Raw genomic sequence first — 70,318 nt, forward strand, 5'->3', positions numbered from 1 at the left:
TGGGAAAGGTCTTTCCGCCTACAAGATTACAAAATTAAATGATCATGAAGCTCTTGAATTATTTAGTTTGCATGCATTCCAAAGAAACAAACCCGAGGATGATTATTTAGAACTTACAGACCAAGTTATACGTTATGCTAAAGGCATTCCATTAGCTCTAGCAATAATAGGTGCTGATTTGTATGGAAGAAGTGAAATGGAATGGAAAAGTGCATTAGATAAGTATGAAAGAATTCCTAACAAAGAAATTCAACAAATATTGGAAATAAGTTATGAAGGATTGGACGAAACAGAACGAGATATTTTCCTAGATATTGCATGTTTCTTCAAGGGATTTTGCAAAAATTATGTTGTAGATATACTAAATTCTTGCAATTTATACCCAGTTATTGGTATTCAAAGACTTATTGAGAAGTGTCTTGTAACAATTGATCGATATGATAAATTATGGATGCATGACTTGGTACAACAAATGGGTAGAGAAATTGTTCGACAAGAATCACCAAAGATACCTGGAATACGTAGCAGGTTATGGTGTTATGAGGATGCTTTTGAAGTTCTAACAAAAAATACGGTATAACTTGCTTTCATTCACCTTTTTTATTTTCTTGATAGGGAGAATTTAACGAATTTTTTATTTTTGCTTGATATATATTTTTCCTTTTGTTATGGAAGGAAATTCAAGTCCATTTATATATTTAAAATTTAATAGTGATTATATTTTTGGTGAATTATTTTGCATGATGTGATTTACTAAATGTTTTACCTAAATAGGGATCAAGAAAAATTCGAGGCATGATGATATGCTCACCTGAAGGAGCAAAGTTGCAATTAGAAGCTAAATGTCTTGAAAAGATGAAAAATCTCAAGTTCCTTCTAGTTAATAATGTAGATATTTGTGGGAGTATTGAATATCTTCCGAACGAATTAAGATTACTTGATTGGCCCAAATTTCCTTTTCATTCCTTACCATCCAATTTTTGTCCTCAAAAACTTATTGCACTCAACATGCCAGAGAGTCAAGTTATATTGGACAAAAATTGATTTAAAATATTGGTTATACCTCGTGACTCTCTGGCATTGGTTTAAAATATCTAACTTTCATTGGGACTTGTATTAGAGAGTTGCCTCCATCATTTGAGAATCTCACTGGGCTCGAGGAATTACACGTAGGTTCAGGTCTTCTTCCAAGTAGCATATATAATTTACATCTTCAAAGTCTCCATATTTGGGGTGATGTCAAATTTCTTGAGGACATGGAGATTGATAGACAAGCTTTGTGCAATTACTATGATGGCTTTTCCGAATATAGGTTTCAGAGCTTGACACTTCTAGCTCTTTATTTTTATAAAAATAGTCCAGAAATAGATTTTATTTTGACTTATTGTTGCCCACTATCATTGAAACGTTTATGCATACAGAGTGAAAATTTTACCCTCCCAAAAAGTATTATCAGATTCAACAGATTACGTTGGCTTGAAATTGAAAATTCCCCTTCCCTTCAGGAAATTCCAAAGCTTCCAAAAACTATAAGAGGAGTAAATGCATCAAATTGCTTCTCTTTGAATTCAGAATCATTAAGCAAAATATTGCTTCAGGTATATTTTTCTTAAATTAATGAATAACAATTTTGGTTACCTTCTCAAATTTTTTACTACATTTGTCGAACTTTAATTTTAGAAATCTTAATTGCATGCAGTTTGGAAGAATTTTAGGGCTCCCACAAAATATGGCATGTTTAGGTGTGAGAGACGATATATTATTGGATTCACAGTCATCTAGCAGACTATGGCAACGAGCCGATCTTTCTTCCTGGGTCCCCCGCCACAAGTTCTTTGAGTTTAAATCTGAGTTTCGTGAAAGTCAATATTGGTTACGAGATTATTATGATGATGATACTCCATGTGATTGTCACGTTATAATACCAGGAAATAAGATACCAAAGTGGGTCAACCATGAAAGTGTTGGAAGTTCCATATCATTGTGGGTTGGTTCAGAATTGCCAACATTTGCTCTTTGTGTTGCTTTTTGTGTAGCTGATGAAGATGAATATGATTTTGTTTGTGTTGTTGACATTTTCACCAACGGTCATAAACGAACCCTCGTAAAGAAATTCTTTTTTGAAATGCATTGTGATCATCAGTGGTTTTATGGCGCATCTCATAGGCTGTTGCAGGAGGAAGTTGGAAACTTGATTCAAGGAGATCGGAATCATGTTGAAATTTCATGTAAAATATCTTGTTGGACTAGTGAAACTGGCGGAGAAATAGCTCCTACCATTGCAAGGATGGGAGTCCATGTGAATTGTATTTGTGGTCTTCATAATTCCGTTATTAGCCATGAAAACCATGATGAACTAGTCCAACCACGAGGCAATCGAATTTCAAAGAGAATTCTGCACCAACGGCTCAAACCATTTCTTCCTCGATGTTGCTGTTTTATCCTGCGCAAACTGTACCATACCCTGTACCCAATCAGGAGTACTTCCGGTCGACCATTACTAAAAGCACGAAAAATCAGTAGCAAGAGAAAGAGGCCCTTAGTAGCAAGGAGTAGCAATTGTTTGTAGGGAGCTCAAGAGTCAAGACCACTGCCGGTGCTCCGATAGTCTGGTTAGAGAGATGTGGTGCCATGGTGAACCAAAAATAAAAAACCAAAGTGACTTCGCCCAAAAAAAGAACAAGGCCTCTTGATAAAAAATTTGATTGAAAGAAATATGCCAAGGTACTATTATGACATTTTTGGCCCATCCCTTACTAAGCATATTCAAAATTTCATTTAAAATTTTTGCAAGCTGCAAAAAATATCGGCAATTCAAAATACTGGATCTCCAACGATGAGCCTATCACTGGAGCTGGATGAGTGTAATTTCAATTGGGACAAAGATTAGCTCCAAACCGATTTGGAGTTGTCTTTCTCCAACCCTTATAGGTTGATTTAAAAGATTATTTATGTGCATTATTTAAACAAATCACATGATTTATTAAAAAAGTTATGCATGAATGTTCTTATAAACTGCCACATAGTGAGTTGAAGGAAAAATAGCTATCTAATTAATTTGGAGAAAAACTTCCTTTCAATTACCTTAAAATGTAGAGGAATTGGATGGGTGTAAGTTCAAGTCCTTAATGTTATGCCTATTGTTTGTGTAAAGCGGACTAGTAGTTGTTTTATGTTATTGTTTTTTCAGAAGTACAATTTGTCAAAAACATAATACTGATTATATTTCACAATCTGTTTGAAGAATTATGCTTTTGCATTTACTTGATAAATATAATGCCGTAGATTGTGGCTTTGACAGTTAAGGACATTGGGGCTGGCGACCGGTCACTCCTAGATGTTGGCCTCCAATCTGATTTTAAAATAAACTTGTATGATGTTTCTGCCTAGGGAGGAATCATTTGCAAGGGTCAGTTGTTTGCTGGTCAAACATGTTTTTAATAGACTTTCTGCTTTAGTTTGCATTTCAGAGCCCATTCATAGGCCATTTCTTCCTATTGTAACTTTTCAGACAATGAACTAACAATTCTTACCCCCTTTGTTTTGATGTCTATTCTTTCTTCTTGTGCAAACTTGCAGCCCCATATTTTCTTTATCGGTTGTTCATGGCCATGTCTACGAAAATTTCTACAGGTCCAGTGCGTGCAAGGCCAATTATTTTTGGGCCCATTACTTATATTTTGTAATATTTTAATTCTTTTATGCAGTACCCAAACTCATGCAGCCTTATTGGGAATTCAAGGGAATGTGGTTTAGAGGGTAGGATTAGGCTTATTTTGGTTTTTTCATGGACCAAACACATGGATTTTGCTAAATGGGCTGGGGCCACTTGCAAAATCTGAGGGTCTATGAAGGAAGTCACATGCTGGCCACTTTCATACAAACAGAACTTTATCCTCTCTGCTCTATGGGTTGAAGTCACAACTGAACCCATTTTTAGCCCACAAAAGCAAGCTATTGCATTTATTGACTTTTGGCAAGATTTGTCACATTTAGCAGCTTTCCTAGGTGTCGATTTAGCTCATAAAGCTCAGTCAATCAGGTTTAGTCAACAAATTTCCTTAACCGTGACTAAACCAGCTTCTTCTTTACCTAAGCTAAAATAAATATGAAGCTTACCTCTTCTATAACAACAAAGCAGTCAATAACTTCAATTCTTATTCAAATTCAGACTTAGGGATGTCCCAAAGCAAATATAAAGCCTCTTCATCAAGTCTTACATTAAAACTTCCTTTACTCCAACTATCATACTTAGGCTCAAACTTCCTAAGTCACTTAAGAGCAACAAAATATGAAGGGTTTGGTGTGAACATGGCAGTACAATAGAGATCTCTCTCTCTTCCTTACTACCTCTCTCAAATTTCTCTTCATGCTGTGTATGCAAAATGATTTAGATATAAAGTATCTTTCATGTTTTTTCTTTTCTTTTTCTTTTTCTTTTTTTTTTTCTTTTTTTTTTTTGTTTTTGTTTTTGTTGTTGTCTAGCACCTTTGGGCTTTCTTTCTGGTGCACCATTAGCCTTTACTTCAAGAGTACTGTGAATTTTGGGCTCGACTGTCTTTAATTTTTACATCTATTGAACCTGATGGGTATTTGGGATCACTTTCCTTTTGTTTGGCCCTTCACAAAATCAATCCCAACATAAACATTTATGTGATCTTCTACCTGTTGAGTTTTAATTAAAAGTTTCTATCTTTGCAGGCTTTGGACTTGGAAGTAGGAATCTTTTTTTAAAGGGCTCACTGGAAGACAAACATTTGTGCAGTTTGTGATTCTTCTTCTATCCACTCAATATTTATGTTTGTACTTCTTATTAATGTTGAGAAATTAAAGTTGCTATTAACCATGAGTATTGTGACTCTAAATTACATAGCACAAGATAGTTATTATTGTTTATTTAGGTTCTGTACGTACGATTGTTTATGATGAAATTCATTTGAGGGGCTTCAAATTATGTTTGTTTCTTTCATGTTCATTTTATCTCTAAAGAACCCCTCTTCACACCAGACCACCACTTCATGACTATTAGACTCCCACAAGATCCACAGCATCAAACAAGTCGTTTACTCCATAATTCTCATTCAAAGAGAATTTCAAAGTGAGCATTCATCTCTCTTGATTTCATATATTCTTGCCTAGCACTTGTTTAAAACTTTATTCCATGACTGACAGAAAATTAGAACCTCATGATCGAAAATTGAAGAAGGTCCGATTATGATATCGAAACAGTTTTCTTTTGAGTCATTGGAGAAGGATCGGCAAGTCTTCTAGGCTGTAAGATAGAATCTCTTTCTGCCATATTAAATTTGTAGATGCTATTAGGATATTTATCTTGGCAATTTGGAATTTAGTGATTGAACAGATGTGGACATTGAGGTATGAAAAATTTGTACATTTCGAAAGGGGGGCAGGATTTCTCTTTTAAAGAGTTCTCTTTGGTGTTTGCCAACCTACTTTACTCCTCTCTATGATATGCTGTTCCATGTGGCCTATGTAAGATATATTGAAGTGCAATTTCTTTGTGTTTGATTTGATTTGATAATTATGTTTTGTTTCTTTCTATATATGTATCATGTCAGACAGTTAAAAGTTTGTACAAAAAAACCTAAGACTCTCCAATAGATTTTCTGTCCTGCCCTGACATAAGCTTGGAGGAGGAAGTGCATTATCTCGGATGCACTTTTTCAGTTTTTTGTCATCCCTAACAATGCCCTATTAAATTTTTTTTAAAGGTACTTAAAATGTTCTTGTTAGGAAGCTTTAGTTTTTTCCTTTTTGTGCACATGATTTTGTAATCATGTTAGCTACCCAGTGATGAGAGTTTTTTTTTTTTTTTTTTTTGGGTTTAGTTCGTAATTATCAAGAAAGATGCTTGTCAGAAATTTTGAGTTGGTTACTTGATGACAAAGGCAGTGGAAGGCTTGTATATGAAAAAATATGTGCTTAAGTTCCATGCATTAAATCAAGATGTAGTTGTTTTGCTTCTGCTAGAAGTTGAATATAAATTTAGATCTTTTACACTCTCAACGTGAGTTGCTCTTCTTTCTTAGTCTTTTTAGTTTGATATTAGGCAATATAATATAAAAATTAAATGTGGGGATTTTTGGATGCTAATGACCTTTGATTGTCTCATCCAGATTGGTTGGAATCTACATTTTGATTAAGTCAGTAGTGGGTTTTATGCAGTTCTCATTATAATGGTGTATGTGAAACATCAAGAATGTGTCAGATTTTGCTTCAGGGCAGGCAAGGCTTATTAGCAGACCACCTATCATAAAGCAAAAAGAAAAAATGGCTTGTTAGCGCATGATGAGATCATTAGAGGTACCTATGAAACAATTTTGGTGCTCCTTGCATCAAGGCAACAAAAAAAAGGTCTAGAAAAGTAATTACACCAATTTGTGGACTTAAAAATCTTCTTGGTCAAAATGGATTTTTTTGGGATGATACCAAACAAATGATTGTGGCAAGTGAAAAATACACTAGTTTTTTGTTCACTTTTTGATTTGATCTCTACCTTTGGGGTGATAGTGAACTGACATAATATACATGCAGGATCACCTAGAGGTGCAGTTGTACATAAATAAAGCCTCAATGAACTTCGACAAATTGTACTTGATACATGCACATACAACATCAGATGGAAGATACTGCTGAACAAGTCATGATATAGACTTTGATGATGACATTCAAGGAGTGAAAATGGGTGAGTTTTTATATCCCATCATAGATCTGCAGAAATGTTGCATTTGTCATTTGCATTTTAAAGTATGCTACTGGTATTGTGCATATATTGAGCCTGTTTTCACTGATTTTTTTTTTTTTTTTTTATTCAAAGATCTAAATACATATTTATTATTCTAGGGAGTGCATAAAACAAGAGAGTCATCATAGACAACCAAACTCCCCTCCCCTTTCCTTCTTATTAGTCTATACAAAGATATCTGGAACTCTATCCCCACTAGAATTTCAAAAATTTTGAAGAAAAATTGCCTTTTACCTTCTCCAACATTTATATATCCCAATCTTGCTTTTGGCCACTCTTTGGGTTGTCAACCATGGCCTTCTTTCTACATGAATCAGTAATATGCTTTCACCTAATTGTATGCAAAGCCAATTATGACCTAAGTAGCACCTGATGACAAGATTTGTCTGCAAACCTGTTTATATTAGAGGAGAAATAAGAACCTTTAACCCCCACACAATAGACACAAACATTGCAAACAATAAAATAATGTTGCAGAGAAATGAGCACAAGCTACATGGCCTTGTGAATACTTGATTGGACTGGTCCTGATGGCTTATTTTTCTTTGTTTAATTGATATGGCCCTAATGTTCTCTTTAAATTTCATTTGCAGATCTCAAGTATAGGTCATAGGTGCTTCCTCTCCAAAAAGAGGGCTCCAAAAACTGAGCAGATGCCTGCACTGCTCAAGTGCTCATGGCATTTTTTATGATTGTGTTCTGGATATCCACTACTGCTGAGGAAATTCTTATGGCACTTCTGGAATTTCTACTAGCACTTTTTGGGCCCAACCCAAAGTACTTGTATGAGGAAATTCAGTGGGGAATCTGGTTTCTGATTTGGTCAACTACCATGTTGGGCCAATGTTTAACATGCTTGTCGTGCTTGGTTGGAACAGTTTTTGTCATACAATTTTTATCCAAATGCTTATGAACTCCATTGCCATGTGGGAATTGTGACTGCATTTATCTTCCTTTTATTGAATTTGATAGGGTCTCTACCAGTGATTAGTTGATACAGATTCCAGGTGCCCAAGGTTCTGGTGCTTGTCTTGTTGGTCTGTATGTTATTTTATGACCATAAGCTTAGTAATTGCCAAGTTTTCAGGGTTATTCCAAGTATTCAATGTATATGTTGATTGAGGCTCTACAACATGACACTTTGCTCTCCCAGGACCACTAAAATTGATCACGTCAAATATTAAGCTAGTTTTGGATTCTCTCTCTTGATGGGATTTTGGGTTTGTTCGTAAAGAAACAAATTTTTTGCTCACAATTTGATCAGTTGGATGGCAGTTTGTAATTCTGATGGGTCAAAATGGATTTTTCCCTAATTTTCTTGAGGTTAGAGATGGCCGGGCCCTCTGTCTCCCTTACTCTCAATACGGTATATTTATTTACTCAATAAAAAAATTTAAAAAAAAATATCAAAGATACATGGTCTTCCACTATTGTTTCATGTTGCATGTTGCAAGCTGTGCCTTGCTTGTGTGCTTGGTACTTAGTGATAGACTTTATAGAATATACTCAATTTATTAATCACGTAATCTTCACTTAGTAATAGACTTTGCAAATTGTATTTAGGCTGTAATTATCTTTCAATTGTAACTTATAGTTGTAACTTATCTATATTTTCTGTATATTTGAATATAAATACAAAATGTGGACAACAGTAGAATGTAAGCTGCCACTTCCAATTTTACAATATTTTCTTTCAAAAACTAGCCAATTAATTTGGAGGAAATCTTAAGCATTTAATGTGACTAGCATTTACATTAAACTAAAAAATTATACATAAAGATTTTAAAAAAGAAAATTATACATAACAAAAGACTTTTCTATATACATAAAGAATAATACTAGAGAAACAAATTATTTTACAAAAACTTTTACAAACTGCTAATGTAATGAGTGATTATTGGTAAATGAAAAGTGATATTAATAGTAGGTCAAAATGAAAACTAATAAGAGGTTGGCTACATCAACATTTTGTAAAAATGTTAAAAAATAATTTGTGTTTATAGTATTACTCATATATAAATCAATCATAAACACAACAAAATAAACATTGTAGGGTTAAGGGCCCAAATTATATATTGGTCCTTGGACCTTGGGCCTTGGCATTCTAATTAGTTTAATAAATATGTTTTGTTTATTAAGATTTATTGTTCAATTTTTTATATTGCTATATTATAATATATCTTATCTATCTATGTCATCATTTTTTTATTAAGTCGATTTTTTTTTTTTTGAAACTAGGTGCCAAATAATTCATTTAAGAATTAAAATATAGGAAATTTTCAACATTACATATAATGATGGGTTGATAGTTTTTAAAATAATAGTGAAATTTTTTGTATATATCTATAGCGAACTAAATAATTTTTGAGAATTTGATGATATATCAAAGTTGATAATCTTTTATTCAATATACCTTTGAATTATGATTATTGTATTAATACTAACATTTTTGTTGCGGATATTCTTAAAAAATATTACAACAAATCATCCCTTCAAATAAAATTTCTGCCTACGCCCTGTCCTCAACAACACACACCTATATAGCCCATGAGTTTAGATTGCCCAGTAGGAGGCACAAAATGATAGAATTTGATGGGACTCCCAAGGTCGAAATCGAACGCAGGGATGGAATCTCATATCGCCCAAGATGGAAGGGTTTACAAATGAAAGAGTTAAATCTGGAATACCTGAGAGATGGGAGTTCACTTGAACTTCACCATAAATCTCGCATTTCACTAGTACTCTGTCCTTGAGTAGAATTCACAAGCAGAATAGTACTTTTTTTTTTTTTTTTTTTGAACAAATAGAATATTTCTTAACACACCTCAAGTGCAAAACAATGCAATGTAGACAATGGCGGAACCAGGATTTTGGTTCAGAGGGGGAAAAATTGAAAGACAATAGTTAAAGTGAAATTAATCTACAAAATATTAATATATAATAACAACAAAATAAATAAACAATTATAAGAAAATAAATATATTTCATATCATTAAAATAAATAAACAAAAATAACCAATTCATAGTTACTACAAAATTTACAACAAAAAGTTTATAAATTGATGTGGTAAAAAAGTTGTGGGGACACGATTTTTGTTAACCTGGTCCTGAACGATCAGGCCCCGGCCCAAGAGGTCCCACACAATGAAGTTTGTAGAGTATGGGTTGAAGAACTAGGCTCCAGTTGGCTCAAACGGTGCGTCGCATATTCTAGATAGATGTAGAAACGTAACTTAAGAAAACGTAACTGAAAGTCGCAGTTCTATTCGTCAATATGATCTCATACAATGACTTCTTCCTTTTCTTTTCTCTCTCCTCCCCCTTTTTTCCGTTCCCCCCCTCCCCCCTTTTTTTTGGGGGACTCTTACATATGATATAGGTCTTCCCTTATCATCTGGGCCCTACACTTGTTGATCATCCAAACTCCCACTTGAGCACCTGTCTCATCAGACGCCCAGACCAGTTCTTTGTGAGTTGTAGTGACCAAGGTAACACTGCTCAGGGGTCTTCTCCTCATTAATGCGGCCAGGAGAGTAGTTGTGGTGCATTTAATGTGGTGGTGATAGCCTTTCCTGGGATATTTTGAGCCTTCTTTCTTTTTATGCGTTTGGAGTGAGGGCTACAGTAGCTGGGAGGCATCATTGATTCTGGGCTTCGGATTTCTGAGGAGGAATTACTCCTCGGACGTGTTCTCTTTGCCCAGTTGGTTTGGGCAAGGATTACGGGCTGCGACGTCTCCTCGGAAGGGATTGTCCTCGGACAGGCCCAAGGCCCAGCCAGCTTGTTATTCTGGGCCGATCCCCACAATAGCCCCTCAAAACTCCGGTTTTAATCTCCTTCCGAGAGGAAAAGCGGGGTTTTGACGTTAATGAGGGATGGAACGGATGAAACCTTGATCCGCGCGCGTGGGCGGTTACTTTTGACGCGCCACAATTTACGAGGTGCGGCCATTTACTCCAGACAGCTTTATGTCTCCTTCATGCAACGGCGAAATGTGGATCTGACGGCCAACATTGCTCCTTGAATTCGTGAGCGGGAGGGGTTTTTTCTCTCTCCCCCCTGCTATATAAAGCGCCTGAAAGGATCCTTTTTTCTTTTTTATTCGCACATCAGAACAGAGAGCTCCAGAGAACTCTAGCGCCCAGAAATCCACGAGCACCTCCATCCTTCAAATCTTCATAACCGTTTCTGCGAAGCGCCCTTCCTAGAAGAGATCTTCAACCACCTCACCGGCCATTTGTAAAGATATCCATAAGTTCCGTTCGCTTCGTTGCTTCAATTTTCTCCTCGGATTTTATTTTTCTCCTCGGTCTTTATTTCCATTCCTCCAGTTCAGATTAGATGGGTAGATTCAAAAAACTAGTAGACACTCCGGCTGCTATGGAGGCTTTTAGGGCAAAATACCATATCCTGCCGGGGGTGGTTCTGCGGTACTATCCCCCAGAGGGAGTATTGTTAGATAGAGACGTGGGTGAAGTGGTCATTCCCATGATCGCCTTTATTCAAGGGGGAATGACGCTCCCCATGCGTAGGATCACCCGGGACTATTTGTTCCACCATAGATTGACGCCCTATCAGTGCGCTCCAAACATGTTCAAGGTATTAGGCAACATAGATGTCTTGAACGAGCGAATGGGTCTAGGTCTGACCTGGCATGACGTGGTACGCATGTACGAGTGCCACTACGTCGAGAATGGAGGGTATTACCTTAAACCTCGATCCGAGGTGGTTAGGGTAATCTCCTGTCTCCCCATATCCAATAAGACTATGAAGGATGACTTTCTCATTGCCTCAGGAGAATGGAGCGATGGTCTTCACTGTCTAACTCGGGCAGGAACCCCAGGTGCAGCGCCTTTAGGCCCAATCCTTTTAGGGAAGGGGCTTATCTCCTTGGACTTACTCTCTATTCCATTTGTCAGAAGTATGTTAGTGTAATTCTGATTTTCTTCTCGGCTGTATTGCAGATAAAGCTTTGGTTGCTCCCAGGCTGAGCCACGTGAACTTCCCGGCCCTAAATTATCTTTTAAGGTCAGAAATCTACGTCCACACGGACGGGCAGCTGCGTGCGTGTCATTTGGTTTTGGGCTATCAACCACTAACCTGTGCTTTCCAACCCGTTGGCCACGCCATTAGAGCTGGTAGCCCCCGATTAGCTAGGATTGACGTGTCCCAGCCTGGGTGTTTGGCCCGAGTAGATCTCAAGCCAGTCGTGCTACCTGGAGTTCGGGATCCTCCACCGGTCGTGCAACTGCCTCCAGAAGACCTTGAGGCCGCCGTGCCAGCTGAGGAAGAGGCCGAATCATCCCGTCTTTCCCTCGAGGAGGAAATAGACGAGTTCTATTTTGAGGAGGAGGTTGACAAAGCCCCCGTAGTTGAGCTCTCGGACCCTGAAGGAGAGCAAGATCGCAACTCCGTGGCTGGTGATCCAATCATTATAACTTGCTTGGACGATTCTTCAGACGAGGAAGTAGGCGGTATGGCTGGTAAGGGAAAAACTTTGAGAGAACTGATGTCCAGCTGAGGAAAGGGTCAGTCCTCAAAGGCGCCTGCTAAGGCACAAACTCAGGACCCTCCTCCCATCGCCCCTCAGTTTCCTTCCGACCCTGGCCTCAAGGTTAACCCTGACCTAAAAAAGAAAAGGTCGGTTGACATTCCTGAGGAGGGTGAAGTAGCCCCCCGCCCGGCCAAGCAACAGAAAGCCACTCGGGGACAGAGGAGCAAGAGGGCTAACTCCACGGAGAGCCGGGATGAGGAGAATTGGGCTGAGGTGCACGTTACTCCCCGCGCATGGAGCCCGAAGATGGAGTTGGACGGGGTCACTATCCCCTACACTGTCTCAGTTCGAGAATACAACAGGGGCAGAACAGGTTATATAGCTGAGGCCTGGAGCAACCAGTGCTTCTTCCTCGGGATATGGAGGCCTACAGAAGGTTCTCCCAGCCCGAGCTTTTTCTGTCCCTTAAGAGGGACCTTGCGATGGTAAGCCCTTCTTGCATCCTTTTATTAAGCCATCAACACTGTTGCCTTCTATCCTAATTCTGGTTTTGTTTTGTTGGCAGATCACCCAGAAGGTGTTTGTGGCCAAGGAGTTTTGCCGTAGCAACAGCAGCTTGGCTAAAGCTGAGGTTTAATCTCGGGCTGAGGTGGAGAGGACAGTGGGGTCCCTTAAGCAAGAAATCTTTGAATTGACGGAGAAGTTCGAAGAGTCAGAGAACCAGCGCAAGAGCGCGGAGGGCGGCCTGAAGAGTGCTGAAACCCAAGCAGAGGATCAGCGTCAAAAACTGTACGTAACTGAAACCAGTCTTGCTACTGAGAAGCAGCATGTACTGGAACTTAAGGCCGCTCTGCAGAAAGCCGAGGACGAGACGAGGTGGGTTAAAGAAGAGGCACAGCTGATCCGAGAGGCTACGGAGGCTGAAAAGAAAGCTTCTCACTAGCTCGGGGTCCAAGAGACGGAGGCCAGGCTATCCGAGGAGATCCCCGAGGTGTGCAGGGATTATTGCAGCATCTCATGGGCTCACGCTCTTGATGCTGCAGGAGTTCCTGCAGATTCGGTGCTAAGACTGCTCGAGAACGTCTTCTATCCTCAGGAGATCCGAGAGAATCCTGATGGCATCCAGGCGGCTTCTGAGCAGGACTTGGCAGTGCCTGATACCGTCCCTGTGCTTGATAAAGCGAAGGATCCTGCCATGGACTCTATCTCCGAGGCTCCTCCTCCCCAGCCAGAGCAGAAGAAAGATCCCCCTGTTAAGGCTTAGTTTTTAGGCTTTTAATTTTTGTACTTCCCCTTTTCTTTCGAATGAGAGTCGTCCTGTTTTTGCGTTCTCTTGTAAGGACCTCTCTTTGTATTGACCTCGGAATGTTAATATAGAATGTTCTCTTTGTTTTCTATAGGTGTATGCTAGTACCATCCCTTTATTTAACGTTTGCAATGACATAAAAAAATATAAATGGTCGAGACAAAGAGGATGCCGTGCAGCGAATTTGAATGAGGGTTGCGATGATGCTAGACTGCGCGCACACTTTGAAATAATTTCCCAAATTATCATAAGTAATAATTTCCCCTAAGTCTGTGGTCCGAGGGGCCATGCAGGACTTAGGTTCCATTTAAAACTTGGATTTTTTTCTTTCAAATAGTTGGTTTCCCCATAGGCTTGAGTCCAAGGACCATACAAGGCCTTGGTTCTTGTCCAAAACTTGTAGTTTTTCTTTCAAGTAGTTGGTTTCCCCATAGGCTTGAGACCGAGGACCATACAAGGCCTTAATTCTGTCCAAAACTCGTATTTTTTCTTTCAAGTAGTTGGTTTCCCCATAGGCTTGAGTCCGAGGACCATACAAGGTCTTGGTTCTGTCCAAAACTCGTATTTTTTCTTTCAAGTAGTTGGTTTCCCCATAGGCTTGAGTCCGAGGACCATACAAGGCCTTGGTTCTGTCCAAAACTTGTAGTTTTTCTTTCAAGTAGTTGGTTTCCCCATAGGCTTGAGTCCGAGGACCATACAAGGCCTTGGTTCTTGTCCAAAACTTGTAGTTTTTCTTTTAAGTAGTTGGTTTCCCCATAGGCTTGAGTCCGAGGACCATATAAGGCCTTGGTTCTTATCCAAAACTTGTATTTTTTCTTTCAAGTAGTTGGTTTCCCCATAGGCTTGAGTCTGAGGACCATACAAGGCCTTGGTTCTTGTCCAAAACTTGTATTTTTTCTTTCAAGTAGTTGGTTTCCCCATAGGCTTGAGTCCGAGGACCATACAAGGCCTTGGTTCTGTCCAAAACTTGTATTTTTTCTTTCAAGTAATTGGTTTCCCCATATGCTTGAGTTCGAGGACCATACAAGGCCTTGGTTCTGTCCAAAACTTGTATTTTTTCTTTCAAGTAGTTGGTTTCCCTATAGGCTTGAGTTCGAGGACCACACAAGACCTTGGTTCTGTCCAAAACTTGTATTTTTTCTTTCAAGTAGTTGGTTGGTTTCCCCATAGGCTTGAGTCCGAGGACCATACAAGGCCTTGGTTCTGTCCAAAACTTGTATTTTTTCTTTCAAGTAGTTGGTTTCCCCATAGGCTTGAGTCCGAGGACCATACAAGGCCTTGGTTCTGTCCAAAACTTGTATTTTTTCTTTCAAGTAGTTGGTTTCCCCATAGGCTTGAATCCGAGGACCATACAAGGCCTTGATTCTGTCTAAAACTTGTAGTTTTTCTTTCAAGTAGTTTTTCTCTGTATTTATTTTTCGAAGGTTAGCCCCCAGACCAAGATGGGGAAAGTTAGCTTGAGGCTGGAAGCCGTTAGAGCTGCCCGTGCCATCGGCACTGCAAGGCGTAGCCCCTAGCAGAAGTTTATGTTAAAGCAACAACTGCATGTCGCTGGAGATGGAGGAAACTTCGCGAACCTCTGTTTGATAGAGACTTGACTCCACTGCCATCTGCGCCAATGCGCAAGCCTTCCCACAGACGGCGCCAATTGTAGGGACACGATTTTTGTTAACCCGGTCCTGAACGATTAGGCCCCGGCCCAAGAGGTCCCACACAATGAAGTTTGTAGAGTATGGGTTGAAGAACTAGGCTCCAGTTGGCTCAAACGGTGCGTCGCATATTCTAGATAGATGTAGAAACGTAACTTAAGAAAACGTAACTGAAAGTCGCAGTTCTATTCGTCAATATGATCTCATACAATGACTTCTTCCTTTTCTTTTCTCTCTCCTCCCCCTTTTTTCCGTTCCCCCCCTCCCCCCTTTTTTTTGGGGGACTCTTACATATGATATAGGTCTTCCCTTATCATCTGGGTCCTACACTTGTTGATCATCCAAACCCCCACTAGAACACCTGTCCCATCAGACGCCCATACCAGTTCTTTGTGAGTTGCAATGACCAAGGTAACACTGCTCAGAGGTCTTCTCCTCATTAATGCGGTCAGGAGAGTAGTTGTGGTGCATTTAATGTGGTGGTGACAGCCTTTCCTGGGATATTTTGAGCCTTCTTTCTTTTTATGCGTTTGGAGTGAGGGCTACAGTAGCTGGGAGGCATCATTGATTCTGGGCTTCGGGATTTCCGAGGAGGAATTACTCCTCGAACGTGTTCTCTTTGCTCAGTTGGCTTGGGCAAGGATTACGGGCTGCGACGTCTCCTCGGAAGGGATTGTCCTCGGACGGGCCTAAGGCCCAGCCAACTTGTTATTCTGGGCCGGTCCCCACAAAAGTGATTAGTGTTACTTAAACAATATAATAAAAAAATGTTTAGAATTATTTTTTGTGATTGGTGACGTGCCAATTTGTAAGATATAAGTAGTAAAATTTGTAACATTTTTAGCACCACTCAACAATAAAATACTGTGAAAAACAATATAATGAATAGATGTTTAGAATTATTTTTTGTGATTGGTGACGTGCCAATTTGTAAGATATAAGTAATAAAATTTGTAACATCTCTAACATCACTCAACAATAAAATACTATGAAAAGTATCATTTATAGTGAAAATGGTAAAAATGATAATAGAAAAGAAAAAAGAAAACAGTTGTGAAATATGTGTCAAACATGGGGCAAGACAAAAGTTACATACAAGAACAGTGAAATAGGTGAAAATGTGACATGGTTTGATATTTGAGAAAACTATTTTTTTACTTTCTTTTTCCTGTCAGAGTCACTTTCAAGTTTCAACCAAGTGAGAGTCCTTTTTTTGTTTTTTCTCTATGCCAGTGAGTAACTATTTAAGATTACATGGACAAGAAAATTTTAGGAGTCAATGTAACCACCAAATACTGATATTTAGACTTGAAAAAGTCAGTTATTATCACAGCCGACGCATGGGAGAGAGGGAGAAAAAAAAATTTTGATGGAGTAGGTGAAGTTACTCACTGGACATTATTTAATTGCTTCTTCTTACAGTCGGCGTAGTGTATACAGGGAGTTGTAAAATAAGGATAATTTAAATATGTAAGATACCTTTCAGCCAAAAAAGACAGAAGTATAAGATACCAAATTCCCAGAGCCGATTGGTGCCTTATCACAATCACACTACCAATTCCCATTTGGATTTCCTCAAAATAAAAAACTCTCATTTGGAAAACAAGTTTTTTTTTTTTTTTAATAATATAATCATAATAGTATTTTGATCTATGTCTATTTTATGATGATTGTTTTTTATCATTATGTCATAACACCAAATGATTTTTTTGTAGAGAATGGATTCAAACCTCATCTCTCATCTTATATCTCTCATTTAACACAAATAACTTTACTAATTGAGTAAACTAAATAACTTTACTAATTGAGTAAACTAGAGCCCAGAGGTTTATTCAAAATTGCATTTGGCAAACTTACTGTAAAGTTGAATTTATTCAACTATGTGTTGACTTTATTTCGTGCTAAATTTGCATATAATTTAGCATTTAGAAACCATGTATTTAAGTATGAATAATGTAAGGGTTGTGTATAAGAGAATGTGAAAATTTGATTGAGAGTGTGCAACAAGAAGGTGACTCATGACTGACTCGCGAGTGGTGACTTATCAAAATGAACCACACGTGTAAATCATGCAGGAAGATGAAGAGTCAGGACAGTTGTATCAATATAGGACAAAAAGTATAGTCTGACTTAGTCTGGTAACTGGCGACTGGAACTCGCGACTCATCCCAATCGCGAGTGACTCACTAGTGCACCCTGTTTTGTTGAAAAGTGACGTTTCACATTCCATCTCATACCCTACTATAAATACCCTTATACCCACAAAATGTAGAGAGCTTTCAGAGATAATTTTGAGAGATAAACCCTAAAGAAAAACAAGATTGATTCATCTACAATCTTAAACACTTGATTCTCCAAATTCTTCTACTCTTAATCTCTTTATTGTCATACCCATAAGAGGATCATAAGCCAAATCCTTACCTCACCAAATTTAGAGTAGTGAGAAGGTTCTTGGTGTTTGGGAAGCAGGTCAAGAGAGAATTAATTCATATTTGTTGATCAATGGGTTAACTGCAGGATTTGGTAAGTTAGAAAAGACACGGTTTGGCTTAACTTTGTTGGAAAAAGAAGTTTGGAAGGCTTAAGTGCATTGGGTAGATTAGACTTGGAGGGTATTTGCTATTTGTGTATCCCAACTGATTTTCTAGTGGATCATTTACTGCTTTGGAGGGCGGCGGAGATTTTTTGTCAAGTTCTTCGATTTTCTCTTTGATAACACGTGTCAGTGTTATCTTGTGTTTATATCTCTCTTTCCCTTACTCTTAGCTTTTAATTTCTGCTGGTAGTGATTAATTAATGGCTTAGAGTAATTTGTTAGTTTAGGTATTGCTTATATTTCATATTCCACATATATATTATTTGAATATAAACTTGTTTTGAAAAATTATGTATTTAGAGTCTTAACATTTATAAGTGTTTTATACATTAAATGAGTTTTCACTTACCACCCGCATCAGATATGCATTGATGTTGTTATTATTATTATTTGCTGAATAAGATACGCGTTATTTAAAGTTTGAACGCCATAAAAAAAAGCACTTAAATAAGGCTGAGTCAAACCAGGCGCCAGTTACACAACTGTGATTTTTGGTATTAAAAAATAAAAATGAAAAAGGAGCACTTGAGTGAGACTACACTAGAAAGAGCCCAAGTGAAAAGGACCAGAACCAATAAAGAAAGTGAAGACAAATATTACGGCACCTCATGCAACCAAGGTTATAAGGATCAAAATCCAACTCGGAATAGGTGAGAGGATTTAGGGATCAGCTAGTAATTAAGATTGGTATAAAAATCATAAAATCCTACTTTTCAATTAAAAAATATATTAAAAATACCTATAATTTTAAATACATAAAAAAAAGTAATTTTTGACAAAATTTTCTAAAAAAAGGAAAAGTACCAAATTACAAATATATTAGTTGATAACTCGTGCTATGCACGGAAACTTACCTATTTGTGAGGTACACTAAAATAATTTTATAAAATCTTAAATTGATTAAGAAACTACACAATTGCATGATTTGCTCTTATGTAATTTCAATTTGTGTTACAAATTGATGAAAAAGCCATTGCTTAAACGTGCCATGGCTTGCAAAAAATTTGTCAGACAATTTTAGATACTACAAAAAAATAACTCAAAAATTCAAATATTAAAACTTATGAAAGACCAAAAAACATTAAAGAAAAATTATCAACATTTGAGTTTGAGTTTGAGTTTGAGTTTAAGTTGGATTTGTTAGAGAGATAGAGTTTTACTCGTCGTTAAGTTTGGGTTAAAAAAATAATTTTGTTTAAAAAAATGATGAGTTTGAGTTTAAGTTGGACTTATCAGAAAGATAGAGTTTCACTTCTTGTTAAGTTTGGACTAAACAAAAATAATTTTATTTAAATCTTGGTTTGATGTGAAAAATTGTCGGAGATTAAGAGGTTTTGGTTATATATATATATATATATATATATATATATATATATATATATAAACGAAGTTCAAAAGTTATAAGTCACAAATATCAAGTTCCAAATTCTAACACCGCAAACATACATAATGTCTAGCATAAGCAATTCAAAACAAAAAACAATACCTAATGTCTTAAATAAACAACACAACAAATAATAACGTTTCAAATAACATCACAAACAAACGCAGTCATCAAGACCAAAGTTTTGGTTATCTTGTTTGTGTCAAACATCTCAGTAACTAATCAACACCAAAATCAAAATAATAAATTAAAAAAATCACTGTCGGCTTCAATGGTCTATCTCACAGGGTCATCATCGTGCTCGCACTCGCACTCACTCTCTACTCTCTAGTCTCTTCTCAAAGTTGATTGTTGAATACCATATTCTCAAAGTTGATTGTTGAATATTTCATCCTATGACATCCGTATTTTGGTGTAGAGTGTAGACGGGATAAGAGAGAAACAAAAAAACTTACCACCTGCACCAGATAAGCGGGGTTGGAACCCATCTTTCTTATTCCATGACAATAAGAGAGAAATAAAAAAAACTTACCAACCTGCATTAGATAAGCGGGGGCGGGGTTGGTGTAGAGTGTAGACGGGATAAGAGAGAAACAAAAAAACTTACCACCTGCACCAGATAAGCGGGGTTGGAACCCATCTTTCTTATTCCATGACAATAAGAGAGAAATAAAGAAAACTTACCAACCTGCATTAGATAAGCGGGGTTGGCTGGAACCATGTCTCTCTTATTTCATGACCAAAAAAATTAAATAAATAAAGAAAGAAAGAAAAAAACAAACAAACATGCCACCTGCAACAGCGTTACCTAAATAAGACTAACTAAACAAAATGCAACCTCGGTTTTTGGTTTTAAAAAAAGCACTTAAATAAGACTACACCAGCAAGAGCCCAACAGAGAAAATAAGCAACCAGACACACCTAGTGAAGAGGACCAGAACAAGCAAAGAAAGGGAATACAGCAGCACTAAACAGGCAACCACAAAAATCACCAACAAAGGAGACCAGCAACACGAGTCTCAAAACAAAAGTCATAGAGCAACAAAGGTAGCAGATTCCGTTTTCTTGCACATCACGTGACACTCACAAAATCACACACTAATATAACTCAAACACAGAAAATTCGCATTACCCATGTTGGCAAAGCAACGTAATTTTGGTTTTAATTCATAGAAAAACCGGAAAAAATTGGCATTTTCTCTTTTTAAAAAAACAATCCAATATTTTGTTTATTTTCCCAAACTAATTAGGGAAATGTCCCTCTTTTGAAACTAGATTTTCTTAAAATCGAGTTAAACTCTATAGTGATGTTTTTAAGGAGCTTATAATAACGTTTTAAAGACATATAGTAACGTTTTAAAACTCGATTTTAAAACGCCATTATAAGTCCTTAAAATGTCACTATAGACTCCTTAAAACACCATTATAGGGCTCTAGAATTTTTTTTTTTTTTTTTTTTTATAACTCAATTTTGAAAAAATTGAGTTTCAAAAAAGAGGCGTTTTCTCTAATTAGTTTGGAAAAGGGAGCAAAATGCTGAATTTTTTTTTTTAAAAAAAAGAGGTATTTGCCCATTTTCTCCTAGAAAAAACAGACTAATGCATGTTATAATTTTTCTCACTGAGTCACTGGTATTATTTTGCAAAGCGTTCAGACATTAAGCAACAAAAGAAACAACAACAAATCAACTTAAGCAAAAGATAGGGATAAGCACTACGCTTATCAACTCAATAAAATATAAAATAAACAACAGCAACCTCACTGTCCTTAACCCAAACCAACCAGAAACGAAAACCAACCTCCTTCTCAAGTCAAGGTTAGCGGAGTAGTAACGAGCAAACCCAGGAAGTCAGTCCAACCATCGACGAACGACAGTGATTAACGGAGCAGAGAAGAGAAAGGGCTTGAATCTGACCGTGTGTGTGAGAGGGAAAGTAATTTTTTTTTTTTCTAGTTAGGGTTTGGATTTGGCTAGGTTTATTTAGGTTTCTTATTTCAGCTGCTCAAAAAAATATATTAAAAAAAAAAAAAAAAAAACCCAATAAATCACCACCAAAGTTTGAGTGCGTCATCAACGCTGTTCATCCACCACCACTAGCAACCTTCGTTTTGATTCCTATTCTCTTGTTTGATCTCTAAAGCCTCTTAAGTTCTCAGTTCCTATTTTCTGATCTGGATCTACAAATTCAAGCGCCAAAAAGAAATGAGTCTCTCTGGCAATTGGGCTCTTATGGTTGGGTGGATGGGCTGAAATGTTGGTTTGGTCATTTTTCTGGTAGAGATATAATGTAAACATTAGTGGGTGTTTGGCCTTTTGAAGATTTGGACTTTGTATGAGATTTGAAGAAGATAATGTCTTTGAAGAAGACAAGGAGGCACTAGATATCAGTCAGAGATGAAGAAGACAAGAGGCGGTGGTGTGGACCTGCTGGCAGAGGATGAAGGCATTAGTGTCACCGGCGAGGATTGGAGGTGGTGAACCAGTGGTGGTGGAAACGTGGAGTTTTTTTTTTTAATATTTATTTTGGGCAAATAAAATAAACAAATGCAAAAAAAATTATAATTTAATTAAGTAAGCTAAAATGTGGCACATTTTTATTTATACAGCATAGGAATGTATATGAAAAGTGGAACAGAAAATTTGGACTTAATTTTTACACCAGAAATCTCTAAGAAATCTAACGGTTTAAAAAAAAAAACCATTAAATATTAATAGCATTTTTTTCCTCTCCCTCCTTATTTATTACTTTCCATCTTAAAAAATATAAAAAAATAAAAATAAAATAAAAAGAGAGAAAGTATTGTTTTCCACCTCATTAAGTGTGCATTTGGCATTGGCATAAAAAACCAACTTTTTTTTGCAATTTAACTTATTTTTACTACTATTCATAGATCTCATTGCACTTTTTGGTACTATTTATAGGTTTCATTGAACTATTTTAGCTATCTTTTAAGTTTATTTACAGTACTTTTAATAAAAAATTTTCAATTTTGGCTAAATAAAAAATTCCCAAACAAACACTAAATGTCATTTTGCCATTTTTTCAAGAAACTTTTGAAGCCTTAAGGTCACCCTGCCATATCCTGAATTTTAAAGTACTGACACTGACTGAAAGGTTTTCCTATATATTGACACTATTTCCTAACAACAAAACCACATTGCAGAGCTTCTCAAAAAATAAATAAATAAATAAATAAATTGCAAAGATGTCATCTTCAATAATCCGTGGCTTGATAGGGCATTTAACTATATCGCAACTTTTGTTTTAATAGGGTACCAATGCCATTTTCCTAGCAAGGAGATATGGTACCGATGGTTGTTCACTCAGTCACAATTGCATTATGAACCAATTTTTTTTATTTTTTTTATTTAGCCCTTTTGGCAACAATATTTGCTGATATTAATTTATTCATGAACTTTTTTTTGAGAAAATTTATTCATGAACTTGATTATTTTTACTAGCGTCAACTATATATAAACTGATCTTTCTTGTTCAAAATATTACTGGGCTGTGTCTCTGTTTTTTACAATCTAAAGTGTGAACTTGCTTCTAATTCAGTATAGTAGTTCAAGTTTTATTAAAAGAAGAAGAATAAATGGAAGCTGGGAGGGAAGGAATAATTTAAAAAAAAAAAGTGCTATTAGTTAGGTAAATGACTTGGAAAGAAACAAATAATCAGCTATGTTTTATAACTGTTAGATCTCAATGGTGTGACCACCTCATACCCTTAGTGCGGTGGTTATTCTACAAGTATAAATGCTTGTGAAGTGTGGGGGGTAAGGGCCGAGATTCAAGTCTCCAAAAAGAAGCTTCACACACATATACTCTTAGATTAGGTTAAAGTAGAAATTTTATCTCGTATAAAAAATTAAAAAAAAAAAAAAAAAAAAAAAAAAGAAGAAGAAGAAGATCTTAATGGTGTGAGAATAGTGTAACTTAAATCCAACTTTATATATATATATATATATATATATATATGAGTTGAGTTCAAGTTACACTTAATATAACTCTAGCTAAGTAAGATTACATCACCAAATAACTTGTTATAAAATTTATATTTTGAAAATCGTACCGCTGAATTACATGTTCTATATGTTCTTAACATATATATCAATTTACACGTTAATTAGATGTTATTTACCATTTGATCTATAAACTTATCTTTTATGCGTTATTTTAAACTACAAAAACTTTAATTTAAATAATTAATTAATGACATGATTATTAATCTTTGATCACTTTGAAATTTTGCAAAATTGTGCATGCATTGAGAATATACGAAGATAATGTAATCTAACAATGAATTTGTCAAAATTCACGCCCAATTAAAGAATATTGAGTGTTGTGACATTGCTTAAAGTTGCACCAAGTGTAACTTGAACGTAACAATATAAATATATATATATATATATATATTATGAGTTGAGTTCAAGTTACACCTAGTGTAACTCTAAACAATGTATACTACCTAATAACTTTTTTTTGAATTCATATTTTGGAAATCTTATCGTTGGATTATATGTTTTATATATTCTTAACATGTATGCTAATTTTCATGCTAATTAAATGTTATTTACCATTTCATCCATAAACTCATTTTTTATGCATTATTTTAAATTACAAAAACTTGAATTTAAATAATTAATTGATGACATGGCTATTGATATTTAATTACCTTGAAATTTTGCAAGCATGGACAATACATGAAGATAATGTAATCCAATGGTGGATTTGTGAAAATTGGTATCCTATCAAAAAATATTGAGTGGTGTAACATTACTTAGAGTTACATCGAGTATAACTTGAACTCAACCTATATATTATAACTAATAATATTCAATTTAAACAATATATCAAAATTTCAAATTAAGAAAAAAATCGTGTGAATTTGGTTTTTATATTTCTAGATAAACAACACATAATAATCTTCTCAAGAAAAAAAAAAAACAAAACAAAAAAAAAACAAAAAACAAAACAAATGACAACACACAATAACAAAGTTGTAATAAGGTTCATTTAAAATTATTAATGTATATTTATTCCGTAATCCGTATATATATTTTTAGAAGATATTTATTCTTTATATAATTTATTACTATTATTTAGTCAATATATATATGAGTATTTGTTTATTTATAGGTAATGTATGTAGTATTAATTATATGACTATATAAGTATCTATACCTTCTTCTTTTTTTAGAATATATAAGTATCTATATCTACTATCCTCAAAAAAAAAAAATATATATATATATATATATATATATCTATATCTATTATTACTTTATTAGTATATTTGTTGTATACAAGTCTGCATTAAAACTCTTCGTGTTTGTTGAAATGAGATTATTTTTATTGAATTATTTTGTTAATATAAAATGGATAAAATCAATTACACCTTAAAATTTGAGGTTATACAGTACTAAAAAGTATAAAATAAAGAAAATAAGTTAGCTGGGCTAAAAATTCAGAAAAAATAGATTAAAAAGACAAGGGGCCATTGGGCAAAACAAAGACTCCAAGGGGCAACGGCCCTGGCTGCATCAAGTTGGCCAACAAGTTTGAAGTTCTGTCAACATAATAAAAAGTCCTAAAATCAATAAAACTTTGCTATTAGCATTTAGCACAACTTATTTCACAATCTACTAAATTAGCTGAAAAGTTAAGACATAATTAAGATTAGTGAATAGTCAATTTTACATGAACCCATTACTCACACAACTTTTATTTTTTACTACTTACAACCTATCGTCATATATCATTGTATAAATATTGTGTCTTTGAACTTATTCAATTAAAAGAGGTAAGACATATTTTGATGTCTTTAATCACCTAGAAGAAGTGCTAGTTAGTTTGGGAGAGGTCGTTGACGGCAGAGATGACAATTTGGGAGTTAGTTATTATTAGTATTGAATAGAAAGGCAAAAAAAAAAAAAAAAAACTTCAAAAGAAGCATGGTTTCAGCTAGATAAATTGAATATTTCTCTTTTTAACCTTTTAAGGAATTAAAATAAATAAAAAATCTATAGTAACAACAAAAATGTTTTAGTAAACTCAACCGGTAAAGTTTATTGTTATCGAATAAGAGATTTAGAGTTCGAACCCAACCTATACCAAAAATCAATTTGTGTCTTGACCTATAATAAAGAGCAATTATCAAGAGAGGACATCATAAATTAAAACTATCTCTAAAAAAATACAATAACAAAATACTATCATCTCTTGAGTTCTGCTAATAGACTTCACCGTAGTGTGAAAAGGTGTTAAGCGAAAAAATAATAATAATAATAAAATCAATAAGACCCATTCTAAATAAGCAACTTTGGGCTCATCAATTAATTATTGCAAGAATGCTATTTTGGTATAAAAAAAAAAAAAAAAAAAAAAAAAAAAAAAAAAAAAAAAAAGGAATGTGATGGCAGATGATACACTGACAAGAATTAAACACCACTGCTTCATACCCTTTTTCGCCTGTGTTTTATGTAAAGATTCATCAATTAACAAGAAAAGGCATTGCCCTGTACACGGATAATATTTCTCTAGTTGAATCCATGTGTAGTAAATTATTCACTTTTCTAGAATTGAGAATATTTCAAGTGGATAATATTCCCAGAATTCTAAAAGTAAGAACATAATTCCCTAAATCCAAATAATGAAATGAAGTATCACTTGAAGAAGCAAAAAAACTAGTCATTAATATATGAAGTTAAAAGATTAATCTATTTTAAGATATTCCAAAAAATCATTTGAATACTTAAAATGAAATAATAAATTAACTCAGAAGCATTAACAATATGATTATATGATACAAAATTTTAAAATGTTCTATTTAAGCTTTGATTTTTCAAACGTTGTATGATGTGTTTAACTTGAATTAACTTAAAAGTATCAATGTCTATTTTTTTTCTATCATAGATATCGTTTTTAACTTACAAATGGTTTGGTGATTGTACTTATATTTAATTTAACCGATTGATTAAGAGAAATTGCTATAATACATCATGTTAAGAAAAAAAATTATAGACTACAATAGGAAAGTTAAAAGTTATTTTTAATAATAAAAAAAGTTTTGAGTTTGGATTTGTGAAATTTTGAAATCTCTTTAAAAAACAAGAGAGAACTTGGAATATTTCATGAATGAAAGGAATTCTGTTAGGTTAACTAACATTAGGGGGTATTTGTGCTCATTTTCAATAGTTAATGGGGGACATTAATCGATTTTACAGTTTAGGAGAGGAATTATGAACTTCTCCATAAATAAAGGGGAAACATGTTTTCTTCCCTTTTTATTTTTTGGAGGGGGAGAAGGAAGTTAGTAGGGCTGTAAACCAATCAAGCTGAATTGAGTATTAAAATTTTAAATTCTTTCATTTTTATTTTGAATACAAGTTGAGGTCAAGCTCATCACCAAACAAAATACATGTTCAAGCTTGTTCATTTTGTTGCAGAACAAGCTCAAACTTGTTTACAATTTACTTATATCATACTCTCTCACTCTCTCGCTGGTTATGTGTTACTGATGAGTATTAGAACTAGTAGTTAGGGATTTTAATATTTGGTAGCTTTTTGAATTTTTTAATTACGGATGGGTTTTTTTTTTTTTTTTTTTTTTAAACTAACACTGTTATAGAATATTATTATGTGTTTGTATTGACTTAGGTGGTGTCTTCAATTGGTTCCCACTCTGTATAGAATAATTTTTGTCCCACTTGTAATATTGAAAGCATATTTTTGACTAGAATATTTTAATGCAGAAAAAAATACAGCCAAAACATGGACGAAGGTGATTTAATATTTGAGATTCACCACGGGGAAAGGTTCAAGAATTTGAATGGGTTAATTTATGTTGGTGGTGACATATCAATTCATGGTGAGGGATATGATTGGGATTGTATGTCTTTTATTGAGGTTGAGAGTATTTTGAAATCATATGGATATAAAAGGGGGGATTTAGTTTATTACAAAGAAGTTGGCATGAATTTGGATGAAGGGCTTGTGCAGATAAAAACAGATCCAGATGTGTTGAAGATGGTTGACTGTCATAAAGGTGTAGAAAGTGTGGTATTATACACTGTTAGTCAAGAGATTGATAGTGATTGCATACCATTTGCTCATAACTTACCTGAGAGTATTATTATTGGTGGTAGCAAAAGGAAGGGAAAAGAGAAGTGTGTTTCTAATGCTGCTGGTTTTAATAGACCAAAGTTGCGTGGAATCTGAGGAAGAGGATGGCCCCACGTGAGATAGAGGGAGATGTGGAAAAAATTTGGGTTTTGTTTTAATTGAGTTTGAGGAAGGTTGTTTCAGTTTTTTAACTTTGTTTCACCAAAGCAAGAAGCATGTGCTTGTCACATGGATCACGATTCTGTTAAATATAACAGCAAAAATAACATTAGTGTACAAAGCGTAATAAGTGTGATAGTTTAGGGTGCAAAGTGTGCAGTTGGATAGTTTAGGGTGCAAAGTGTAATCTAGTGCATAGTTTAGGATGGTAAAGTGTAATTTCCCCAAAAAATTGATGTTAAAAGCAATATACAACTCACACCAACATTTACAATCAAGGAGAACAAAAAGAGTTATTCAGTAACTACTATGAAACAACAAAGGAAAAAGATTATAAACATATAAAAAAAATTTAAAATTGTCTTTCATTTATTAGAAATTGATATTTTAACATTTATTGGATAATTGAGATGTAAAGGATTGGAATCCTATTTTAATTTTAATTTAATTTGATTGATATTTTCCATTTACTAATGTAATGTTTCCTACGAAGGAGATGAATTTCTAAGATTGAAATCCTAATGTACAATCAAAGAGGAAGAAACAAAGAATTGTTTAAATTTTCATACACAGTAGCTTTCTCATGCATTGCATGGATTAGCGACTAATATTATATATAGTTAAATCAAGATTCATGTTCACGAGCTTATTTACAAATACATTATTACGTGGTTCATGTTAACGGATGCCCTAAGGGCAATTATTAATAAACCATAATAGGAAAGTTTTGATACCATTTTCATGGAAAATATAAAAAGATATCAACAATATTTATTATTTTATCATTCTTTAAATAAAATATTCCTGAAAATAGCTCCTAAACCAATATCTTAAAGGCATTGGTTAACATTTTCCTTATTATATTTGTATTTAACTTATTTAATAATCGAGTTTAAACTTGAGTTTGAGCTTAGTTTATTTGCTAAAAAAATGAACATAAATAACATTTTTCCGTAGCACCACTCCTTTTAATAATTGGAATAATAGTTTGGAGGAATTGGGAATTTAAACTATTGGGGTATGGTAAATTTAATTATTTAACCAATACTTCTAACACTCTCCCTCACGTGTGGGCCGAAACTACATTTTAACAGGTGAGGCCCAACACGTGGAAATTTAAATGAGAGGTAAAGTGAAGGAGACAAGAATCCAACTTCGAATCTCATGCTCTGATACCATGTTAAATTACCGATTGTCCCAAAAGGTTAAACTATTAGGATATAATAAATTTAATCATTTAACCAATATTTCTAACATGTGCGAGTATCATTACTCACTTCTTTTTAAAGTTGGCGTAGTGTGTACGAGGAGAGATGTGCTAAGTATATTCCTTAGCATTTTAATTTAGAAAAATATCAGCACATAATATTTTCACAATATTTTTACAAAAAAAAATGTAAAATAATAGTTTGTTATTAGTTGTTATTTGTAAGTAAAAAATTATTTTAATTATAGGTTGAAATTAAAACCTATAACAACTTATCATGCATGATTTGTAACAAATGTATTGTAAAATCATTTGATGTGGGATATGGAAGTGTCAAAACGTGAACATATCTACTTCTAGAAAATAAGAAACAAAATATGTTTGCTTCTGAAAATAACCTCAAATCCACAAGGGTCCTTAAATCCTCAAGAAAAAAGAGTTTGGAATCCACTAAAAAATAGTAAGACAAAGTCTGAATTTTATTAATTGAATAATTGTTAAAAAAAAAAAATGTTTACTGACTTAAGGGCCTCTGTAAAACTTAACAAACAAGAAAATATATTCAAAAATAACTCCTAATTAATACCCAACTATAACATGAAGCAAATTTGACTAACAAAACATTAAAATCACCTAAAAGTAAAGAAATAATAACTCTAAACTTAAAATTTCAAAAATTAACAATTAAATATCAAAATTAATAAATAACAAAAAGATAGGTTCAAGTTACACCTGGTGTAACTTTTATAAACTTACACCTTTTTACACCGTAGATTTTTAAGAAATCTAACGATTAAAAAAAATCATTAAATGCTATTATTTTCCATCTTATTACCTAATTAATACTAGCATTCTCTTTCTTTCTCTCTCTCCTTATTTGTTGCTTTCTACCGTATAATATTTTCTTCAACACAATCTAACCAAAAAAAATTGAAAAATAATCCCATAATCATGGATGCTTTGATATTTATGGTCCCACTACCGAGTAACGACAGTTATGTTGACTAGCTTCATCAAATTTACTTTGCTAGTGACATACGATAAGGGGATCAACTCATGATTTCAGATTAAAAAAAATGTATGTAATAGGGTATATAACGGTTTTTATCTTATAATAATACATATAGGCACACATGCATGCATATTAACTTTTTTTTCTTCTTTTTTTCTTTTTTCAAATGGTTGATAACGATTCACCAAAAAAGAAATTTGGTATTCACAAATAAAAACAATAAATGGCTGATTAGTTATTAGCTACAAAAAGTAGGGTTTTAGTAAGTCTAAGTGTCTAACACTTAAACGGCATTATTTTTTGCTACAACTAACATAGAACAGTTAGACCAAAATATTTCATAATTTCATACATGATCTAGCAAGTAGCAACCTTTGATGCAAGAGAGAGACTTCAGATAATCAGTGGCAGAGTAAGAAAGTTAGTCATAAATAAAACTAAAAAAAAATACAAATGCTGATATTTAAACATAACAAAAAAAAAAAAAAAAGTACAAAATCGTGACATAAATTTGTTAAGCATTTACAAATTTTACCCATTAAAAACAACGCAACATGTCTATGTACATAGTGCTTAATTGAGCATCATCACTTGACATTGTTAAAATTATATGTGTAATTAATAAATAAATATAAACTTCTCAAGTTTAAGGATAACAAGAAAATTTTGGTACAACAACCTTTCAATTGATAATGATCATTGCATAAACTGTTTGTAATTGGATCCAATTCATTGTATTTATTACGATTTTACCCACGTGTTTGCTCAAACTCTCTACAACTCAGTGATGGAATAAACAATTTTTTTTCATATAATGGTACAACAGTGTAAGCTTTAGTGTTATGATATTCATTAAATACAGAGTCCAGACCATTAATTATGATTCCCTACTTTTAGTCCATTAATTGTAGGCGTGATCCCATAAAAAAAGTGAAAAAAAATGTTAGTATTAATTAAAAATAAGATAAAAAATAATGATATTTTTTTAATTATTAAATTTTTAAAAAATTTATGATGTAAAAAAAGTATAATCGTGTAAATGATATCAATTATAACTTGAATTCATTTCAATTCCAAAGGTCTAATAGAAGATTCTGTCGTACCAAAATTACTGACCTCTTTTTTCTAAGTTGGCACAGGATGCGTCAGGCTCGGTCTCTTCTTCTGCTCAATGAAAAGCTCATTTACGAATATAAAAATGTAGTTGTTACTTAGGAGGAGTACTGTGAAATAAAAGATCCCAAGAGAAAAAATATCAATCACAGTACAAACTAGACAAAGAACACCCAATTATTAGGTCCAGAACTACAAACAAGCAATAACAAGATACATCAGGGAAGAGGACCAGAACCAGCAAATTAAGGAAGGGAAAACAGCAAAGACAGCAGCACAGACAACCACGAAAACCAGCAACAACTCTACAAGTACAGCAACAAAGGAGACCAGCTGCCTAAAAATTTACAAAAATCCCCACAGCAACAGCACAGAGAAACAAAGGTAACAGTTATCATTTTCTTGCACAACAGTGTACACACTCACAAAATCACACACACACGCACACTGAATAAACAGAAAATTCACATGGATAAAAAATTTGAATTTCTTAAAATCATGTCTTCAAATCACGATTTTAATTTAAAAAAATGTGAGTGATATTCTATTTAATGGTGTGTGTAACTAGCACTACCCAATTCACAATACCCTAATATTGTTTAACATTCACATACACAAACACAGTGTCACAAAGGCTAAATTCTCATGGATCTAACACACAACAACTGTTAGAAATACTTAATCAACAAACAAACCCGCCTGAGAGTTCTAGAAGGGTATGGATCTGGCTAGGATTATTACCGTAGTTTTAAAAATTGGACCAAATTGAACAGGCCGGTTCAATCAGGAACTAGCACCAATATTCCGGTTGGTAAAAACCCTAAAAAAAGGTTCAAAAACTGGTAAAATTTGGAAACTATTACTAATAGCACTATTAGAGGAAGAAAAGGAGATGACCCGACATGATTACAGTTAGAGATGGCAATACATGTCAAAATTTGCTAACTCAACCTGGCCCCAGAAATGTCTAACTCCAACCCGAATTTTTTGACTCAATCCAAAAATGGATTGACCTATGACTCAACATTTTTTTTGCGGTCAACCCGACTTGAATCATTTTAAAAAAATATATATTTTTTTAGTAAAAAATAATAAAATTAAGACAATACTGGTTTAATTCTTTATTGTGAGGTCTAAGGAAACAATTGAAACCTTTAAATAACTGCATATATACAAATGAATTAAAAGATGAATAGTTGAGGCATTATATAATGATTAAAGATTTTTAGATATCAAATAGTAAAGTATATGTCAAGATAGTCTGGTTATGTAGATATATGTGAAAAAAATTTATAAGTATATAAAGAGTGAAGTCAAAGTACCAATGAAATTAGCATAAATTATAAATGTTTAGGCCTATTTTTTAATTTTTTAACAATTTATGTATAAAATAAATAGTTTTTCAAAATAAATTATGACATTTCTTAGAATGGGTATTTCTTAACATTGACATAATATTCATAAAAGAGACCATGTATAAATAAGTAAACAATCACAATTAAGTAAAGAGACCATGTATAAATAGCTTTAATATATATTCTCAAATTGAAATAGAGTGCCGATCATAAATGATAATAGATTATAAAATTAATTTTCAAGATTGTAAATTTCTTATATATATGTTTTTATTTTTTGTCAAATGAGTTATCTAATAAGTCATTTGTAATTTTGTTTTATGTTTTGAAATGTTGATATTGTGTAGAAATAAAACTTGTATTTTTTTTCTTTAATTATCTTTGTGCTATTTTGTGTTGTTTAGAATTGGTAGGATTTGTATAATTTTAAAATTATTGAATAAGTATTAATTTGTTTAGCTGAATTCATTCTTGATATGAGTGGTGCATTCAAAGTAACACATTTTATATCGAATAATTTATTGTGTGATTTTCCAAATGACAAATACATATTTTCTTAAAATAAAAAAAATAAAAAATATTTATATAAAAAATATGGGCCAACCCAACCTAACCTACAACCCGATTGCCCGACCTATCCCGACTGTTGCCACGTTCAATTACAGTTGGGTGTTGATATGCCAGATTCATCAATGGGTGAGAGTTGTGCTTGTAAGGTCCAACACTGCCCGTGTTGGTGGCCGAAGGTGTTCCTTTTTATAACTCTAGCCCACTCTAATTAAAATTCATCTGACCCACCAATTCAAGCCCAAATCCGAAAACATCTAGCACAACCCACATACAATTAAAACACAGCCAGCCAAATCTCTTGAAACGGATACAAAAACTTTAACACAGTCAGCACCTGCCAAACCAAATCAAACTCCCAATTTGGGCCCAATCCTCACCCACTCGTTGTCGGGTCATTATTTGGGTTGGTTTAAAATCTGATTGTGTTTTTTTTTTTTTTTTTTTTTTTTTCTAATACAATCAGATTTTAAACCAACCCAATAATGACCCGACAACGAATCTCCAATCTGTACTTTGCATTTTTACAATTTCACTCACATTTTACAAAAATCACATTTTGACCCTAAACTGTCCAAATTATAATTTGACCCTATTTAATTAAATTACACTTTGATTCCAAACCTTTTATAATATTACATGTTGCCCAATTTTTTCTAAAATTACAATTTGACACCAAGTTGCCTAGACCCAATTGTTTCAGAGTGATAGAGCATGTAAAATCGTAATGGATTTTTTTTCCTTGATCTAGGTCACCTGTATTTAGTTCAAAACTCATATACGTGTGTGTGCTTGTGCGAGCAAGCATGCATGCGCGTGTGCGTGTGCGTGTGATCCCTTGTGATCATGAATTTTCATAACATTGCAATGTAGGCATGTCTTCAAAGCAAATGGTGCAGATATGTGTGTGTATTATGCGTGCACAATGCATCTTTGTGTGTGATTGCCCCGCTTGTGTTAGCTTGTCACAAGATGTGCATCATGTAGGAAGTCATCGGTATACATTAGTGCACCAAGGTCCAAACATACTGGTGAAATGTAAATTTTCTGATGCATGTGAAATGGAAACTATGTAGGCTAGGATCTAGAAATTGTTGGGTTCCAAATAATATTATCAACAATACTAACAATTCAAAATAACAATCACACACAAAACACAAATATTTACGTGGAAAACCCTTTCTCTTTGAAGGGAAAAACTACAGGACAAACTCCGAATAATTTTACTATTATCAAATTAATTACAATAATTTTTATGTATGTCTCACGGTTAAAGAAAAATTTCTTTTGTTTTTCTTTGCTCACACACACACACTAATTATCTCTCTCAAAAGCGGCAATTCTTTTTCTCTATTCTTCAATATGTGGCACACTCTTTCTTTTTCTTATGCAGCACCTCAAAAAAAATCACATATAATCCTTATTTAAATAACCCTAGCCACCACACCATCCTTGTATCACACAAACTCCTACTCAAATACAAATTGGAACTCATGAGGTCTTCTATTTCTAATAGGAGTTTTTCACTACATGGCTCTCTTGCCACAAAATCGAGCTAGACCCACAACAATCTCCCTCTCCAGCCCATCGATGGGAGGAGATCTTCCTTCTATCTCTTTGTAGTGGGCCTTTTTGGTTATATCAGGCTAGGCTGCCTCCTGCAGTACTGGGCCCAAGTATTCTGAGTAAGAGAGTTGAGATTGGTCCAATTGCAACTCAATTTGGTCCGGCTTGTACACAAACTATGCCTCGTTCGCCAAGAGCAAGCTTACGGCGGGCAGAGCTATTTTAGAAGAGTCGTAGCAGGCAGATATGATAATAATAAGACAAAAGAAAGTACTTTGACTTCTTAATTAAAGTGAAAAGATAATCCCTAATCAAGAAAAAATAATCACAATTTAACAACAATTACTTTTATAAAGAAAACAAAGGGAATAAATGGGTGGTATATGGGTTAATCAAAAGAAGAAGAAAAAAAATCAGATCAAATATGATCCGTAGGACCAAAACCATATAGGGAAGAACGTCTCTTCTCAACGTGAATAATCTCCCAGGGAAAATCCTGCCATGGAAATTAATCACTTTAAGGGAAACGGACCTGAATGGCTAGTATACAAGAGAATTCTTTGTTTCTGGCAGAGAGTAGGACTTTGAGAGGGAGAGAGTGAATTAACCTACTAGTGCATGCCTGCCGCTTTAACTCTTTATCTTTTTCTTTCCTTCTCTTCTAATATTCCCTTTTCTTATCTTTTTATTTTCTTCTCTTTTTCTTAATACTTGTTTTCTATTCCTTGATTTTTTCAAGTTCCTCTACCGTGGTCCTGGTGTCGTCCCCTGTACACGGTAAGGGCCTTTTTTTATAATGCCTGTTGTGATCAGGTTTTACTATTTTAACCCTTAACCACCTTTGTCTGGTCTAGGTGTACTTGCCGATCACCACTGGTTTGTCTATGTGCCACTTCCCATCAACAGACAAAAGAAAACTATTTTGTTTGTTTGTCTGCCGTAGCACCCTTCCCTACTATGGTGTGGGTGCCTTCTCTCTCCCTATCCCTCATGGCATGTATCTAGTGGTTCCAACTCAACTTTGCTTCTTTTGGGTGGTATGTCATCCCAGCAGGACATTTCCTCCAAAAGAACCCGAGTAGGAACCTTAGAATAGGTTTTTCCCCTCTCCCCACTGCTAAACCATGCCCTCTTACCTCTGACCCATAACCTCACCATGTCCTGTATTGGCTGGGTACAGGCTGGTGAGGTTTGGGCTTTGCGCGTGCTTCTTTTCCGTATATGTCCAAAATTTGTCTGCTGCTCATGTGTTTGCTGTGGTTGGCTTGCACAGTCTGCCGTCCGTTTTTGACCATTTTTTGGTTCCCCTTTCTTTTATGGCTTGCCCCACTTAGGGGCTGAGCCTTGCTTGACGATGGGTTTTGCCTTTCTTCAGCCCACTCTTTTTTTTGCTACTATCTCCTACCATACCACTCTATCATTCCTGTTACGAAGTTGTTTGCCTCAATCTTGTTGGGCCTTCTTGGGCCTGCCGTTTATTCTTCTCTTAATGGCCCAATACGGCCATTGGTTCTTTTGTTACATTACTGGCGGGCTCCTGTGTCCCATTTGTTTTCTTTTGGGCATCCCTAGTCCATTTACTTTCCTTGGGCTTCCTTGGCCCTTTTCTTAACTTTGCATTCTCATGGGCTTTTACTGAGTTCTTTGGGCTTCCCCAACCCAATTGCATTATCCCTCATCCTTGGGGCTCATGAGCTTGCCATTAACCCTTTACTTTCTTTGCTTTCATTACTTTGGGCCTATCATGGCCCCTTCTCACTTTTCTACATCATATACTACCCATGGTTTGCTTTTTTCTCTCTTTCCAAGCTCCTTTAAGCCCATTTACTCCCTCAAGGCCCATTTGTTTATCTCATGAGCCTGTCATCCATTATTCCTGCCGCTTGGGCTTAATGGATTTTCTATCTATTTACCAACTCTTTTCTGTTCGCGTTGCTGGGCTTCTCCTTTCCACTTGGACTCCCAAAATGGCCATCAACACTCTTTAATTCAATTTTGTGTCAGTTAAACCAACACAAGACTTGACCTTCTTCATTATCTTCACAAATATTAAGAACACCTCATTAACGTCAATCTCTTTCATCCTCAAATAATTAATCTCATCTTGGATTTATTTAATCCAATCCCTTGGCTCCCCCTCGTCAAAAGCCCAATTATTCTTGAAGCTAACAGTTCGATGTTCTCCAGCAATCCTCTTCTCATGAGGTTCAACAATATCTAGTAGAGGATATTGCTCCCCCTGCTCAAGGCCTCTAGGATCTTTCACTTCATCGTCATCCCATGTAGCCTTAGCATCTTCATATTTTTCATCACCTACCACTTCCTCTTTTGAAGCACTATTAACCAATGAGAATTTCACCCTCTTGGTTTCAACACCATTAATCCCAACAATCATCTTTGGATTCTTCCCAAAATTTTTAATCTCATTGAACTTCTTCTTATAGGTCTTCACATGAATCCTATACAAACCGCAACATGTATGTCCTCTTGCAACAACCAATGGCCCCTTAATAAGTTTCCATCTTCCATTACCAAGGTAGTTACAATAACCCACTCGATTTATAGCCAATGTAGAAAACACATTCATCCTTAAATTTGAAACATGTCACACATCCTTCAACATCATATGTTATGAACATTGGTTTCAATGCACACATCACCAATTCCCACAATTTTTGAATAACTAGAATTACTCATCTTCACTGTATCGAAGTCTCCTGCTTTGTACATGGTAAACAACCCCTTCGTAGGGATAATATGGTGGGGGGTTGAAGAATCAGCAACCCACTCAACATCATTATTAGCAACATGCTCACACTTTTGCTCTTCAATAGAGAGCACCACAACATCCTCATCAATCATAACAGCTGTAGTATTTTTCTCACTATCATTCTTTTCATATTTTCCTTTATTTTGTTCCTTATTCCAATGCCAAAAATCTCTTCTTAAACGACCATTTTTCCCACAATGGAAGCATTCTCTAGTTTCCTTGAACTGAGATCTATCTCTTGATTGTGACCTACCATTGAATTTTCAATCATTAGGTCCTCTGCTTCTACCTCTGCTCTTATTCTCCATGACAAAAGCTTGATCTTGTGCATTGTCTATATTGACATCTCTCCTGCAAACCTCTTCACTTAAAATCAAATCTCGAATATCATCATATTTGAGTTTGTTTTTCCCTGCAAAATTACTCACCGCTATTCTCATAGCTTTCCAACTGTTTGGTAAAGAAGCCAAAAGTATCAATGTACGAACCTCATTATCAAATTCAATTCCCACCATGGATAATTGATTTGTAATTGTATTGAACTCATTCAAATGCTGCACTACAGGAGTGCCTTTTACCTTCTTCAGATTAAATAACTTCTTCATCAGATACACCTTGTTGTTAGCCGAAAGCTTTTCATACATGCTAGACAAAGCCTTTCATACATGCTAGACAAAGCCTTCATCAAATTCACTGTGGTCTTTTCTTTCACAACATTATGCACAACTGATCTTGGCAGATTTAATCAAATAACTCCCAATACCTGTCTATCAAGAAGATTTCAGTCTTCATCCTTCATAGTTTCAGGTTTCGTCCCCAAAAGAGGCAGATGCAATTTCTTCCCATAAAGATAATCTTCAATCTGCATCTTCCAATACGTGAAGTCTGTTCCATCAAATTTCTCAATTCCTTAACCCTTGCCTTCTTTTCTGGCCATCGCTTCCACTCTAACCTTAACTCTGATACCACTTGTTAGGTCTCAAATAATATTATCAACAATATTAGCAATTCAAAATAATAATCACACACAAAACACAAATATTTACGTGGAAAACCCTTTCTCTTTAAAGGGAAAAACCACAGAACAAACTCCGAATAATTTCACTATTATCAAACTAATTACAATAATTTTTATGTATGTCTTACGACTAAAGAAAAATTTCTCTTATTTTTCTTTTCTCTCACACACACACTAATTATCTCTCTCAAAGGCAGCAATTATTTTTCTCTATTCTTCAATATGCGGCACACTCTTTCCTTTTCTTATGCGGCACCTCTTTCTTTTTCTTATGTGGCACCTCAAAAAAAAATTACATATAATCCTTATTTAAATAACCCTAGCCGCCACACCATCCTTGTATCACAAAAACTCCTACTCAAATACAAATTGGAACTCATGAGGTCTTTTATTTCTAATAGGAGTTTTTCACTACATGGTTCTCTTGCCACAAAATGGGGCTGGACCCACAACAGAAATAAGTAAGAATTGCTTTGAGTGGCTTATAGATGGATAACACCTCTGCATAGAGAGTAGCCTCTGGAATTTAGCATTCTAGAGTTAAGTAAAATTCATTCATCAAAAGTCTCTTTACAATTTAGCATTCTAGTATGTTTGCTTCATCATAAACTTACGTCAACAAAACCAAGTCTCTTTTTCTCTTCTCCCTAAACAAGTTCATTGCTTTAGTACTAACGCTAAAAAAACATCCGCTTTTACTTTCATTGAAAAACACCTAAAAAATCTTTTTGGTCATCTTTATAGGGATGAGCGGCCCCACTTTCAAAATGCTAACATAGAAAATGAACTATTTATGAGAAGTGTTCAATATAATAAATAAAAATAAAAAATAAAACTCACCTTCTATTGACTATTGACAAGAAATTATTTACTATTCCGTGTTAGGTATCATGCTTAGAAACATCCATAATATTGCAATGAATCAATAAGGTAATTATAAAATATTCTAAGAGTATAATAAATGCGTACTATCTTTTCTCACATAAATGTGAGTTCTAATAATTAAATTTGTGTGCAATTTAATATTCACGTGAAAGGAATGAGTAAGTATAGAATATTCTATAATTTTCCAAATTAGTATAGTACTTGGAATGTTCAAAGAGTTACTACTCACACCAAAAGTAATGTAAAAAGCATCTATATGAAAGGTTCTTCTTGCTTGCTTTTACCCTCTTCCCAATTTGTCATTCTCTTTCCTCTGTTATATTATACTGATAACCCTTTCATAGTTTTCTTTCTCTTCTCAGATCTTCTCAATCGTCTCCTCATAGAGCCTAATGGCTTTAATGATCAACCAAGGTGCCTCATCATCCTCTTTCACCCACCAATACAAGAACTTTGATGTCTTCTTGAGTTTCAGAGGTGAAGATACTCGTCTTGGTTTCACAGGCCATTTGTATAATGCTTTGTCTCTGCGGGGTATTCACACCTTCATTGATGATAAAATCCCAAGAGGAGAACAAATTTCTGCAGAACTTATCAAAACCATTGAGAGCTCAATGATATCGATAATTGTATTCTCTGAAAACTATGCATCCTCCACTTGTTGCTTGGATGAACTTGTCAAGATTGTTGAGTGTAGGAAGAATGATCAATTGGTGCGACCGATTTTTTACAACGTGGATCCATCAGAAGTTCGTAGACAAAAAGGAAAGTATGGGGAAGCGCTAGCTAAACATGAAAAAAGGTTTAAGGATAATGGGAAGGTACATAGTTGGAGGAAAGCTCTATATGAAGCAGCCAATTTATTTGGTTGGCATTACAAGAACAAGTATGTTTTTAGTGATTACTCTTCTACTATTATGAGTTTTAATGGTTTTCTGAAGACCACTAGATTCTATTGTTAAACAACAACTACCCCTAACTATTTGCTTCCCTATCCTTGGGCGTGCCCCGCCGGGGGGGGGGGGGGGCGCGGTGTAGTTCTAATATTAGGTTATCTCACCAATTAATTCGGAATGTCTCCCATATATTATTTAGAAAAGTTTCTATGGCATTCTTAATAATGTTGTTCAATTATGAGAAGTGGGATTCCAATATTTTCGTGATCATATCTAAGTGGACTTTCCATATAATTTCGTGCAAAAAGCCTAAAACTAATTTCTTAAAGAAGGAAAAATGCTAATGCAGTATTCCCTCCGACCCATATTGTTAGGCCCGTTTAGAAAATCTAACTTTTTAAGGATGTATCATTTAATGCATTGTCTTTCACATAAAAATGTACAAGTTTTACAAAATTAACCTTCTTAATTTAAACTTTAGTAAAAGAGACATATTAACATTTTAATTAAATTAAAGAATCTGTTACAAAATTATTTATTTACTTTTCAAAGAGAATTTCATTTTGGGAAATCCTAAAATGGAATAAAGGATTATCAATTTGGAATGGAATGAGTAATAATTATTAGATCTTTTAATTAAGTGTTGGATACCTTAATTAAAAGTAGTTTAGATGTAATACGCAAATTAAACATCTTGAATTTAGTTCATGTTCATATTTCTATTTTGTAGTCTAACTCATCATCTTCATATGTTTTGTGAATGACAGTTGCCAAGAGTTCAAATTTATCCAAGAAATTGTCAAAGAGATCTCCTGCTCAAAATTAAACCACACACCATTATTTGTTGCTAAATACCCAGTCGGAATAAATTATCGCGTAGAGGCCATAAAATCACTTTTAGACATTGGATCAAATGATGTTCGTATGGTAGGGATGTATGGCCCTTGTGGAGTGGGTAAGACTACCATCGCTAAAGCTGTCTATAACACAATTTATAAACTTTTTGAAGGAAGCAGCTTTCTAGAAAATGTCAGAGATAGGTTTGGGACATTTAATGGTGCAATCCAATTACAAGAGACACTTCTTTGTGAGATTTTAGGGGATATGAATTTAAAGGTTGGTAATGTATTCAAAGGAATCAATTTGATAAAGGAAAGGCTTTGTAGTAAAAGGATTTTTTTAATTCTTGATGATGTGGATAAATTAGACCAAATAGAAAGATTAATTGGAAAATGTGATTTGCTTGCTCCTGGGAGTAGAATCATAATAACCACAAGAGACAAACACTTGCTAGCTACCCTTGGAAAAGGTCTTTCTACTTACGATGTTAAGGAATTAAATGATCGTGAAGCTCTTGAATTATTTAGTTTGCATGCGTTCCAAAGAAACAAACCCAAGGAAGATTATTCAAAACTTACAAACCAAGTTATACGTTTTGCTAAAGGCATTCCATTAGCTCTAGCAATAATAGGTGCTGATTTGTATGGAAGAGATCAAATGGAATGGAAAAGCACATTAGATAAGTATGAAAGAATTCCAAACAAAAAAATTCAAAAAATACTCCAAATAAGTTATGAAGGATTGGATGAAACTGAAAAAGTTATCTTCCTTGATATAGCATGTTTCTTCAAGGGAGTTTGCAAGAATTATATTGTAGATATACTAAATTCTTGCAATTTATACCCAGTTATTGGTATTCGAAGACTTATTGAGAAGTGTCTCATAACTATTGATCGATATGACAAATTATGGATGCATGACTTGGTACAACAAATGGGTAGAGAAATTGTTCGACAAGAATCACCACAGATACTTGGAATGCGTAGCAGGCTATGGTGTTATGAGGATGTTGTTGAAGTGCTAACTGAAAATAAGGTATAACATGGTTTCACTCGCCTTTTTGCCATTTCATTTTCTTGATAGGAAAAGTTTAACAATTTTTTTACTGGTGGTTTACCTTTTATATATATATCTATCTATCTATCTATCTATCTATATATATATATATATATATATATATATATATATTGTCTTTTGTTATGAAAGGAAATTCAAGTCCATCTATATAGTTAAAATTTTATAGTTCTTATATTTTTGGTGAATTCTTTTGTATGATGTGATTCACTAAATGTTTTTGCCTAATTAGGGATCTGAAAAAGTTCGAGGCATGATGATCTACTCTTCTGAACGAGCAAAGTTGCAATTAGAAGCTAAATGTTTTGAAAAGATGAAAAATCTTAAATTCCTTATAGTTGGTAATGTAGATATTTGTGGAAGTGTTGAATATTTTCCAAATGAATTAAGGTTGCTTGATTGGCCCGAATTTCCTTTACCTTCCTTACCATCTAATTTTCGTCCTCAAAAACTCATTGCACTCAGCATGCCACAAAGTCAAATTATATTGGATAAAGTTCTTGAGGTATAATCATTTTTGTTTATCTATACTTCATTAAATTATATTTTAAAGTTTGTTGAAGCTAAATTTTGATTTTTTTTTTAATTTATTTTTTTTTTGGTACAGATGGGACAATTCAAAAGCTTGACATATATGAATTTTCGTTCATGTCAATACATAAGGAAATTATCCGACTTATCTATCGCCACCCCAAACATAAAAGAATTGGATCTCTATCAATGTAGAAATCTAGTTGAAGTTCATGACTCTGTTGGACATCTTGATAGGCTTGAAAAGTTGGACCTCTCTGGGTGCACTAGACTTCAAATTCTTCCAAGCTGCCTCATGATGAAATCTCTTAAACAATTAATTCTTTATGAGTGTAGAAGGCTTGAGAAGTTCCCCAATATTTCGCATGAAATGGATGGATTAGAGTATCTAACTTTTATTGGAACTGCTATTAAAGAGTTACCTCCATCATTTGAGAATCTTACTAGGCTTGAGAGATTGCACCTAGGATTGCACCTAGGTTCAGGATATCTTCCTAGTGGCATCTATAATATGCAAAATCTTCATGAGCTCTATATTTGGGGTGATTTAAAATTTCCAAAGGACATGGAGATTGATAGACAAGCTCTGTCTAATGATTACAATGGCTTTTCCAAATATGGGTTTTGGAGCTTGACATTTCTAGCTCTTGTTTTTTCTAAAAATAGTCTAGAAATAGATCTTATTTTGCCTTCTTGTTGCCCACTCTCATTGCAAGAATTATTAATACAGAGTGACGATTTTACCCTCCCAGAAAGCATTTTGAGGTTCAAAAAGTTACGTGTGCTTCACATTTGGCATTCCATCTTCCTTCAAGAAATTCCTAAGCTTCCAGAAAGTATAAGAATAGTAGAACTAAAAAATAGCTTGTTGACTTCAAAATCATTGTACAAATTATTGCTTCAGGTATCTCTCTGCTAAATTTATAAAGAGCAATTTTTGTTACCTTCTCAAATGCTTTGCTAGATGTATTAAATTTAATACATATTTTTTAATTTTCTAATTGCATGCAGTTTGGAAGAATTTTAGGGTTTCCACAAAATATTGCGTGTTCAGGTGTAAGAAGTGACATATTATTGGATTCACAGTCATCTAGCAGATTATCGCATCAGATTGATCCCTCTTGGTTCCATCCCTCCAAGCTCCCTGAAGTTCGAACTAAGTTTAATGCTAGTCCATATGTGTACCGGAGTTTTCAAGAAGATGACACTGGACATGATTGTCACATTAGAGTACCTGGAAATGAGATTCCAAAGTGGTTCAACCATCAAAGCGCTAGAAGTTCGATATCATTATGGGTTGGTCCAGAATTTCCGACATTTGCTCTTTGTGTTGCTTTTTGTTTGGAAGATGAAAATGCATACGCTTATGTTTGTGTTGTTGATGTTTTCACCAATGGTCATAAACAAACGCTCATAGAGGAACTCTTTGATAATTTCTGTAATGATAATCGGTGGTTTTACGGTGCATCCCATAGGTTAATGCAGCATATTTTTGGAAACTTTATTCAAGGAGATCAGAATCATGTTGAAATTTCATGTAAGATCTCTTCTTGGACTAGCGAAACTGGCGGAGTAATCGCTCCTACCATTGCAAGGTTAGGGGTCCATGTGAAATGTATTTGTGGTCTTCAGAGTTCTGTTATCAACCATGAAAATTATTATTCAAAGCTTCCAATGGTTATGGTAAATGGGTCTGACTTTAGTTTGGGTGAGCCAAATTTGGAAATTGACTCAATTGCTGGTGATGAGTTTGATTTGGGTTTGTCTTCAATGGGCTGTTCCTCTATGAATGATGTCTTTGACTTCAATCCGTATCCACTGTCGAAGAAAATAGGAAACCTCTTGAGGAAAAGAGACCAAATATATCGAGGTAGTATTATTACACTGAATTGTTTTCTTTTGTGTTGGTTATGTTTGATTTCTTTTGCATTGTTATACCACTTATTTTGCTGAAATTGAAAACTTATTGTTGAAAGTACTGTAGATAAAGGTAAAAGTACAGTAAGGCCCATGAATAGTACTAAAAAGTGCAGTGGGGTTCATGAATAGTAGCAAAAATAAGCTGAATAGTAAAATAGTTTTCATTTTTCATTTCAATTCAAACGAAGGCTTAGTGTGCATTTGGGTGTGGATGAAAAAATAAAATTATTTCACTATTTAGCTTATTTTCATGGCCCCACTGTACTATTTCGACTAACATTTATCTTTATATATAGTACTTTTAGTAATAATTTTTCAGTTTCAGCAAAATAAGCAGTATCCAAACATACTCTAATGTCTTGTCGGGTAGATTTTTGTGCAATAATGATTTTAGGAGCTAGCCTGCAACTCAACATTGGGTTGGGCCAAAGAAAGAATCCACCTGTTACCAATGTGCATGTGCTTAGTTCAGCCCAAGGCCCAAATAATCATGCTTGGATAGATCTCATGATAGGTCTCGTCCAGGCCCTTAATCTAATTATAATATGATTCAAAGTATGTTATATTAACCATTATTATTCTTATCATTATTCAATATAGGACTTCACTTATATGTATATGCTCAACAATGTGGCAGTATTTAAGCAAGCTTCCACTTTGACAAGACATACTTAAGAAGATGGTTATGTGATGGGATGTTATGTGATTCTAATGAAGGTCGGATCTAGGAGGTTTAGTGAGTGGATGAGTGAGTTTTTGGGAGAGATGAAAGGGTGAAGTATTTTTAAAGTTGTTGTGAGTATCTGATTATAGCTAGATTTCTTGTTTAGGTGCCACCCTTTCTTGTTAGTCCCATAAAAGGGTTGGTAGAGATGAAAGAGGTATGGACCAATCAACAAAGGTTCTTGACTCTCTTTCCTAGTCTTAGCTAAAGATAGTAAGTCCACTTCCCTTCAGCAATTTGATATTATTTCCGATTTAGTAAAGGTATGCAGAATGCTGAACAAAATGCATTGTTTAGCATTTAAGTTTTGATTGGATCTTTGGGTTTAAAGAAAGGAATGTCTTATCAACGAAGCTATTTGGTATTCTTTCCAATTTAGCAAAGGTATGCTGATGCTTGCTTGCTGCACGTGGATTTGCCAAAGGCCCATAAGGTAGGAGAAGACACCAATACAAGTAGACTTTTTGTGGGAAAAATCCTTAATTTTCAGGCTCTACTTTACTGCCTTTTTTGACCTCTTAACATTAGAATTTGGAATTCTTCTTAACATTAGAAATTTGGAATTTTCACTAACTATAAAGTTGTAACCCTTTGAAATATCTTTTCAGTCTAAATTGAATCACTTCAATTTGATATCTAAGCTGAAAGTTATGCCCAAAATAGTAAGGCTTGCACAAGCTAGAATCCTAATCTAAATTTGACTTGGATTCAGAGCAAAATTCCTTTGATTCCTTGCTCATTTGTACTCAAATTAAATTGGGTTGACCTTCTTTAATTTCATTATGACCCTTGTCAAAATTTAGTCCATTAACCTTCTTCGTTACACAAATTGTCTCATGCCTTTGTTGGTAAATCTTGCTAGAATCAATTCCATTCTTATACAACAACAAAAAGAAAAAGAAAAAAAAAATTATGTATTAAAAACTCATTTTAATCACAAAATTAATTATTGAACATTATTCAAAATATGTTCATATATGAATTAGCACAAATTAAAAGTATGGTAATGCTCTTTGATATAAATATGCAAAATTAAACAATTATCATTTCCTATGCTGGTGTTTTTACTTCATGTGTCGCTGCAAAAGATGTAGTGGATAGCAATAAGGTTCTTGTTGATGCTGACCCAGCTGGAGAAGCTGTTCCTAGAGGATCCAGCCATAGCCCTATTAGCCCCCTAGGCGAAGGCTCTTCAGGTATGCCTTGTGTGATTCCCAGTGGTGATCTTGGGTCATTTAGATTTCTAGGAATGACTCTGATTAAGTCTTGTTTAATTGTTCTTTTCCTGTGTTATTGTTGGACGTATGACATCAATATTTTACTTGGCAGTGACCGGAGGAGAATCATTTGATGTCGATTCCATTCATGAGAGGACCGATCTCCAAGGGTTCGTGAGACAGTTTGATGAAGATGGAGATCAGAATGACAACTTTCCTTCCCATTTCTATCATCTTTCAGGAAGTGTGGTAAGGTTTCAGCGGTTTGACGTCCCTGTAGAAGGTCTATCATTACTTGAGGATATCGTGAAGAGGCATCCCAACTTCATGGCTGGATGCAGGGTAGGTGCTGCCATGAGAGGGCTGATGTTTCAGCTGCTTGTTGCCGTCCTATTAGATATGCAGCGCACTTGTCTTGATAGCTCAAATTTGAAACGGGTGCTCGAGTGGAAAAATGCACTTAAGGAACTATTGGCCATGGGATTAGATGTGCAGTTTATACTTGACCATGTTCGTTCTGCCATTGGACCATGTCTTGCTCGCAGTAGTGAGAAGAAATTGAAGGATCTTGAAGCGAAGATAGCTAGCGTTGTGGAGGATATTTCGTTGCTAGTTGCCGAACTGTCTTCTTTGACAAGCCAAAGAGATGAGATCATAAAGTATATGTCTTCCATCGGTACTCCGTCTTCTGCAGAAACCTTTGGCAGTGGCTTGTTTGAATGATGCCTTTAGACTCCTCTTCAATTTCTAGTAGTTATTTGGGCTGTATTAATCATTTTCTAAAAGACTTCTTTCCTTGGTGTTATATATATATATATATATATATATGTCGTGTTTTATTTAGCTAAGTTCTGATTATTTTGAAGAGTGACTTTGCATTGTTTATTTAATCGTGAAAATATATCTTGCTTAAGTTTGTAAAAGATCTAGCCTTAGTCACTATGTTTAACTTGAAAATATTTGCTAGCCTTATGACCATGCTTGATTCATAAAAGATCCAGATGTGGAGGCTGTTATTGTAACTTGGAAATATACTTATTTGTGTTAGTTAACCGTTATTATGGTCATATTCTTTTTCCTTTCTAGTATTACTAGCTAAAATGGCTTTGGGCTCCATGATTTTGAAACACTAGAATGAAATTGTTCATATGAAAAATATATCATGTACTCAAGGCAAAAACCAATGCTTACCCTTTATTTCCATAATAATTTGTGATCCGAAAAAAAAAAAAAAGGAGATAAGATCGCTTAGTACAAACTTGCTTTATTCTTTTGGTGAGTTAAGCATATATTGGTATGGTTTCATCTATTTGCCACTGATAGGTTCTACTAGATTCTCAAATTCTGCTATGGCTAGACTATGGTAATCGTTGTCATGAACTTCTCTTTAGATAAGGACCTTCCGGATTTGTCAGCTGAGGGAGAGTTTGTAAAAGCCTCTGGTATGACAATTGGTTGGGTAATAGGGGTGTTCGAGGATTTATTGAAGGCCCTTTTTTAAGGAAAACTAGTCATAGACCCATGCAATATGCAAGAAAATTTGACATCATATTCTTTTTTGCCAAGTAAAGAATGAGAATAGTAGTTGAGAATTATAAGTAATAGTCCCAAACTCATCACATAACAATGTGATTACATTGTAATATATATAATATATTTTATGCAAGTAAAAAAATCTATATCTTGATTTTTTTTATAAATATATATTTTTTGGCAAAGAAGCATGTTGCATTTACTTTCAATTATTATATATGACAATGACAATATTTATAATACGTTATAATATTGTGATATATGTATCAAAACAAAACACAATTAAAAAATGAAAAATGTATTATTTTTATTAGAACATAAAAATGAATCTTGAAGGTTCATATGAAAGCTAACATTATTTTGCATTTTTGAGAAGTTAATGAGCAATTTATTCAAAATTTGTTTCCATTTTATCACATAAGAACTATTAAACAAAGTTATAACAATTAATATTTTCATAATCACTAAACTCATATATGACAATCAACTATTACAAAAAATTTCTCCCTGAAACATATACTAGTTTCTATTTTTCCTTTCCATACAATTTAAAAAATGTGAAAAACTAAGGAAGCTAAATGTGTAGTTGATCTTAGTCAATCAATAAATAACATAAAAAAGGTAAGAGAAAGCAAACATATTCACAATATAATTGTTTATATACGTTCATAGTTGTTTTTGTATATATTAATACTCTTGATTTCTATAATTTTCTTGTGGAAACTGTATCTTGTTTGATATCTCCTAGGTCTTTAGCTTTAGGCCAACTCACAGCAAATAAACCAATGATCATGAAAAAGAACCTAGCAAGATTAAGTCAAAACACAATTTCTAAATTTTCTTATTAACCTCTTTGGTTGGCAACTGATTGAGATATGCTCCATCCGATTAGGTTGGGTGTGGGTTGAGCCCAAACCCGAGCCAACAGGCATCCCTACTTGTCACACCAAAAGTAATGTAAAAGGTATCAATATGAAAGGCTCATCTTGCTTGCTTACACCTTCTTCCAATTTTTTCACTTGCTTTCTTGTTATATTATACGGACAACCCATTCACATCAAGAAAATATTCTTTTGATGGAGAGGGAGAAGTAAGTTAGTGGCTGAAATCCTTTGTTCCAAGATTAGATTATTCATGAATAATAGGAATAATAGTTGTGTGGAAGGAATTGGCATAACTCGCTGGATATGATTTAATGGATTCTTTTTAGAGTCGTCAGAAATCAAAGATGTACGAGAGAAGCATTACAGCCTTTCTATAAAGTAAGGGTAATTTAAGAATAAGATACCAAATTCCCAAAGCTGATTGGTGTGTTTATTGCGTTTTCAAAATCAAACTCCTAGCTCCCATTTGGAAGCAAAGAAAGAAAAAGGTTCCCCTTTGGAAAACAGGCTTATTCAACTGATAGCTGCATTTTACAAAACTTACCAAACGCATCAGATACGCGTTATATGAACGCCACTGTTATTTTTGTTTTTTAAAAAGCATTTTATTAAGACCTACCTACACCACAAAGAGCCCAAGAGATACGCACCAGATACGCCTTATATAAACGCCACTTAAGACTGCATTCTCAATCACACCACAATGCCAAAAACGAAAACCAAACTTAGCAAAGGAAGAGGACCAGAACCAGCGAAGGAAGGAAGATAAACCAAACAAAAACTCGCACAGAAACAAAGGTAGCATAACACTACCCAAAACACATTTTTATTTTCTTGCTTCAATCCATTGAATCCACAATATCTCACATCTGTTACACATCACGAACACACTTTGCTAAAATCACATCTTGACCCCAAAAGTTTCTCAAAATTACAGTTTATCTCCAAAATATTTCTAAATTAATTTTCAAAATTACACAAAAGCTCTCCAACTTTTGAAATTATAAAAGACCCCTCAACCCTTATAAAATTATGAAATAACCTAGGCACTTCCAAAATCACCAATTGAACTTTAAAACACAAAGAAATTAACATTGTCATCCATATCACTTCCAAATTGTTAATGTGTATTAGGGTATGTGGGCTTTAGGCCCACCTTGTTTACTTGTATAGCACACTTACTTGGCTTGCACACAAAGTAGAATTAGGCTTAGGCTTAGGCTTATGCTAATAGGCTAATATATCTCTAACACAAATCATAAAAATCACACAATTCTCTTTGTTTGAAATAAATGCATTGCAAATTGCTCATTCAATTGCTTTGTGTGTTTTTCTCATAAATGATAGGACTCGGAGCGAGGGTTTTACATGGTAGCTTTGTAGCTATTCGGTTGAAACTTGTGGAGCTGAAATCATTCAAGTTGGCTAGACCCAATTGTTTCAAACTCAGTTGAAGCATGTATGATCGTAATGGACTTTTTCCCTCTGGGTTAGCCTTATTTAATTCAAAGCCTATTTCAATCGGTCAATTGATGCCTTTTAAGCTTATGTATATATATGCTTTATGACGCGCACCATTGTGGGAAGTCACTAGTATACATTATTGCACCAAATGTCGAATATATTAGTGCACGCTATACACATAGACGCGAAACTCTACTAGTGTACTACAACATACCTAACATGAAACTCTACCTTATTTTGGCTATGAAAAGAAGGCAAAATGTTGACAAATTTTTTGATGCAGGTGAAAGGGTAACTGCTTAGGCTGTGATCTAAAAATAAAAGAGAATCGCTTAGACTGGCATACATGCAGGTGGACAAAGAGTAGTCTCTAAAATTAAGCATTTAGACCTAAGTAAAATTCATTTGTCAAATGTGTCTTTACAATTGAAATTAACAACTTATACTACTAACTACGCAAGAATCCAAGCCTTGCTTGGTAGTTCCATCTTACGTAACTATTAGGGTTTGAACCAAGAATTTTTTTTTTTTTTTTTTTTTTTCCTTCTAAAGTATAAGAACTGATTCGGCAGGATAATTAGTATCATGACTCATGAGTGTATGTATTTTCCATCATGAACTTACCTCATCAAAAACCAAGTCTCGATTTCTCCTCTCTAAACAAGTTCCTTGTTTTAGTACTAACACTAAAAAAAAATCTTTTTACTTATCTTTTTTTTTTTTAAGAGAAATCTTGTTAGTTATCAACAACAACAGAAACAACAATAATCACTTTCGATTGGCTATTGGTAAGAAATTATTTACTATTCTTTATGACCGTAAGGACCAATATCGTACTTAGAAACTTCCACAATATTGCAGTGAATCAACTGGCAATTATAAATCTTTTTACTTATCAACTGCTAATATAATGAGTAGTTATTAGTAAGTAAAAAGTGATGTTAGTGATGGGTCCAAATGAGAATCAGTAAGAATTAGTCATATCAACAGTTTTTAAAAATGTTATAAAATAATTTATGCATGTAGTATTACTCATTATAAATTACTCTGGAAGTACAATAAATGCATACTTTCTAATCTCACATAAATGTGGGTCTCAATAATTAAATTCATAGAAAGACTCATTAGACATTTATTGTACTCTTAGAGTTTTCTATAATTTTTTGAAATTAGTTTGATACTTGGAACATTCAAAGAGCTCCTCTTGCTTGTTTTCACCATCTTCCTCATATTTACCATTCACTTTTCTTAGTCATATTATATCAACAACCCTTTCACAGTTTTCTTTCTTCTCTCAGATCTTCTCAACAGTCGCCTCATAAATGTCTATTATGACCAACAAAGGAGCCTCATCATCCTTTTCCACCTACCAAAACAAGAGCTTTGATGTCTTTTTGAGTTTTAGATATGAAGATACCGGTCTTGGTTTCACAGGCCACTTATATAACGCTTTGTGTCAGTTGGGTATTCACACCTTCATCGATGATAATCTCCCAAGAGGAGAACAAATTTCTGCACAACTTCTCGAGACCATTGAGAGCTCAATGATTTCAATAATCATATTTTCAGAAAACTATGTATTCTCCACTTGGTGCTTGGATGAACTTGTTAAGATTGTTGAGTGTAAAAAGAATGGTCAATTGGTGCAACCAGTTTTTTACAACGTGGATCCATCAGAAGTTCGTAACCAAAAAGGAAAGTTCGGGGAAGTATTCGCTAAACATGAAGAAAAATTTAAGGATAACGGGAAGGTACAAAGTTGGAGGGAAGCTCTATATGAAGTGGCCAATATATCCGGTTGGCATTATAAGCACAAGTATGTATATAGTGATTACTCTTGTACTTTTATTATGAGTTTTAATGGTTCTGTGATGACCATTAGATTATCTACTCCTATCCGTTTGCTCCTCCTCCCCCCCCCCCCCTCTCTCAAGTATTGACAAATGATAAAAGTATTATTTTGTCGTCAAATTTCTACTATGGTAACTAACTATAGGTTAATGATAGAAATCTTTATTGAGAATGAAGAGATATAAAGTTTGGACATCCAAAAGAACTTTATATTAGATTATCTTACTAATTAATTAGGAATGTCTCCCACATACTATTACATAGAAAAACTTGAAAGACATTCTTAATAAATTCGTATTTTCCATGCAATTAGCCTAAAACTAATTCCCTAGTAAAAACAATGCTAATGCAATAATAATTACCATATCTAAAAATTACATGTCGGTTACTTTAATTAAACTTCTTGAATTTAGTTCTATTCTTATTTCTATTCTATAGCCTAACTCATCACATGTTCATATGTTACGTGAATGACAGTTGCAGTGAGTTCGAATTTATCCAAGAAATTGTCAAAGAGATCTCAAATTCTAAATCAAACCGTACGCCATTATTTGTTGCTACGTACCCAGTTGGAATAAATTATCGTGTGGAGGCCATAAAATTACTTTTAGATATTGGATCAAATGATGTCCGTGTGGTAGGGATGTACGGCCCTGGTGGAGTGGGTAAGACGACCATTGCTAAAGCTGTTTATAACATGATATATGCACATTTTGAAGGAAGCAGTTTTTTAGAAAATGTTAGAGAGAAGTTTGGGACATTTAATGGCATAATCCATTTACAAGAGACACTTCTTTATGAGATTTTAGGGGATATAAATCTAAAGGTTGGCAACATATGGAGAGGAATCAATTTGATAAAGGAAAGGCTTTGCAGTAAAAGGATTCTTTTAATTCTTGATGATGTGGATAAATTAGACCAGATTGAAAAATTAATTGGAAAATGTGATTTCTTTTCCTCTGGAAGTAGAATCATTATAACCACCAGAGACAAACACTTGCTAGCTTATCTTGGAAAAGGTCTTTCAGCTTACAAGGTTAATGAATTAGATGATCATGAAGCTCTTGAATTATTTAGTTTGCATGCATTCCAAACAAATAAACCCAAGGAAGATTATACAGATTTTACAAACCAAGTTATACGTTATGCTAAAGGCATTCCATTAGCTCTAGCAATAATAGGAGCTAATTTGTATGGAAGAAATGAATTGGAATGGAAAAGCACATTAGATAAGTATGAAAGAATTCCTAACAAAGAAATTCAACATATACTCCAAATAAGTTATGAAGGATTGGATGAAACTGAACAAGATATTTTCCTAGATATTGCATGTTTCTTCAAAGGATTTTGCAGGAATTATATTGTAGATATACTAAATTCTTGCAATTTATACCCAATTATTGGTATTCAAAGACTTATTGAGAAGTGTCTCATAACTGTTGATCAATATGACAAATTATGGATGCATGACTTGATACAACAAATGGGTAGGGAAATTGTTCGACAAGAATCGCCAAAGATACCTGAAAAACGTAGTAGGCTATGGTGTTATGAGGATGCTATTGAAGCACTGAGGAAAAATACGGTATAACTTCATTTCGTTTATCTTTTTCATTTTCTTGGAAGGGAAAATTTAATCTTTTTTTTTCCTTGATGCATATATTTTTTTCCTTTTGTTATGGAAGTAAATTTAATCCATCTATATGGTTAAAATTTAGTAGTTATTATAATTTTGGTGAATTCTTTTGCATGACATGATTCTCTAAATGTTTTTCCTTAGGGATCCAAAAATATTCGAGGCATGATGATATGCACACCTGAACGAGAAAAGTTGCAATTAGAAGCTAAATGTCTTGAAAAGATGAAAAATCTCAAGTTCCTTATAGTTGCTAATGTAGATATTTGTGGAGATATTGAATATCTTCCCGATGAATTAAGGTTACTTGATTGGCCTGAATTTCCTTTATCTTCCTTGCCATTCAATTTTCGTCCTCAAAAACTTGTTGCACTCAACATGCCACAAAGTCAGGTTATATTGGACAAACTTCTCGAGGTATAATAATTTTTATTTATTCATTAAACTATATTTTAAACTTTGTTGAAGTTAAATTTTGATTTTTTTTTTTTTCTACAGGTGGGACAGTTTAGAAATTTGACATATATGAATTTTCGTTCATGTCAATCGATAAGCAAATTATCTGACTTGTCGATTGCCACCCCAAACATAAAGGAATTGGATCTCCGTGAATGTAGAAATTTAGTCGAAATTCATGACTCTGTTGGACATCTTGATAAGCTTGAAAAGTGGTACCTCACTGAGTGCACTCAACTTCAAATTCTTCCAAGCTGCCTCATGATGAAATCTCTTAAACATTTAGGTCTTTATATGTGCAAAAGGCTTGAGAAATTCCCCAATATTTTGCATGAAATGGATGGTTTAAAGTATATAAGTTTTATTGGAACTGCTATTAAAGAGTTGCCTCCATCATTTGGGAATCTCACCGGAATTGAGGTATTACACTTAGGTTCAGGTGATCTACCAAGAGGCATTGAAAATTTTCAACATCTTCACAGTCTCCATATCTGGGGTGATATCAAATTACCGAAGGGCATGGAGATTGATAGACAAGTGTTGTGCAATTATTATGATGGCTTTTCCCAATATGAGTTTCGGAGCTTGACATTTCTAGCTCTTTGTTTTTCTAAAAACAGTCCAGAAATAGATTTTATTTTGACTTATTGTTGTCCACTCTCATTGAAACGTCTATACATACGGAGTGAAGATTTTACCCTCCCAAAAAGCATTATCAGATTCAATAGACTACGTTGGCTTGAAATTTCGGATTGCTATTCCCTTCAGGAAATTCCAAAGCTTCCTGAAACTTTAAGAGGTGTAGATGCATCAAACTCCTTCTCGTTGAGTTCAAAATCATTAAGCAAATTATTGATTAAGGTATCTCTTTCTTAAATTTATGAAGAACAATTTCAAATGCTTTACTAGATTGGGTACATTAATTTCTTGAATTTCCTAATTGCATGCAGTTTGGAAGGATTTTGGGGCTTCCACAAAATATGGCATGTTTAGATGAAAAAGGCGACATAATGTTGGATTCACAGTCATCTAGCAGACTATCGCATCAAACTGATCTTTCTTCCTGGGTCTCCCCCTCCAAGTTCTCTGAATTTGAAGCTGAATTCTGTAAAAGTAAGTATTGGTTACGGGGTTATTATGATGATGAACCTCCTTGTGAATATCACGTTGTAGTACCAGGAAATCAAATTCCAGAGTGGTTCAACCATCAAAGCGTTGAAAGTTCCATATCATTGTGGGTTGGTCCAGAATTTCCAACATTTGCTCTTTGTCTTGCTTTTAGTCAGGCAGGTGAAGATGAATACGGTTATGTTTGTGTTGTTGACATTTTCACCAATGGTCATAAACAAACGCTCTTAAAGAAATTCCTTTGTAGAAAGCGTTGTGATCATCTGTGGTTTTATGGTGCATCTCAAAACTTGTTGCAGCAGGATTTTCAAAACTTGATTCACGGAGATCGGAATCATGTTAAAATTTCATGTAAAATCTCTTGTTGGACAAATGAAACTGGTGGAGAAATAGCTCCTACCATTGCAAGGATGGGAGTCCATGTGAAATGTATTTGTGGTCTTCATAATTCCGTTATCAGCCATGAAAACCATGATGAACAAGTCCAACCACGAGACAATCGAATTTCAAAGAGAATTGTGAACCAACGGCTCAGACCATTTCTTCGTCGAGGTTGCCCTTTTATCCTGCGCAGACTGTACCATACTTGGTGCCCAACCCGGGGTACTTCTGGTAGACCACTACTAAAAGCACGAAAAATCAGTAACAAGAGAAAGAGGCTCATAATGGCAGGGAGTAGCAATCGTTTGTAGGGAGCTCAAGAGTCAAGACCATTGCTCGCGATTGGATAGTCTGATTCGAGAGATGTGGTGCCATGGTGAACCAAAAATAAAAAACCAAAGTGACTGTCAAAAAAAGGACAAGGTCGAAGAATATGGGAACCTCCTGATAAAAAATTTGAATGAAGAAATATGCCAAGGTACTATTATGACATTTTTGCTCCATCCCTTAAAAAAGCAAATTCAAAATTTCATCTAAAATTTTTGCATGGGTCAGTTGTTTGCTGGGCAAACATGTTTTTGATATACTTTCTGCTTTAGTTTGCATTTTAGAGATCATTCCTAGCCCATTTCTTCCTATTATAACTTTTCACACAATGATCTAACAATTCTTTCCCCCTTTGTTTTGATGTATATTCTTTCTACTTGTGCAAACTTGAAGCTCAATATTTTCTTTATAGGTTGTTCACGACCATATCTACAAAAAAGTTCTAGAGGTCCAGTGTGAGCAAAGCCAACTATTTTTGGGCCCATTTCTTATATTTTGTGATTTTTTTTTTTATGCGTGACCTAAGCCCATGTAGCCTTATTAAGAGTTTAAGGGAGTGTGGTTTGGAGCATAGGATTAGGCCTATTTTGATTTTTTTCATGGACCCAAAACATGGTTTTTGCTAAGTGGGCTTGGGCCACTTGCAAAATATGAGAGTCCAAGAATGAAGTTATATGCTAACCACTTTCATACAAATAGAACTTTATCTGCTCTACTCTACGTGCTAAGTCGCAACTGAACCCATTTTTAACCATAAAAGCAAGCTATTATATTTATTGACTTTTGGCAAGATTTGTCACATTTAGCAGCTTTCCTAAGTGTCAATTTAGCTTAGAAAGCTTAATCAATCAAGTTTAGTCAACAAATTTCCTTAACCGTGATTAAACTAGCTTCTTCTTTACATAAGCTAAAATAAATCTGAAGCTTACCTCTTCTATAACAACATAGCAGTCAATAACTTCAATCCGTATTCAAATTCGGACTCTAGGGCAATCAATAACTTTTGGTATAATAGTTACTTCACAAGTATAAGTGCTTGTAGAGTGTGAGGGGCAAAGTCGGGATTCAAGTTTCCAAGAAGGAGTTTCACATACATATACACTTAAATTAGAATAGAATAGAATTTTTATCTTGTATAATAATAATAATAATAATAATAACTCTTACATCAAAACTTCCATTACTCCTTCAACTATCATACTTATTTCGCTCAAACATCCTAAGTCACTTAAGAGCAACATAATATGAAGGGTTTGGTGTGAACATGGCTGCACAATAGAGATTTAGATATCCTTACCACCTCTCTTAAATTCCTAATCCTGCTTTGTATATAAAAAGATTTAGATATAAAGTATCTCTCATGTTTTTTTTTTTTTTGGTTGTCTAACACTTTTGGGCTTTCTTTATGGTGCACCATTAGCCATTACTTCATGAGTATTGTGAATTTTGGGCTCGACTGTCCTTAGTTTCTACATCTATTGAACCTAATGGGTATTTGGGCCCACTTTCCTTTTGTTCGGCCCTTCACAAAATCGATCAAACATTTATATGCTCTTCTCCTTGTGTATTGAGACTCTAAATTAAATAGCAGAAGATTGTTATTATTGTTTATTTAAGTTCTGTACGTATGGTTGTTTATGATGAAATTCATTTGAGGGGCTTCAGATCATGTTTGGTTCTTTCATGTTCATTTTATCTTTGAAGAACCCCTCTTCACACCACACTACGACTTCATGACTATTAGACGCCCACAAGTTCCACAGCATCAAACAAGTCGTTTACTCCATAACTCTCATTCAGAGAGAATTTCAAGGTGAGCTTTCATCTCTCTTGATTTCATATATTCTTGCCTAGCACTTGTTTAAAACTCCATGACTGACAGAAAATTAGAACCTCTTGATCAAAAATTAAAGAAGGTCCTACTATGATATCGAAACAATTTTCTTTTGAGTCATTGGAGAAGGATTGGCAAGTCTTCTAGGCTGTAAGATAGAATCTCTTTCTGCCATATTAAATTTGTAGACGCTATTAGGACCTTTATCTTGGCAATTTGGAATTGGTGATTTTACAAATGTGGACATTGAGGTATGAAAAAATTGTATTTGTCGAAAGGGGGGCTGGATTTCTCTTTTAAAGAGTGCTCTTGGTGTTTGCCAACCTATTTTACTCCTATCTTCGATATGCTGACATAAGCTTGGAAGAGGAAATGCACTATCTCGGATGCACTTTTTTGTCTTCCCAAACAATACCGTTTGAAATGTTATTATTATTATATATTTTGGAAGGTATTTTAAATGTTATTGGTAGGAAGCTTTAGTTATTTTTTTGTGCACATGTTTTTGTAATCATGTTAGCTACTCAGTGATAAGAGTTTTTTTTTTTTTTTTTTTGGTTTAGTTCATAATTATCTAGAAAGATGCTTGTCAGAAATTTTGAGTTGGTTGCTTGATGACAAAGGCGGTGGAAGGCTTGTATATGAAAAAATATGTGCTTAAGTTCCATGCATTGAATCAAGATGTAGTTGTTTTGCTTCTGCTGGAAGTTGAATATAAATCAATGTGAGTTGCTCTTCTTTCTTAGTCCTTGTAGTTTGATATTAGGCTATACAAATTATAAATTAAAGGTGGGGATTTTTGGATGCTAATGACCTTTGATTATCTGCGTCCAGATTGACTGGAATTTACATTTTGACTAAGTTAATTGTGGGTTTTGTGCAGTTCTCATTATCATGGTGTTTATGAAACATCAAGAATGTGTTAGATTTTGCTTCAAGGCAGGCAAGGCTTATTAGCAGACCACTTATCATAAAGCGAAAAGACAAAATGGCTTGTTTTCACATGATGAGATCATAAGAGGTACCTATGAAATAATGTTGGTGCTCCTTGCATCAAGGCAGCTATAAAAAGGTCTAGAAAAGTAATTACACCAATTTGTGGACTTAATTCAAGGATGTAAAGAGTTTTCTTGTTCAAAATGGATTTTCTTGGGATGATACTAAACAAATGGTTGTGGCAAGTGATAAATACACTAGTTTTTTGTTCACTTTTTGATTTGATCTCTACCTTTGGGGTGATAGTGAACTGACATAATACACATGCAGGATCACCTGGAGGTGCAGTTGTACAGAAATAAAGCCTCGATGAACTTCGACGAATTGTACTTGATATATGCACGTACAACATCAAGTGGAAGATACTGCTGAACAAGTCATGATATAGACTTTGATGACATTCAAGGAGTGAAAATGGGTGAGTTTTTATATCCCAGCATGGATCTGCAGAAATGTTGCATTTGTCATTTGCATTTTAATGTATGCTACTGGTATTGTGCCTATATTAAGCCTGTTTTCACTGATTTTTTTTTTTTTTTTTTTTTAAGCAAAGATCTAATTACATATTTATTATTCTAGGGAGCGCATAAAACGAGAGACATCATAGACAACCAAACTCCCCTCCCCTTTCCTTCTTCTTAGTCTATGTAGAGATATCTGGAACTCTATCCCCACTAGAATTTCAAAAAATTTGAAGAAAAATGGCCTTTTCCCATCTCCAACATTTATATATCCCAATCTTGCTTTTGGCCACTCTTTCGGTTGTCAACCATGGCCTGCTTTCTACATGAATCAGTAATATGCTTTCACCTGATTGTATGCAAAGCCAGTTATGACCTAAGTAGCACCTAATGACAAGATTTGTTTGCAAACTTGTCTATATTAGAGGAGAAATAAGAACCTTTAACCCCCACACAATAGACACAAACATTAAAAACAATAAAATAGTGTTGCAGAGAAATGAGCACAAGCTACATGGCCTTGTGAAGACTTGATTGGACTGGTCCTGATGGCTTATTTTTCTCTGTTTAATTGATATGGCCCTAATGTCTCTTAAAATTTCATTTGCAGATCTCAAGTATAGGTCATAGGTGCTTCCTCTTTAAAAAGATTGCTCCAAAAATTGAGCAGATGCCTGCACAACACAAGTTCTCATGGCATTTTTTTACGATTGTGTTCTGGATATCCACTACTTCTGGGGAAATGATTAAGGCACTTCTGGAATTTCTGCTAGCTCTTTTTGGGACCAACCCAAAATACTTGTATGAGGAAATTCAGAGGGGGATCTGGTTTCTGATTTGGCAGTTGCCAAAGCAACTTAGCAGCAATGGGCATGGTCGACTACTTTGTTGGACCAATGTTTACATGCTTGTTGGGCTTGGTTGGAACAGTTTTTTTCATACAATTTTTGTCCAAATGCTTATGAACTCCATTTCCATGTGGGAATTGTAACTGCATTTATCTTCCTTTTATTAAATTTGATAGGGTCTCTCACAGTGATTAGTTGATACAGATTCCAGGTGCCAAGGTTCTGGTGCTTGTCTTATTGGTCTGTATGTTATTTTATGACCGTAAGCTTAGTAATTGCCAAGTTTTCAGGGTTATTCCAATCATTCGAGGTATATGTTGATTGAGGCTCTACAACATGACAATTTTGCTCCCCCAGGTCCATTAAATTGATCACTTCAAATATTAAGCTAGTTTTGGATTCTCTCTCTTGATGGAATTTTGGGTTTGTTCATAAAGAAAAAAAAAAATTTGCTCCCAATTTGATCCGTTGGATGGCAGTTTGTAATTCTGATTAGTCAAAATGGATTTTTCTCTAATTTTCTTCAGGTTAGAGATGGCCGGGCCCTCTGTCTCCCTTACTCTCAATACGGTATATTTACTCAATAAAAATAAAAATAAAATAAAATAATAAAAAATCAAAGATATATGGTCTTCCACTATTGTTTCATATTGCATGTTGCAAGCTGTGCCTTGCTTGTGTGCTTGGTACTTAGTGATAGACTTTATAGATTATACTAATCACGTAATCTTCACTTAGTACTAGACTTTGCAAATTGTATTCAGGCTATAATTATCTTTCAATTGTAACTTATAGTTGTAACTTATCTATATTTTCTGAATATTTGAATATAAATACAAAATGTGGACAACAATCGAATGTAAGCTGCCACTTCCAATTTTACAATATTTTCTTTCAAAAACTAGCCAATTAATTTGGAGGAAATCGTGACTAGCATTTACATTAAACTAAAAAATTATACATAAAGATTTTTTTTTAAAAAAAATTATACATAACAAAAGACTTTTCTATATACATAAAGAATAATACTAGAGAAACAAATTATTTTACAAAATTTTTTACAAATTGTTAATGTGGTAAGTGATTATTGGTAAATGAAAAGTGATATTAATGGTAGGTTTAGATGAAAACCAATAAGAGGTTGCCTACATCAACATTTTGTAAAAATGTTGTAAAATAGTTTTTGTCTATAGTATTACTCATATATAAATCAATCATAAACACAAAAATATAAACATTAACATCATAGAAGTATTGTTAAGAACATATCAAAGGTATGTTGGATTTCACCCTTTACCTTAGCAAGTCATTACGAGGCTAGCACTCTTGAATTTTGACCTAAATAGCCTTTAAATAGGCCAATAAATTTTATTACAATTAAATTTCCCTTCTTTTTAGGGGGAGAATTTATTTTCGGGCTTCATTTTTTTTTTTTTTTTTTTGGCTGAATGATTTTCAAACTTCATTTAACCGACTATTCTAGCCCATTAAAATAGAATTTGGACTTTCCATAATCTTAAAGTTGTATTCTTTTGAGTTATCTTTTTAACCCAACTTGAATCATCGCAATTCAATATTTGAGCAGAAAGTTATGCTCAAAATACTAAAACTATGTGGGCTGTATTCTTAGGTGAATATTTCTAATAAAATCCTAAGGTGAATTGGACTTGCAGTTAGTGTGAACCTTGGATTTCTTGCTCCATTTGGGCTCGAATTTGATTGGGTTGAGATTTTTTAACCTCATTATGACCCTTGTCAAAATTTAGTTTAGTCTTCTTCTAATATGCTCATTTCATTCTAGATAAATCTTGCTTGAATCAATTTTATTCTCCTACAAATCAAAGACATATTCATGCATTGAAATTCATTTTAAGTACAAAATTAATTATTCAACATTACTCCAAAATTAAATATAAAATTCATGAATTAAGACAATATAAGTAAGATAATACTCCCTACTAAAAGTATAAATATGCAAAATTAAGCTATTATCAATCAACCCCAAGATTCTCAATCTCAGTTATATATACAAATTAAAATTTTAATAAAATGAGTAAAATTATATCCATTAAAATTAAAATAATTTTTCTATAAATTTATGTTGATAGATTTTTTTTTTAAATCACAATGAAATTATAAAATTCACAACAATTCAAAATATTATTTTGTAAAGTTGTGATTTACAACTATATTTTATGTTGATTTTATTCCATGACAGAAAGTGTTGTAATTACATTAATTTTATTCCTTGTATTTTGTGGGATTTTATTTTATTAGATTTAGTATTAAGTTGGTGAAGAATTGAGCATGAAATGAAGAATCAATGTAATTTTGCGACTAACTCACAAGAAGCTCGTAAGTAAAGGTTCCTGCGAAAAGGGCACGTGAGAAGCGCATGCTGGAAGCTGAAGAGTCATGCCAAGCTGTCAGTTTTATGAGTGTCTCACAAGAAGGGACAACCCGCGAGGTACCCGTGAAACACTCTACTTGGAAGATTTTAAGTGTGACTTTCTTACCCTTTACTCATACTATATATACCTTCATTACCCACAAAAGTAAGAGAGGCTATTTAGAAAGAAAAACCCTAGATAAGTTTTTACAATATAACACACCCATCTTTTAGAGAAAGAGCTACTCATCCTTAGTGAGAAATCATTGTAGACTCTACTCCTCCCCTCTCCTATTGTCATACCTTTGAGGAGATTTGTACCCAAACACAACCCACATATTTTCAGAGTATAGAGAGTGTTTTGAAACTTGAAAAGCTTTGGGAATTTGCCAAAAGAAGCCAGCAAGGCTTGGCGGATGCAATCGGTTGTATTGCGAGATCCAGAAAACTAGAGAAAACATGACTCCAAGAAATTCGTTGGTAACAGGAGCTTGGAGGGCTCAAGTACATTGGGTAAACTAGGCTTGGAGGGTCTTTTTAATTCATATACTCCAACTTTATTCTCTAGTGGATCGATTTCAACTTGGAGGGTCACGAAGAGGTTTTTCGCTGAGTTTTTCAGTTTCCTCTTCAATAACATATCTTGGTGTTATCTTGTGTTTGCATCTCTCTTCCGTTACTCTTATGCTTTACATTTATTGCTTATTGTTTATGTTTGTGCACTAGAGTAGTTTTGGTGATTGCTCTTTACTTACTCTTGTTCCGCACTTAGATAAGTTAGAGTAAAAGCAATCTAGTTATATTTTTAATTTGGGGTCTAAACAAGCTCTTGTATTTTTGCACAAATCCGAGCTTTCATATTTAATCATGAATCACATATGTTATATAGTTAACTTCAATGAACACCACACCACAAAAAAAAAATTAAATAAAAAAATCTAGGTTAACAACCATTTAATTGTTCTCGTCTTTGATATAAGTTCTAATGACTACAATATTACTGTCAAGTGTGGAAATTATTAATCATTATTATCATTATTATTTTTATCATTATTTTCATTATCATTATCATTCCTTGACTACATTATCTATAAGATGCTTGCTTGTTATTTTTATTGATTCTCATAATAAACTTTTATTCCTCTTTACAACCCACCTAATTAATAAATCTTTGTTCATATTTGTATATATGAAGATAAATAACATATGTTTATACTTATGTACAAAATAAATAATATGTAAATAGCGTTTTAGTCCATATATTTGGTACTTTGAATTTGGTCATCAAGTTTATATAACTTCATTTTAATCCTTATATTTAAAAATTTGCTATTATTTTGGTCCTTAAATGAGAGTAAGATGGAGATTAAAATGACTGTTAATTTAAAAATATAAGGACCAAAGATGAAGTTATAAAAACTTAAGGACCAAATTGAAAATACAGCTAGAATATAGGGACCAAAAAGGTAATTTTCCCTAAATAATACTCATTGCCTCTTTGTTTAGCTTCACGTGGATAATTTGTTGTTGATAGAATGACTTGCTCAAAAAACAATCCTGATGAATTTAGTCACATTATTTTCATTTTTAGTTGTACAGTTTCATTTAGAGTTAACTTATTCGGTTAGTGTTATTAAATTGTACCTAACTGAGTATTCACCAAGCTTATATTATTAGGATTGTACTCACAATAAATAGCGGTTTCATTGTTGAAAAGACCCTCGAATGTGTAACAATGCAAAAAAATGGGGTTATCTCCAATAATATATTAGATTATGTTAATAACTATCCTTAGGACAACTGTTAATAAATCATAATAAAAAAGTTTTGACTCTACTTTCATGGAAAATATAAAAAGTTCTCAACAATATTTATTTTTTTTTTATCATTTTTCCAATAAAATGTTTTTAAAAATAGTTCCTAAACCAATGCCCTAGTTGGTTAACATTCCCCAATTTATTATATGTTTCAAAAATACTTGAACAATGTTGATGTCTCTATATTTAGTACTTTCAATCATCATAATCATAGAAATCTACCTATAGCTAGAAATGCTCAAAACAAAATAAAAAACATGAAAATATTACCTAAGGTGTTCAGGAGAAAGAAAGAGGTAAAAAGTAAACATGGGTTATTACATACATTGTCAAAATAAATAAAAGCATAGAAATTTATATTTATTAACTATTTACCATATTTAATTACCATTGTGCAAATTCTATAAACATATGTTTCACTATATGTGTGTTTTCTATGAATATATGTTTCATTATATGTTTGATTTTTATGTTTATTCATAATTTTGTTGCATATTACACAATGTTTTGCAAGGACTATTGATAATATAAAATTGCATATCTCATATATCATTTCGTAAACACGTGTTATTCCCTTAAAAAAATATACATGTATTATTAATAAAAGCCAAAGGTGGATTTTGAGTGGAGTTGTGTATGCCTTTGTGTTAGAACTCCTTTCCTTTTCCTTCTTCCTTGTGTGTGTGCGTCTAAAAAAAAAAAAAAAATTAGTCCCAAATTTGGGGTTGGCTCATCAACAAAACAATTAGGGGTGGTCATATGTATTATTTTCCTTCAATATATAAAATTGCTATAAAAACTCAATATATAATTGCATAAAATTCAAAAAATTTAATGTACAAATTATTTGTTACCTGAACAAATTTTTTTTAAAACTATAATTACAATCCAAAATGAAATAAAAGAAAAAAATATTATATAATTTTTCATAATTTAATATTATCTCATTAAAATTTGGAAATACAAATGTTTTATATATATATATATATATATATATATGAAAAAGAAAAACTCAATGGTCTCACGTTTGAAACACAAACCTTTATATTTAATTTTAGCTATTTATTTTAGGCATGTAGATCCATTCTTCTCTTTTTAAAGTAAAATAAATTAGAAATTGCAACAAATAAACCCAAATAATTTTTTTTTTTAAATTGGATACTTAAAATTTGGGAATTTTGATATTGAATTGTTTGTAACATGAACTAAAAAAAAAAAAAAAAAAAAAATTCAATGGAATTATTTGAGAATTTAGTCAAAAACCATAACAATAAAATCCAATGGAAAAGTAAAAACAATTCACTTACAAAATTATCCACAACTTGGAAATTGGTTAATAAAATTGAAAATATAAATGCATTAAGAACCAACAGCAACAACCGAATCAAGAGTCTTATAATTCAACTGATTAGCATTTTCTAGTGTTTTCAAGACACCTATAGGGTTCAAATCCCCTCCCCCTTAATGGCCTTTGGGAGTTGTAAAGTGTAAACCCTTGGACTTTGAGTGTTTTTAACCTTATAGCTCCCGGCAAACATACGTTTTTATTTTCAAAATTATACATAACTTGAAAATTATTTAACTAAAATTGAAAATATAAATGCACTAAGAGCCAAGAGTCGAAAGAGTGGGAAATCTGAAGAGATTCGAAAACAAAATCTTGTTTTCAAATGATGCATTTTAAAGAATTTTTCTAAGGATGGAAAACAATTTTTAAGAGATGCAGAGAAATTTCAATATCTTAGGAAAGTTTTTAGGTAGTATTTTTCAAGATAAAAATTTCATGATTTTTCTTAAAATCATTTCAAGGATGAAAATTGCATAGCTTTTAACAAAGTAGTTTTCAAGGAAAAAAATTCCATGGGTTTTATGAAAAATCATTTTCAAGGATGAAAATTTCATGGGCTTTTAGAAAGTAGTTTTCAAGAAGAATATTCCATTTTTTTGGAAAACCATTAATCATATGGGTTTTTGAAATTTTATTTTTCAAAAAGAAATTCCTATGTTTTCGGAGACGCATTTTTCCAATAATGGAAAATACCACAAAGTTTTAAAAGATTATTTTGTTTTGAAAATAATGGGTTTCATTGGTTTTCTTTGGAAAACCAACTCACTTTTAAGAAGCACTTTTAGCAAAAATATATATATATATGTGGAAGTATGGTTTATCTTGATAACATTTTAGAAACACGAGCAACTTTTGAAAACAATGTTTATTTTGGGAAACAACTTGAAAATCTTTTCTAGAAGTGCTATTGGATCGACCCTTATTATCTGATAGTAGGGATTCACATCACTAACTAATATTGGTATGCAAAACCCATGCCCATTTTAACACATAAAAATAGATTACAATGAAAGTAAATTCAATTCAAGCAATTAAGGTTATAGGCTAAAATTAACTACACATGGCATCCTTACAAGTGTATATAACTAATCTCATCATCCATGCAAACCCATTGATTCCATCATATATTTCCATTTATTTATACATATTCACCAAAATTTACTCATGCGCATTCTATAATCTCATCATGCAAAAGAGAAGGGAGATGAACTACACACCTAGGCAAGCATAGATTGATTCACGGATAGCCAAAATAACTCAAACATGTTATTAATGGATTCATGGCACTTAACCATTTGTGATGTGGTTCAATAAACGTTACTTATCTAGCACTTAGTGGTAAAATTATCAACAGAAATGGATGGTATGACCAATATGAAAATATAATTTTTCAAACATGAATGACCAAAACAAAAATTTTGAAATGTAAAGGGTCAAAATAAAAATAACTTCAAACCTGAAAGCCAAAAGAGTACTTCAGTTTATATCTACAATGAACAAAAACAAAACATGAGATCAATAGACATGAAAAACCATCTATTCTCTCTAGAAATAATAAAAATAAAAATAATGTTAGCGATGTCAAATTACTCCATTGTCCTTTTCATAAGCAAAGCAATGAGATTTCTTTCCCCTTTTTTTGAGAAAAACGATAGTGTAATTTTATTAAGAATTATAAGTGTTGTACTGCAGTGAGTAAAATATTCGAATTACATGGGGACCATGGCGGCATATCTTCCATCCAGTATACTCCTTTTTCATGATTTTGAGACTTATTAGCTTATTATCCTTGCACCCAGTAAATATTGGAATTTTACATGTCTAAGACCACTCAGTCGAATCTTGATATCATGCCAAAGGTGACCGAGATTTATCACAGCATGGTGTTTGCTTGTGTATAGAGCTCCTTCAATACACTTTGAAAATGATAATCTATCTCCAATTCTCTAATTCCCAAATCTATTGCAAATTCAATCACATGACGCAAGCCCGGAATTTCCTATCTCCAAAGACCTTAATGCAGACAAGAGAATAATGAGATTTTAGTACCCAAAGATGGACCTACGTTGGGGCTGAGGGGAGCCATGCCCAAACAGCCCCCCCAAAAAAAAAAAAAAAGATTTTGAAAAGAATATAGAATAGCATACATATCTAACAAGAAAAATAAAAATTTACCCCAAAATATATTTTTTGACCCCCTCCTCCAAAATATTTTTATATTAACCCATGAAAACCAAAAAAAATAAAATAATTTGCTCAAACCTTTTGCCCGTTGGATATTGATCCAAGAATAACCAGAGAATCCTATGGTTTAAACAAAAGAAATTGCCCTAAGAACAACATTAGTAACCTTTAGACAAACAAAAATTAACTACAAAAAAATCACAAATCCAATCTAAACAAAAACAAACAATCCCAAATTCCAGTTTTACCCATTTAATTTCTCTTAGTCTTATTACTTTCATTCTTCCTCCATTCATTACTGCCTTTGACATCAGATCCACGAACCAGTTACCAATCACATATCATAGGCTCACTGTTGCAGGTTCTCAGCTTGGTATCCTTCGGTCTACTTTTCACACTCACACATGAGTTGAATCTACTAAGGTATAGTGATCTTCTCAATTAATTTCTTTTCACTGATCTAAGTTTATTTCTCAATCTTAGATGTCCTCTATACATACATATATATATATATATATATATGGGGGAACGGAAAATAATAACTTGCAATGAGAGGAGGTAGTATCTCATGCGCCTAGCGCATGAGAGGTTTCTCCCAATGAGAGATCCAAAAAGAATGGACCCTGAAACAAGATGGTAGAGAAAGAAAAGGTGCTTGAAACACACATGCAAGCTAAGCTATAGGGCATCTGAGTTCCTCTGGCTTATGCATCCAACAATAGAGACAACTCAGCTCTATTGTTCTCTCTCCCTCATTTTTCAGGAACCCTATATTATGTGTCATCTTTCCATATTTATATCAGTGTAAGTAGTGGGCTTGTAATGATGGGCCCCTACTCTGTCAGGTGTCCCATTACCTTTTTAGAATTATAGTGTAGATATGTGTCTAATTCATTGCTTTGGCTCGTGATTTGTGTCATTTCTTTGAGGGACGTGCTTGGCTAGGGATGTACTCCCAAGTACTGTGATTTTTCAGTCACATGCCTTGGAGAAGTTATCCTCAGCAACGATGGCAAGCCAATTCTAGTGAAATTATCCTCAGCGAGTATTGTTGGTATGAACTAAGCTCCCTGGTAAATGACTCTTGGCTCGATAGGACTAGCCTAAGCGGGCCTCTTTTCTCTATTAGGCCCTCTCCATTTTTCATTAGGCCATTAGCTAATGGCCCAATATTGGTAGGACAATTTATTACCCCGTCTGTATCATGGGAATATACAACACCCCACTCACATTGGAGTAGACCCTACAAGTGTGGGATTGAGTGATTGATCCCCAATCCCCATGCAAGTGGGATGTTATATATCTTGTTGATAGAAAATATTGCCTCTCAACTTAATAGGTTCTAGATAGAGGTGATGGTTTTTAATTTATTGTTCAGGGGTTCAAATGAATCCTGTGACTTCATAAAAAAATTATTAGTTGATCTTACGCTTAAAATATTTTTGCATACATTGGCTGAAATCTTGCACACCCTAATCACAGATCAGTACAACCTAAAACTAAACAACAACTAGACATTTAGTGTATTATGTATGTTAGTATGTAATGGAAGAAAAAAAAAATAGTAAAGTTAGCAATTGTTCAAATATTTGATTGGTTAAATAGACACTTAGTGTAATATTTATGTATGGATGAATATGGATGTGTGGGTTTATAAATAATATAGTGTTAGTGGATTGCATGTTGTCATTTTAGTTTAAAATATTTTATAAAAATAATGACAATTGCATAAAAATAAATAAATAAATGTTATACAAACTTAACAAAATCAAATTGTCACACCTAACAACATTGACAATAGAGAATAAAAACTAATAATAAATTATCATATAACGATTTTAAAATATGAAAACTTGTAGAAGTTGTAAAATTTCATATATTTACATTTTTTTATGACTTGATATATTCAATTTTTTTTTTAATTAAATTTTGTTTAATTTAAATTTTTTAATGACTCTGGAAAAAAATTTCTAGAACCGCCACTAATTCCAGAGTCTAAGAAAATTAATATTTGGTGCAACAGTAGCAGCCAATATCCTTTTCTATGAACTATTTCATAATAGAGAAATTTATAACCATGATGGTAGCATAGCCTAATAATGTTAGGCAATGGCCACTAAAAAATGTACCTTTCTGCAAGCACTGCAGAACCCTCTTCAAACGATTCCTCCATAACCCCAACAGCAGAAAGCTTATTTGTTAATTTATTTATAAAAGTCTGTCCTTTCTTCCCAAAGAGTAGAGTGCTGGGCATATTATATTATGCAGACCACTTTAAGAAATGGGGGAGGCAACTAAAAACTCTATACAAGGAAAGTGGGATTGGGATCTCATATTCTCATGTTATTTTAAATCCCACTTTTTTTACATGTGCATCTGATAGCCATTAACTGTGGTGGGTACTGATTGGCAAACTTTCTTAGAGCACGTTTGTGCTAGCTTGTATGTTCATATTCTTTCATAAATTTTGATCAGGACTTTTATAAGGTAGGTTTTCATTTGATATCCTGTCCCAATCATAAGTTTCATAAGGGGTTGAAGTAGAAATCATGGTCCATTTTGTGGTGACCTTAAAGATGTTGGACACCATTTTTTTGACCTTGTTG

At 33.8% G+C, this 70,318-nt stretch overlaps 4 protein-coding genes and 1 long non-coding RNA gene across 5 annotated transcripts; all 5 read left to right on the top strand.

The window, feature by feature from the left end:
• Nucleotides 1-39,344: 39,344 nt before the first annotated feature.
• On the top strand, nucleotides 39,345-39,935 carry LOC115980456 (TMV resistance protein N-like). Its single transcript, XM_031102704.1, has one exon. The coding sequence runs from the start codon at nucleotides 39,366-39,368 to the stop codon at nucleotides 39,933-39,935; it is 570 nt and encodes a 189-aa protein (XP_030958564.1). The 5' UTR covers nucleotides 39,345-39,365.
• Nucleotides 39,936-40,674: 739 nt separating this feature from the next.
• LOC115980457 (disease resistance-like protein DSC1) lies at nucleotides 40,675-46,444 on the top strand. The gene is made up of 7 exons (XM_031102705.1): nucleotides 40,675-41,744; nucleotides 42,016-42,288; nucleotides 42,391-43,218; nucleotides 43,326-44,184; nucleotides 46,047-46,154; nucleotides 46,288-46,345; nucleotides 46,417-46,444. Exons 1-7 carry the CDS (start codon nucleotides 40,794-40,796, stop codon nucleotides 46,442-46,444), a joined length of 3,105 nt encoding a protein of 1,034 aa, XP_030958565.1. The 5' UTR covers nucleotides 40,675-40,793.
• Nucleotides 45,941-46,972, top strand: LOC115979416. Its single transcript, XM_031101448.1, has 2 exons — nucleotides 45,941-46,154; nucleotides 46,288-46,972. The coding sequence occupies exon 2, from the start codon at nucleotides 46,503-46,505 to the stop codon at nucleotides 46,896-46,898; it is 396 nt and encodes a 131-aa protein (XP_030957308.1). The 5' UTR covers nucleotides 45,941-46,154; nucleotides 46,288-46,502; the 3' UTR covers nucleotides 46,899-46,972.
• Nucleotides 46,973-51,378: 4,406 nt separating this feature from the next.
• Nucleotides 51,379-53,283, top strand: LOC115980458 (TMV resistance protein N-like). Its single transcript, XM_031102707.1, has 3 exons — nucleotides 51,379-51,872; nucleotides 52,385-53,234; nucleotides 53,275-53,283. Exons 1-3 carry the CDS (start codon nucleotides 51,379-51,381, stop codon nucleotides 53,281-53,283), a joined length of 1,353 nt encoding a protein of 450 aa, XP_030958567.1.
• A 4,287-nt stretch (nucleotides 53,284-57,570) lies between these two features.
• On the top strand, nucleotides 57,571-60,457 carry LOC115979417. The gene is made up of 4 exons (XR_004089051.1): nucleotides 57,571-57,648; nucleotides 58,233-58,690; nucleotides 58,936-59,083; nucleotides 59,737-60,457. It is a non-coding gene; the product is annotated as an uncharacterized LOC115979417 (long non-coding RNA).
• Nucleotides 60,458-70,318: the final 9,861 nt, after the last annotated feature.

Source organism: Quercus lobata, chromosome 3 (genome assembly GCF_001633185.2).
Source record: "Quercus lobata isolate SW786 chromosome 3, ValleyOak3.0 Primary Assembly, whole genome shotgun sequence".
In the NCBI taxonomy this organism is placed as follows: domain Eukaryota; kingdom Viridiplantae; phylum Streptophyta; class Magnoliopsida; order Fagales; family Fagaceae; genus Quercus; species Quercus lobata.

Coding starts and splice junctions, on each gene's coding strand:
- LOC115979416 (XM_031101448.1), top strand. CDS start 46,503: ATGGCTGGATGCAGGGTAGGTGCTGCCATGAGAGGGCTGATGTTTCAG.
- LOC115980456 (XM_031102704.1), top strand. CDS start 39,366: ATGGCTTTAATGATCAACCAAGGTGCCTCATCATCCTCTTTCACCCAC.
- LOC115980458 (XM_031102707.1), top strand. CDS start 51,379: ATGTCTATTATGACCAACAAAGGAGCCTCATCATCCTTTTCCACCTAC. Junction 51,873..52,384: donor GGTTGGCATTATAAGCACAA/GTATGTATATAG, acceptor CGTGAATGACAG/TTGCAGTGAGTTCGAATTTA.
- LOC115980457 (XM_031102705.1), top strand. CDS start 40,794: ATGGTAGGGATGTATGGCCCTTGTGGAGTGGGTAAGACTACCATCGCT. Junction 42,289..42,390: donor TATTGGATAAAGTTCTTGAG/GTATAATCATTT, acceptor TTTTTGGTACAG/ATGGGACAATTCAAAAGCTT. Junction 43,219..43,325: donor TGTACAAATTATTGCTTCAG/GTATCTCTCTGC, acceptor AATTGCATGCAG/TTTGGAAGAATTTTAGGGTT.